The sequence below is a fragment of the Hyperolius riggenbachi genome, chromosome 8 (genome assembly GCF_040937935.1).
Source record: "Hyperolius riggenbachi isolate aHypRig1 chromosome 8, aHypRig1.pri, whole genome shotgun sequence".
NCBI classification, from domain to species: domain Eukaryota; kingdom Metazoa; phylum Chordata; class Amphibia; order Anura; family Hyperoliidae; genus Hyperolius; species Hyperolius riggenbachi.
The window spans coordinates 279,379,540-279,445,286 of record NC_090653.1 but is presented as its reverse complement, the minus strand read 5'-3'; the positions used below and the strand labels follow the sequence as shown (position 1 = coordinate 279,445,286).

Genomic DNA, 65,747 nt, shown 5'->3' with positions numbered 1-65,747 from the left:
CTGTGCCGCCAGTTAAAGTCGCCCCAGTATAGATATCCAGATGTGTCCCCAGTATCACCGCCTCCCCCAGTATAGTCAGATGTGTCCCCAATATCAGCCCCCCTAGCATAGCCACATGTGTCCCCTGCGTTTGACAGCCCCAGAATAGATTGACAGACGCACCCCCAGGAATAGTGCCCCTCTTTATAGCCATATGTGTCCCCGGATCATGATTAACCCCATTATGGCCAGATGTACCCCCAGGATTAGTGCTGCCCCCCCATTATAGCCAAATGTGCCCCCAGTATATGATAACTGCCCCCCCAGTTGCCCAGATGCACCAAATTAGTAACCCCCCCTCCCCTTAGTCAATTAGATGCCCCCAACAAATATCTAAACCCCCCCTTTTATTTATGCTACCCCCCACCCCCCAGGATCGATAGCCAGATGCCCCCCCCCCATAAGGCCGCCCCCTCCGTGCAGAAATCCTAAAAAAAATCATCCAGAAAGCAGCCTCACTCACCTACCTCGTTCCTGCGACGATCCTGAAGCCTGATCCTCTGTTCTCCGCTCTGCAGTCAGCCGCATATTGCCGGTAACCCGGGTCCCGGCTTGATGACGTCATCAAGCCGGGACCCGGGTCACCGGCAATACGCGGCTGAATGCAGAGCGGTGATTGGAGGATCAGACTTCAGGAGCGTCGCAGGAACGAGGTAGGCGAGTGTGGCTGCTTGCTGAATGATTTTTTTTAACTCTTTGTGCGCCGAGGGGGACAGATGAAGGATCGCTGCAGTTCACTACTGCAGCGATCGTTCATGGAAGGGGGTTGGACTAATTGGCTACAAGGGAACATGTTCCCTTCCACCAATTAGTATTGCAGCTGACAGTGCCGGAGCAGCAGGGCTGCAGCCAGGTCAGTATATCTACGTCGCTGTGGCTTGGAGGATGCCACAGCTGACGTAGATATACTGTAGCGGTGGGGAAAGTGGTTAAGAAAGAGGCTATTTGCCTCGAAACGTCGCATATTGGCTGTTAGCATGCTGCTATTTATTAAGAGCATAAATACATTCATGGTGCCGGCTTCCTTCCTGCTTTGCTATAAAGATTCTGGAGTGTTGCCAGAAAGGCCATGGCACATCACCGCTTTGAATTCAAGGGGAGTGCTCCACCACCTACAACTGTACAAATGCATATGAAATAAAATAATTGTTAGCCAAATATACCACGCATTGAAAGATAATGTGGTGGCAAAAAAAAAAAAACAATATATAGATCATTTAGGTGCGATAAGTAGTGATAAAGTTATTGGTGAATGAATGGGAGAAATGCTATAAGGTGAAAATTGTTGTGGTCCATAAGGGGAAAAATCCCTCAATGGGAAGAGGTTAAACAATGTACGTTGTCTGACGTTCGTGTTGATCTTTCTGGATTCAATAGTGTCTTAATCACACACCTGAAACCATCATCCAGTCAGAGTTCAGACAGAAACACCAGATCTCCATGCTTGTTCAGGGTCTATGGCTAAAAGTATTAGAGGCCGAGGATCAGCAGGACAGCCAGGCATTGAGCATTGTTTAATAGGAAATATAAAATAGCAGTCTTCATACCCCTCTCACTTCAGATGTCCAGAGAAAGAATCACCATGCTTCCCTCCCTCTCCCCTGCCCACCTTCCCTGCACCCTCCTCCCACACATCCCTCCCACACACACCCTTTTCCATCTTCTCTGCACTCCCCTCCCCCACCTTCCACACTTTCCACACACTCTCTTCCCCCACCTGCCCACGCTCTTTCTTGTGGTGGATACAATGAAGAGAAGACTTTTCCAATTAATGCTCAGTTAGGAAAAGGGCTCTAAATTGATTCACAAATCATTGTTTGTAATATACTTTTACCATATTAACCTCCCTGGCGGTAATTCCGAGCTGAGCTTGGGCTAGCCGCGGGAGGCTCAATGGAAGTGAATGGAGGCAGCGGGGAGATTTTACTCACCTCCCAGCAATCCAGACGTCGGTAACCATTCTTCTTCCTGTCCTCGGAGGCTCTGAGTCACTCTGGTGCGATCGCCGTCATTGATCTCACCAAAGCGTTACAGCGCCACCCAGTGGATGGAGGTGAAATTGCAGCGCTGGAGCTAAGGGAGGTGAGTGAGAGCTGGGGCTGCTGCTGGCTTCCTGGCAACATGATTGTTTCCTGATTCTAGGGTCTGAAATGTTCAGAAAAGACACGAAAATCTGGAAATAATCATACCGCCAGGGAGGTTACATAATGCAGATTATATACCAAGCTATCTTGGAAGGTTTGTCTAATTGAGGTCATAAGTGATTCAGCAAACCTAAATTATTTTGAAAAAAAAGGGGGTGTTAGCTGAAAATAGTTTGCAACACTTGCTTGGAACATATCAGGATGTAGTGGGGCTGGTCTCGATCTTTTGAGGGTATGTTTTTGCTGTGGATATTTGAAGGTAACCTCAATGGTACAAATTCTGAATTTACTATCTTAACATCAGTCCTTGCTATATTATGATGTGACCCAGAGGAGAGTGTACATTTTTGCCCCTTATTTGTTTGTTTAGATTTTTGTTTTACCTTTACAAATCCAGGTCAGGTGTAAGCAGGGGAGGGGACAGCTGCAGTGGCAGAGAGGTGTAAGGAGGGGAGGGGACAGCTGCAGTGGCAGAGAGGTGTAAGCAGGGGAGGGGACAGCTGCATTGTGAGAGAGGTGTAAGCAGGGTAGGGGACAGCTGCAGTGGCAGAGAGGTGTAAGCAGGGGAGGGGACAGCTGCATTGTGAGAGAGGTGTAAGCAGGGTAGGGGACAGCTGCAGTGGCAGAGAGGTGTAAGCAGGGGAGGGGACAGATGCAGTGACAGAGAGGTGTAAGCAGGGGAGGGGACAGCTGCAGTGTCAGAGAGGTGTAAGCACGGGAGGGGATAGCTGCAGCATCAGAGAGGTGTAAGCAGGGGAGGGGAAAGCTGCAGCATCAGAGAGGTGTAAGCAGGGGAGGGGAAAGCTGCAGCATCAGAGAGGTGTAAGCAGGGGAGGGGAAAGCTACAGCATCAGAGAGGTGTAAGCAGGGGAGGGGAAAGCTACAGCATCAGAGAGGTGTAAGCAGGGGAGGGGACAGATGCAGTGACAGAGAGGTGTAAGCAGGGGAGGTGACAGCTGCAGTGTCAGAGAGGTGTAAGCAGTGGTGGACACAGCTGTAGTGTCCGAGAGGTGTAAGCAGGGGAGAACAGCAATCAGAAGGAGCAATGGTATGATCCACATCTTCATCACAGGTCACAACAATTATTCCCAAGCAAGCTCAATTTTAATGGGTTTGATGGAAATTGCATGAAAAGTTTCCAACATGTCCCAACATGCTTTTAAATTATACATTGCATAAAACTGATCAAAAGCCAATTGATCAGATTTGGATATGTTGGAGAAAAAGATTACTGGCAGATCAAATCTCTAAGAAATAGTTCAGAAAAATTGATGTGTTTATTATCAGCTTAATACCAGTAAGGGATTTTCACCCTTGTGGACCAGAGCAATTTCCACCTGACAGCGCTCCTCCCTTTCATTCCCCAATAACAAATTAGGCTTTCTTTGCGTGGTATGTTTTGCTAAGAATTATTTTATGCTAAATGCATTTTAACAGGAGTAATAAGAAAAAAATGGAAAACAAAAAATAATTGTTTCTGTTTTTGCCCATTATAGTTTTAAAATAAAACATGCTACTGTAATTAAAACTCACCTATTTTATTTGCCCATTTGTCCCAGTTATTACAATTTTTAAAATTGAGTTAAGGTGTATTTTTTCCGTTTAGTGTCCGTCACTAATTATAATCCCCTATTTGCAATACTGGCAGTGATACAGTATACCCTCCCTCATGACATACATATATATATAAAAAAAAAAAGTTTAGCTCCTAAGTTAACTATTTATGATATTTTTTAAATGTATTTTTTGTTTTGATAAATGCAAATGTTTTATTTTGGTAACTATGGGAGAGTGGGGGAGGTAAGGGGTTAATGTTATGTATGTATTTTTATTCAAAAAGTGTATGTAGGTGTCATTGTATTATTTGGCCGCAAGATGTCCCCCCATGTTATCTTCCTGTGTGTACTGTTAGTAAGCTAACAGTAAGTAACATGTGTAAGTGTTCAGGCTCGGACTGGGACACTTATGGCCCACCAGAGGATTTTCAGCCTGGGGCTTACTCGCCCCATAATTTGGAGCTCACATATGATACCTATGTACTCTGCAAAGTACTGCTGTAGATGTAATTGGTACATAATAATAACATGGTAGACATTAGATTATCGTAGGGATTAGTTTGTGAAATATATATAGTCAGTGACATGACTATGCAGGGGCAGTTCCAGGATTTTTTTTTTTAGTGAGGGTAGTTTGCAGGTGCTGGATCCACTAGTTGGGGTAGCTGGTTAGAAAAAAAAAAAAAAAGGAGTGTGGTCATGCACTAGAAAATGGACGTGGTTATGATGGGTCATGGAAATGGCTAAATGTACATAAAATAAATTGTGGTGTTATTTAAAGAGACAGTTCGCCTTCCCAGAAATCTTTGGATTAAGCCCCCTCTCTCCTTTAATAAGAAGTAATGCCTTGGTAAGCATACATATGGCAAGGATTAGATTAGTGCTGCAGAAGAGGTCAGTGCTATATTAATGCATAATAAATGCATACTAAGAATAGAATAGAATAGAATAGAATATAGTAGAACATGAGACTATGACTTTGGTAGGGATTAGAGTGTGAGCTCCTCTGAGAACAGTCAGTGACATGACTATGTATTCTTTAAAGTGCTGCTTATGATATTAGTGCTATATAAATACTAGGGATGGGACGACGAATCCGGCGAATCCACGAATCCCTCGAATATTAGGAAATATTCGAGATTCGTGGAATCGAATCCCGACGCCATTTTCTGATCGCCGAATCCGCCGAATCCCGACGCTGCATCGCCGCGCATCCGCCGCTTTACCCTCCTCCTTCCCCCCGCAGCCTCCTCCGCTCGCCCGCCGCATAAATAAGAGGAAGCAGCCTCTCACCTCCAGCGTGGAGCCCGGAGCGGCAGACCTCCTGCTGACTTCCTTATTCCCCCTAGTGACTGGCTCTTACTACGTCATCAGTAAGAGCCGATCCGGTGGCCACTAGGGGGAACCAGGAAGTGAAGGGAGAAGTCTGCCGCTCTGGGCTCCACGCTGATGCTGGAGGTGAGAGGCTGCTTCTCCTTATTTATGCAGGGGGACGAGCGGAGGAAGCTGCGGTGGGAGGGAGTAGGATATGTGCCACTGCTACCCAGCTATATTATACTGCAGCCCCTCATAGCCTGCTACCTATACTAAAGCACCCCTATAGCCTGCTACCTATACTGAAGGCCCCCATACTGAAGCCCCCCATAGCCTGCTAACTATACTGAAGCCCCCTATACCCTGCTACCTATACTGAAGGCCCCTATACCCTGCTGCCTATACTGAAGCCCCCCATAGCCTGCTACCTATACTGAAGCCTCCTATACCCTGCTACCTATACTGAAGGCCCTTATACCCTGCTACCTATACTGAAGCCCCCTATACTCTGCTACCTATACTGAAGGCCCCTATACTCTGCTACCTCTACTGAAGGCCCCTATACACTGCTGCCTATACTGAAGGCCCTTATACCCTGCTGCCTATACTGAAGGCCTCTATACCCTGCTGCCTATACTGAAGGCCCCTATACCCTGCTGCCTATACTGAAGGCCCCTATACCCTGCTACCTATACTGAAGCCCCTATACCCTGCTGCCTATACTGAAGGTCACTATACCCTGCTGCCTATACTGAAGGCCCCTATACCCTGCTGCCTATACTGAAGGCCCCTATACCCTGCTGCCTATAATGAAGGTCACTATACCCTGCTGCCTATACTGAAGGCCACTATACCCTGCTGCCTATACTGAAGGCCACTGTACCCTGCTGCCTATACTGAAGGCCCCTATACCCTGTTGCCTATACTGAAGGCCCCTATACCCTGCTGCCTATACTGAAGGCCCCTATACCCTGCTGCCTATAATGAAGGCCACTATACCCTGCTGCCTATACTGAAGGCCACTATACCCTGCTACCTATACTGAAGGCCATTGTACCCTGCTGCCTATACTGAAGGCCCCTATACCCTGCTGCCTATACTGAAGGCCCCTATACCCTGCTGCCTATACTGAAGGCCCCTATACCCTGCTGCCTATAATGAAGGCCACTATACCCTGCTGCCTATACTGAAGGCCACTATACCCTGCTACCTATACTGAAGGCCATTGTACCCTGCTGCCTATACTGAAGGCCCCTATACCCTGCTGCCTATACTGAAGGCCCCTATACCCTGCTGCCTATACTGAAGGCCCCTATACCCTGCTGCCTATAATGAAGGCCCCTATACCCTGCTGCCTATACTGAAGGCCACTATACCCTGCAACCTATAGTGAAGGCCCCTATACCTTGTAACCTATAGTGAAGGCCCCTATACCTTGTAACCTATAGTGAAGGCCCCTATACCTTGGTAGCTATACTGAAGACACCTTTACCTAGCTACCTATACTGCGGGCACCTATGCCTGGGTACCTATACTGCGGGCAACTATACCACGGATCGCGCAATTCTTATGTGCAGGATTCGTTAGATTCGGGATTTGAAAGGTTCGAGATATTCGAGAACCTTTTTAGATTCGGATCCGGATTCAGATTCGAAGAAATTGTGGATTCGTACCATCCCTAATAAGTACACAATAATAATATGGTAGGACAATAGACTGACTATGGTAGGATTAGATTATGAGCTCCTCTGAGGACCGTAAGTGACATGACTATGTGATCTGTAAAGTGCTGCAGAAGATTTTAGGACTATATAAATACATAAAAATAATTTGGTAGGACATTAGACTATGACTATGGTAGGATTAGATTGTGAGCTCCTCTGAGGACAGTCAGTGACATGACTATGTACTCTCTAATGTGCTGCAGAAGATGTCAGTGCTATATAAATACATAATAATAATATGGTAGGACATTAGACTATGACTATGGTAGGATTAGATTGTGAGCTCCTCTGAGGACAGTCAGTGACATGACTATGTACTCTGTAATGTGCTGCAGAAGATGTCAGTGCTATATAAATACATAATAATAATAATATGGTAGGACATTAGACTATGATTATGGTAGGATTGGATTGTGAGCTCCTCTGAGGACAGTCAGTGACATGACTATGTACTCTGTAATGTGCTGCAGAAGGTGTCAGTGCATAAATGCATAATACTAATATGATAGGACATTAGACTATGACTATGGTAGGATTAGATTGTGAGCTCCTCTGAGGACATGATTATGTACTCTATACAGTGCTGCAAAAGATGTCAGTGCTATATAAATACATAATAATAATATGGTAGGACATTACACTATGACTATGGTAGGATTAGAGTGTGAGCTCCTCTGAGGACAGTCAGTGACATGACTATGTACTCTGTAATGTGCTGCAGAAGATATCAGTACTATATAAATGCATAATAATAATATGATAGGACATTAGACTATGACTATGGTAGGATTAGATTGTGAGCTCCTCTGAGGACATGACTATATACTCTGTAAAGTGCTACAGATGTGAGTGCTATATAAATACATAATAATAATAATAATAATAATAATAATAATAATAATAATATGGTAGGACATTAGACTATGACTATGGTAGGATTAGAGTGTGAGCTTCTCTGAGGACAGGCAGTGACATGACTATGTACTACTCTGTAATGTGCTGCAGAAGATGTCAGAGCTATATAAATACATAATAATAATATGGTAGCACATTACGCTATTACTATGGTAGGGATTTGATTGTGAGCTCCTCAGTGACATGACTATGTACTCTGTAAAGTGCTGCAGAAGATGTCAGTGCTAAATAAATACATAATAATAATAATAATAATAATAAAAAAATAATAATAATAATAATAATAATAATGTAGGATATTAGACTATGACCATGGTAGGATTAGATTGTGAGCTTCTCTGAGGACAGTCAGTGACATGACTCTGTAAAGTGCTGCAGAAGATGTCAGTGCTATATAAATACATAATAATAATATGGTAGGACATTAGACTATGATTATGGTAGGATTGGATTGTGAGCTCCTCTGAGGACAGTCAGTGACATGACTATGTACTCTGTAATGTGCTGCAGAAGGTGTCAGTGCATAAATGCATAATACTAATATGATAGGACATTAGACTATGACTATGGTAGGATTAGATTGTGAGCTCCTCTGAGGACATGATTATGTACTCTATACAGTGCTGCAAAAGATGTCAGTGCTATATAAATACATAATAATAATATGGTAGGACATTACACTATGACTATGGTAGGATTAGAGTGTGAGCTCCTCTGAGGACAGTCAGTGACATGACTATGTACTCTGTAATGTGCTGCAGAAGATATCAGTACTATATAAATGCATAATAATAATATGATAGGACATTAGACTATGACTATGGTAGGATTAGATTGTGAGCTCCTCTGAGGACATGACTATATACTCTGTAAAGTGCTACAGATGTGAGTGCTATATAAATACATAATAATAATAATAATAATAATAATAATAATAATAATAATAATAATAATAATAATAATAATAATAATATGGTAGGACATTAGACTATGACTATGGTAGGATTAGAGTGTGAGCTTCTCTGAGGACAGGCAGTGACATGACTATGTACTACTCTGTAATGTGCTGCAGAAGATGTCAGAGCTATATAAATACATAATAATAATATGGTAGCACATTACGCTATTACTATGGTAGGGATTTGATTGTGAGCTCCTCAGTGACATGACTATGTACTCTGTAAAGTGCTGCAGAAGATGTCAGTGCTAAATAAATACATAATAATAATAATAATAATAATAATAAAAAAATAATAATAATAATAATAATAATAATGTAGGATATTAGACTATGACCATGGTAGGATTAGATTGTGAGCTTCTCTGAGGACAGTCAGTGACATGACTCTGTAAAGTGCTGCAGAAGATGTCAGTGCTATATAAATACATAATAATAATATGGTAGGACATTAGACTATGACTATGGTAGGATTAGAGTGTGAGCTCCTCTGGGGGCAGTCAGTGACATGACTATGTACTCTGTAAAGTGCTGCAGGAAATGTCACTGCTATATAAATACATAATAATATTATGGTAGGACATTAGACAATGACTATGGTAGGATTAGATTGTGACCTCCTCTGAGGACAGTCAGTGACATGACTATATACTCTGTAAAGTGCTGCAGGAGATGTCAGAACTATATAAATACATAATAATAATATGGTAGGACATTAGACTATGACTATGGTAGGATTAGATTGTGAGCTCCTCTGAGGACAGTCAGTGACATGACTATGTACTCTGTAAAGTGCTGCAGGAGATGTCACTGCTATATAAATACATAATAATATTATGGTAGGACATTAGACAATGACTATGGTAGGTATGATTGTGACCTCCTCTGAGGACAATCAGTGACATGACTATGTACTCTGTAATGTGCTGCAGAAGATGTCAGTGCTATATAAATACATAATAATAATATGGTAGGATATTAGACTATGACTGTGGTAGGATTCGATTGTGAGATCCTCTGAGGACAGTCAGTGACATGACATGACTCTGTAAAGTGCTGCAGAAGATGTCAGTGCTATATAAATACATAATAATAATATTATGGTAGGACATTAAACTATGACTATGGTAGGATTAGATTGTGAGCTCCTCTGAGGACAGTCAGTGACATGACTATGTACTCTGTAAAGTGCTGCAGGAGATGTCACTGCTATAAAAATACATAATAATATTATGGTAGGACATTAGACAATGACTATGGTAGGATTAGATTGTGACCTCCTCTGAGGACAGTCAGTGACATGACTATGTACTCTGTAATGTGCTGCAGAAGAGGTCATTGCTATATAAATACATAATAATAATATGGTAGGATATTAGACTATGACTGTGGTAGGATTAGATTGTGAGCTCCTCTGAGGACAATCAGTGACATGACTATGTACTCCTATAGTGCTGCAGGAGATGTCAGTGCTATATAAATTCATAATAATAATATGGTAGGACATTAGACTATGACTATGGTAGGATTAGATTGTGAACTTCTCTGAGGACAGTCAGTGACATGACCATGTACTCTGTAATGTACTGCAGAAGATGTCAGTGCTATATAAATACATTATAATTATATGTTAGGACATTAGACTGGCTAGTGGGGTGCAGGCAAAATGTCACTGGTGCAAGTGGGGGAAGGAGAAGGTCACTGGTGAAAGTGGGGGGGAAGGAGAAGGTCACTGGGGCTAATGGAAGGAGGAAGAAGGTCACTGGGGATAGTGGGGTGGGGTGAGTGAGGAGGTCACTGGGGCTAGTGGGAGGAGGTCACTGGTGCCAGTGGGGGGGGGGGGGGTCACTGGGGCTAATGGGAGGAGGGAAAAAGCCACTGGGACTAGTAGGAGGAGATCACTGGAGCTAGTGGAGGGAGGCAGAAGGTCACTGGAGCTAGTGAGAGGAGGGAGAAGGTTGATTGGGCTAGTGGGGGAGGAGGTCACTGAGGCTAATGGGGGGAGGTAGGAGGTCACTGGAGCTAGTGGAGTGAAACAGAAGGTCACTGGAGCTAGTGGAGGGAGGCAAAAGGTTGCTGGAGCTAGTGGGAGAAGGAGGTCACTGGGGCTAGTGGGGGAGGGAGAAGGTCGCTGGAGCTAGTGGGAGGAGGAGGTCACTAGGGCTAATGAGGGGAGGCAGAAGGTCACTGGAGCTAGTGGGGGAGGCAGAGGGTCGCTGGAGCTAGTGGGAGGAGGAGGTCACTGGGGCTAGTGGGGGAGGGAGAAGGTCGCTGGAGCTAGTGGGAGGAGGAGGTCACTGGGGCTAGTGGGGGAGGGAGAAGGTCGCTGGAGCTAGTGGGAGGAGGAGGTCACTGGGGCTAGTGGAGGGAAAATGTCACTGGGGCTAGTAGAGGAAGGTAGAAGGTCACTGGGGCTAGTGAGGGGAGGGAAAAGGTCACTGGGACTAGTGGGGGGAGGGAGAAGGTCACTGGAGCTAACGGGGGGCAGGCAGAAGGTCAGTGGGGTTATTGGAGGGAGGAGGTCACTGGAGCTAGTGGGGGAGGAGGTCACCGGAGCTAGTAGGGGGATGGAAAAGGTCACTGGGGCAAGTGGGGGAAGGCAGAAGGTCTCAGGGGATAGTGGGGGGAGGGAGAAGGTCACTGGGGTTAGTGGGGGTTAGGTGGAAGGTCACTGGGGCCAGTGGGGTTAGGTGGAAGGTCACTGGGGCTAGTAGGGGGAGGAAGGAAGTCACTGGAACTAGTTGGAGACAGGCAGATGCATACTTACTGCATTTGGCTGCAGCTGCCTATTCTTCTATTCCACTGGGGTGGGGCTTCCTCTGGACAGGAGACAGACTTCCTCCAAGCAGGGCTTTAACTACTTGCTGCATGCCGTGCAGTATATTCACGGCCCTGGAAAAAAGACAGGACGCACCAGGGCCGTGAAAACAAGTCTGTAGCGGCATGCAGCCGCCGCTCGCTCCCGTTCGCGCGTGCACGCGCACCGCCGTTACCGCCGCATAGAGGGGAAGTTAATGAATGGGACCGCAGGTCCCATTCATAAATCGAAGTCCCCGATTCAATGAATACCAGCGTCTACGAGACGCCGGCATTCATTGTATCTTCCTGTGTTACACAGCCACGGATTACTTCCGATTCACGTGCTTACGTACGTGAATCGGAAATGACGACTGAGGACATCTTGTGGCCAAAAAGTATATTGCACCAAAATTGCTTTTTATTTAATAAAAATCCCCACACTGACTGATATAATTAACTATTTCCCTCCACACCCTCCCATAATACCCAAACTTTTTATTTATTTATATAAGGGGGGGGGGGGAATTACATTAAAAAAATATATATAAGTAGTTACCTTAGGGACTGAACTTTTTAAAAATTTATGTCAAGGCAGTATATTACTATTAATTTTTAATTTATGGGCTTGTAATTAGTGATGGACGCAAAACTGAAAAAATGCACCTTTATTTCCAAAGGAAATATTGGCGCCATACATTGTACTAGGGAAATTTTTTGAACGTTGCAATAACCGGGACAAAAGGGCACATAAAATGTGTGGCTTTTATCCACAGTAGAATGTTTTATTTTAACACTATAATGGTCAAAAACTGAAAAATAATGCATTTTATAATTTTTTTTTATTATTATTCATGTTAAAATGCATTTAGGATAAAATTATTCTTGGCATACTGTAACTCCCAAAGAAAGCCTAATTGGTGGCAAGAAAAACAAGATATAGATCATTACGCTGTTATTAGTAGTGATTAAGTTATTGGAAAAAGAAAGGGAGGAGCGCTGACAGGTGAAAATTGCTCTGGTCCACAAGAGGAAAAATGCCTCAGGTGTCAAGTGGTTAACCTGCTACACACATGCTCCTTGATGAGCTTCCCCAGGGCTGAAGAAACCCTTCCTATGTGTGGGAGGCTGGTGGCTTAAAGTGGTCTGAAAGTCAGCATTTCTACTTTGCTCTAAAAGATTCATCTCAGCCTTAAAGCTACTATCCCAGACATTTTTTTTTTAGCAGAACATCACTGAAATAGTTAAAAAAAAGCACCTTGTTCTGCTATTCAGCTTCAAATCTGCATCCAAACTGGAGATAACAGTATCTTTGTTTACATTTCAATGTTGATACATTTGTCTGTAACAAGTAAAAAACACTTTCTGAGAAGCTGTCTCTGCTTCAGGCGCACACAGATCTCAGAACAACTCATTAGAAGATTTTAATATATAATAAAAAGCAGTTGGAATAAAATGCAATGACAGTTTTCAGGGCAAAAAAGACTACACTTTGGTAACTTGTAATTTGTAGACAGACACTATTACATGTGCACAAAAGCAAATATGATAACTGTATGAATAATACAAAGTAGAAAAACACATAGTCAAACAGGTCCTGTTTGGCTAACATGCTTAGCTTTTATGAGGTAGTGAACGCTAATGTGGATATTGGGAATGCTGTAGATGTGATATACTTGGACTTTGCAAAGGCCTTCGACACTGTTCCCCACAAAAGTCTGGTGCAAAAGTTGAGGATGCAAGGACTGGGGAAGAGTCTGTGTTCATGGATAAGGAACTGGCTAATGGACAGAAAACAAAGAGTTGTGGTCAATGGATCGTACTCAAAATGGGAGACTGTTAGCAGTGGGGTCCCCCAGGGGTCTGTACTGGGTCCAGTGCTCTTCAATCTATTTATTAATGACCTAGTAGATGCAGTAGTAAGCAATGTTGCTATTTTTGCAGATGATACAAAGTTGTGCAGAATCATCAACTCTCAGGAAGATAGGCACATATTGCAACATGATCTGGATAGGATGGCTATATGGGCACATAAATGGCAGATGAAATTCAATGTTGAAAAATGTAAAGTCATGCATTTTGGTCGTACCAATGTTCTAGCACCATACAAAATAAATGGGATACAGTTGGGGACATCAAACTTGGAGAGGGACTTAGGAGTACTCATCGACAACAAGTTAAACAATCGTACTCAATGCCAAGCCGCTGCAGCTAAAGCTAACAAAATTTTGAAATGCATTAAAAGGGAAATAAAAACTCGAGATGCTGGCGTAATATTGCCCCTGTTTAACTCTCTAGTAAGGCCACATCTGGAATATGGAATTCAGTTCTGGGCACCACATTACAGGAAAGATATTGCAGTTTTAGAGCAGGTGCAGAGACGAGCAACAAAATTGATACGTGGGATGGAAGGTCTCGCTTACCAAGAAAGGTTAGATAAACTGGGTTTATTTAGTCTAGAGAAAAGATGCCTCAGAGGGGATCTAATTAACATGTCTAAATACATCAGAGGGCAATATAAAAGCTTGGCGGATGAGCTTTTTGTCCCTAGGCCTTCTCAAAGGACTAGAGGACATGATCTGCGCATGGAGAAAAAACGTTTTAGACATTTATTTAGGAAAGGGTTCCTTACAGTAAGAGTGATTAAGATGTGTAATGCATTGCCACATGAAGTAGTTATGGCAAATTCTATACCTGCATTTAAAGGGGGCTTAGATGCTTTCCTTGCATTGAAAGACATCCATGGCTACAATTACTAGGTAATGCCTAATGATGTTGATCCAGGGATTTTATCTGATTGCCATCTGGAGTCGGGAAGGAATTTTTCCCTTTAGGGGCTAATTGGACCATGCCTTGTAAGGGTTTTTTCGCCTTCCTCTGGATCAACAGGGATATGTGAGGGAGCAGGCTGGAGTTGTACTTTGTACTGGTTGAACTCGATGGACGTATGTCTTTTTTCAACCCGAATAACTACATAACTAGGTAACTATGTTATGTCAGAGTTTCAGACCACTTTCATCTAGAGTCCTATGCGGGGAGGGGGAGTTTCGGCCACCAGGGGCGGAGCTTATGGAGTGAACCCCGCTCTTCTCAGCTGCAGGAAGACACGATGGACTGGCTCTGTCTCCCGCCTGCCCTAGCCCCTGTGTTCATAGAAAAGAGCCTGGCTTCAAAGAGGCCCCCTGGGAAATCCCCCAGTCTCCCGGTAGCCCTGTACGACCCTGTACGTTTTACTTCATTTTATCAATGGCCACTTAGATTAATGAATGGGAACTGTGTGTGCAGCCTCTCCAGATCCCCTGCAATCTCCGCCCCCAGGACTTCACACCAATTGGTGTTGAGCGGTCCTGGGGCTGCCGCCGTGTTCACACCAATTGGCATGGAGTGGTCGGTAAGTGGTTAAATGGTAGTGTTTTTCTTTTAAACATTTTCAAAATTGTAGTTTTTCTCTTGGGTGGGAGGTGAAGGAGGTGACAGTGGTTGATCCTGCCTAGGGGCACATAAATGGCCAGAAATGGTGTACATAGATGTTCGCTGCCGGTGACTGAGCTGAATGACGGCTCACCATGCTGCTGCTTAGATCCCTGGTGGCGTAAAATACTATTCCCCCTCCTAGTTATCGCAACTGTGGGGGAATGACCCTTACGCGCCCCATGCAGGATAAGATTACTGCTATGGGGCGCCAAGTTTCGGCGCTCGGCAGAAATAACCCTTAACCACTTCAGGGCCATAGTCTTACACAAGTGACCAGGCCATTTTTCACAAATCATTGCTGTGCCGCTTTGACAGTGTGCTGCACAGCCATACAACTTAGCACATGTAATAGATAGCGGAGATACCGCCGCAGCGGTAAGTGGCAAGGTGGCTATCCCTGCGTCTCAGCCGGCGGCCTTCGCCGCGCAGTTACATGTTGGAGTTTTGAATGGTCCTTCAGTTGCACATAGACTGAGGGCTACGCACGCGCGAGCCAGGCAACAGGACCTTTATGCGAGTAGAAGGGGAGTCAGCTGATCGGCCGGTCAGCTGACTCCAGCAGTGCTCCGGATTGGCTGAGTGACTGGGGCGGCGCTGTGGAGCACTTTCAGTATATATAGGACCGGCCTGTCAGTTGCTCCGCATCTGCTGTTGTGAATGCTACGTGTTAGCACTCAGACCTTAGTCAGATCCCAAAGTGTGCTAGAACCAGCAGGAGCTGGGGAACCACACTTAGTCAGATTCTGTTGATAGTTTAAAGTACTAATTAAATTGTATTATTTGTTATGACCTTCTGCTAGCTCTGACTACTCTTCTGCTTACTGATTCTGTGCTTCTGCCTATCTGATCCTGTTGCCGACTCTGCCTGAACACTACTCTGATTAGCCTTCTGTCTCCGTACCATATCTGTCCGTTCGTTGCCGAATCTGCTTGTCTGACTCTCCTGTCCTCACCAGTGAGCCGAGTCACTGGTGAGGGATTCTCAGTATAGTAATCACCTGCTCCTCAGGTGATTAGTAGCTGCAGTACAGTCTGAATCACCTGCTCCTCAGGTAATCAGTAGCTGCAGTACATCCTTAATCACCTGCTCCTCAGGTGATCTCCTGCTGCAGTGCAGTCTGAATCACCCACTCCTCGGGTGATCAGTACCATTGCCTTACTGTATACCACCCGCTCCTCGGGTGAACTGATCACTACCTTGTCTGCATCTCCAGCTTGCTGGAGTTTGTATTCCTGTGTTCAATAGAGATATCTCCTTCTACCAGCTCATCTGGGGTAGTGAGTATCTCTCTATATATACTGTTGCACCAAACACCTATCTTTACATCTGGTTGTCCTGTGTCTCGCTATACTCACATTATTGGTGATTCTGCAGATCACCAATAATTAGAAAATCTGTTCTTGCTGACACCAATCGTTACCGCACACAAATGAGTCTTATCTCCTTTTCTTATCCTTAACAGGACATTCTTTTGGAGGTCTCTGATCACTGCTGCAATGTTTTTTTTTTTTATTATTAAGAAAAAACAAAACATTTTTTCTCCCTCCCCGTCCCTCCCCCTTCCCCGTCCTGAATTGACTAAGACAGCGATCCGCGAAAGTTTTTTTTTTCTCCCCTTTCTTTTACTAACAGCCTGCTAGCCACGACCTTAGCTAGCAGGCTCCACTCTGTGACTAGGCAGGGAGCGATTGCGCATGTGCGCGATCCCTGCTAATCTCCGCCCCCAGAACTTGACGCCGATCGGTGTTAGGCAGTCCTGGGGATGCCATCCTCCCTCTGCCGATCGGCGTTAGGCAGTCAGGAGAGGGTTAACATGGAAGAACAGATACAAACAGACTGCAGTAAAAATAAACACAATTATCATCGATAAGGACTGCTTTATTGTTGTTACAGGACACACACACAGAGATCATCAGAGAGGATACAATACAGGTTTAGAGTGTTACTCCACAAGATGATTATATAAACAAATATATGAAAATTGGCATCACAGTTTTCTACCCTCATGTGAGCGGGGTTTTCCTGGTCCGAGAAGCAGCTCTAATTACTAAAATGAATCATCTTTAGGCACAGCCTAGAGACAAAGGCGGAGTCAGATCTAGCAAGCAGATGTACGAGGAGACAGATCTCTGCTAACAGCTAGGGTTTATCATCATGTCACTGTTAGGTATTGTTACTGGCAAAAGTAAAAACAGAAACCAAAATGGCCTCCTCACCCCTCACTGTTACAAAATGCAGCACAAAGCATAACCTCACAGTGAGATTCTGCTACATAAAGTCTAAGGAAAAGCCACATACAAGTCTAACCTGATGTACTGGCTCAAATGTGCATCATGAGGAAACGTTTTAACTGTGTATGTGATGTCACAGGGAACTGAGATCCCGCCCCCAGAGGGAGTAACATGTTAGCTGATTAACAGGGAGGATAGATCATGTGACCACATATTTCAATTCAATATTCAGACAACTAAAAACCGTTCTTTAAATGCATATGAGGATATGGCCAATCTGCTATCAGTGAGTTGTGCAGTGGTGCCTATAGATTGATAGTAATAATCTAGTGCAGTGTCCACTAAGTACTTGCTACACATAATACGGGTCTAATCTTCATCTCAGACTGTTTGTAGGCATAGTGGCTGTTCCTGGAATTGTACCAACTCATGCCTTTGGCATCCACTTTGCCAGGCATGTATAAACCATTCAGGTTTGAATAGTGGCAGTCTTTGTACCACCAGGCTCCTTTGCAAGCCGTGGCACAATTAGTAGAGTATTGGTCATTGTCCTGGTCCAGAGTGGTGAACATCGTCTCATTGTGGTAGGACAGAGAATCGGCTGGAACAGAAGAAAACGTAATTAATTTACATGGTCTGATCCTGATGACCCAGGACAGATGGACAGAAGAAACCAGACCCTCCACCACCATTAAAAAAACAAAAAAATGATTCAACACTTATTACAGAAAGTTGAATTGCCGGATTTTTCCTAGTAATGTGACACCCAGTGATCGGTGGAATGGAGCATCCTATCATACATGTTACCTGTAGTCATGGCATGAATAAACTTTTAATTAACCACTTAACGACCGCCTAACTCCAATAGGCGTCGGCGGGTCGTTAGTGGTTTTGCATGCTAGTTCACGGAGGGTGTCTCCGTGAACAGTGTGCGAGCTGCCAATCGCGGCTCGCACACGTAATGTAAACACGCGGGGAAGAAATCCCCACTGTTTACATCATACGATCTGACTTACGGCGCTGCTGCGTCAGCAGCGCCGTAAGTCAGATCGGCGATCCCGGCCTCTGATTGGCCGGGGATCGCCGCATTCTGATTCACCGGCATCTATCCTAGGCAGCGCAGGACGGATCACCGTCCTGCGCTGCCCATAGGAGGAAGGGGAGGGAGGGAAGGGGACGGAGGAGGAAAATTGCTTTGAGGAACCCCCCCCCCCCGCCGAACGAACAGAGCCGGCGGCAATCAGACCCCCCCAGCAGGACATCTTCCTAGTGGGGAAAAAAGGGGGGAAGTCTGATCGCCCTGCCTCATTGCTGATCTGTGCTGTGGGCTGTAGAGCCCACGCTGCACAGATCAGCCAAATCACCCCTGGTCCTTAATGGCCGACCCACAGCTCGTTATGTATGAAAATGTATGTATGAACTGCTCAAGGGCCTAAGAGTTGCCTACTCTCTGCCAGAGATGGATTAAGATGTAACAGGGGTCCTAGGCAAGGCAGTATATTTGGGGCCCCCGTGTGGTCCTTTTGGTAAGCTGAAGTACTGTAGAGAGGTCAGAGAAGGTGGCCGGCGGGGCTCTTGACACCCATTACGCCCCAAGCATCTGCCTAGGTTGCCTGGTGGATGATTCTGCTCTGCTCCCTGCCGGTTCCTATGGACCAACATATCATAGGCTCCTCCACGTGCTCACTGAGGCCTCCCTTAACAAAAGCTGGCACTGGAACGGACACCTATTGTTGTCTGTTGCTGTGGAGACCAGCTCTCTGCTTATGCACAGGATTCCGGCGGCTAGTTTTAGGCCCCGTTCAATTTTGCGGTTCGAGTCCGCAAGTGTCCGGGGGTCCGGGGGCCGCAAAGAGACCGCACGTGTCTCTGCGGTGGCCACAAGTTGCCACCAGTTGCGGATCCGGAATGTATCAGTTCCGGCTACAATAAAGTAGCCGGAACTAGATACATTGCAGTGCCAGAAAGGCACCGCAAGCATGGGGGATACCGGCGTGTAGTCCGGGCCCCCCAAGTGGCATAGGACCGGTGCTGGAAGCATCCGGTCCTATTGCCAGTGTGATGAGAAACATCCGTTTCTCATTGCACAGCATGGCCGTATGTTCGGGTCAGGATCCCGCCCGGGTCCGCAGCCGCACGGGGACGGCCGGCAAAAATAGAGCATGTTGGAAAAAAGCCGGATCATCCCGGAGCTGCGTTCCCGGATCGGATCCGGATCCGGACGGTCGCACGAGTGTGAATGGATACATTGATTAACAATGTATCCATTCACCATCCGCTGTGTATGGAGCATTCCGGGTCCGGGGAAGCCGGACCTGGAACGCTAATGTGAACCGGGCCTTAGCAGGCACAAGCGATGTAGCCGTGTCCTGCATTCTTTACATTCTTTTCAAACGGAGACGCACAGTTTTTTTTGTGCCAGCTTTTGTGAAGGGGGGCCTCAGCGGGCAGCATTTTTTTATCAGAGCCATACGTCAATGTCCTGAGATGTACTGAGGCATAGATGAGTAGTGAAACTGCTCGAGTGAGCCGTTAGGAGTTGGAGGAATCCTCTCTAAAAACAGCAAAGGGGGGACTGCAACAGCAGCTCAAACAGCTGATATACTGCCTCCTACTGCACAATGGAATGTTCTGATCTGGCATCTAGTTTCCTCTACCGACGCAACTCCATCACTGATTAAGGGTAATATTGAAATAGACTTTTATTCGGCCACAATATATGTCTTAAACATTGCTTATAATATCATTTAATATAAAATATGTGCAATTGTAGCAATTATTTAACAATAGTGCCCCTTTAAAGAGGAACTGTAACAAAAGATTGAACTTCATCCCAATCAGTAACTGATACCTCCTTTCCCATGAGATATCTTCACCTTTTCTCAAATAGATCATCAGGGGTCATGATCTGCGCATGGAGGAAAAACGTTTTAGCCATTTATTTAGGAAAGGGTTCTTTACAGTAAGAGTGATTAAGATGTGGAATGCATTGCCACAGGAAGTCGTTATGGCCAACTCTATACCTGCATTTAAAGGGGGCTTAGATGCTTTCCTTGCGTTGAAAGACATCCATGGCTACAATTACTAAGTTTTGCCTAATGATGTTGATCCAGGGATTTTATCTGATTGCCATCTGGAGTCAGGAAGGAATTTTTCCCTTTTGGGGCTAAGTGGACCATGCCTTGTGGGGTTTTTTTTCGCCTTCCTCTGGATCAACAGGGATATGTGAGGGAGCAGGCTGGTGTTGTACTTTATACTGGTTGAACTCGATGGACGTATGTCTTTTTTCAACCAAAATAACTATGTAACTATGTAAGGGGTGTCTTCATGGCTGATATTGTGGTGAAACCCCTCCCACAGTGTGATGCCAGGGCCAGGGTACTGACATCACACTGTAGGAGCCTTGTTGCATTGTGGGAAATAACAGCTGTTTCCAACTGCCAAAAATTCATCATCTCTTCCCACTGACATCACCCGCCAGCAGTAAAGATGTCTCCATGTGATGAATGTCAGAATGTAAATCAGGGAGAGGAAAGATTTTACAGTGGGCAAACACTGACTAAATCATTTATAATTAATTATTGTAAAAATAAAGCACTTTTTTCATTACAATATTTTCAAGGAAGAACAGCTCTCAATACTGTAAAGAATAATAGAGACCTAGTAATAAAACAAGCATATAAAGGGGGAGGCATTGTAATTCTAAACAAAACAGACTACCTAGAAGAATCAGTCCGTCTTTTGGATGAGCCCAACTACTACACTATGATTCCATCAGATCCCACCACCGAACATAATACACGACTTAAAAATCTTATTAATGATGCCTTCCACAATAACATAATTACCAAAAAAGAATGAAACTTCCTTATTAACCATCACCCAAAAATCCCCTTCTTCTACTATCTACAAAAAATCCATAAGAACCTCCAAAAGCCTCCAGTGAGACCAATTATATCTGGTATAGAATCTATCACCAGCAACCTCTCTCGGTTTGTTAACCAACACCGTCAAAACATGTCCAATCTCTCATCCTATCTCAAAGACTCACAACATCTCATACAACTCCTAGCCCCCTTGACTGGCACACAGACTTTCTGTGGCTCCCCTGCAATGTAACATCCATATATACCAATATTCCACATGCCTTCGGACTTTAAGCCATTCAACATTTTCTCTCCACTGACCATCTCATGCGCTCTACCCAACAAGAATTTCTCACAAAATGCACCGAATTTATCCTACACTATAACCTTTGTAGACAGCACATACCAGCAAACTAATGGGACCGCAGTGGGCAGCTCTTTTGCGCCCTCTTATGCAAATTTAGCCATGGGCCTCAAAATACAGAATAATTATCCATTTGTCCCACACAGCAGGTTCTATAAACAATATATTGACGATCTAATAATCATCTGGAAAGATGATCCAAGTGGCATTCCTCTATTCATCGATTACCTTAATTGCAATCCAGTCAACCTGAAGTTTACCTATCAATCTGACCCTGCTCACATATTGTTTCTTGACTTGAACCTATACATTGAGAATATACTTATAAAAACAAAAACACATTTCAAACCTGTAGATGCTAGTGATGCTTGGATACCCACAATCACAAATTCGAGTAAATCCGGCCATAGTAGAATTGAAATCCGGATATGCTGCGATCATGGTCCAGATTTGAATCATAGCTCTGGATTAGACTCGGATTTTAGCTTTGATTAAATGTAGAATCCGTGATCATGGATTTGACTTTAACCACTTAAGCCTAACTGGACGAAAATTCTCGTCCAGTTAGGCTACGCGCACTCTCGCGGGTTGCGCGCGCTCCCGCAGGCCCCACCGTGCAGGCTCCCGCTGCCGGGCCCTATCCCAGAGATCAATATAAGGGATTATAGATCCCTTTCATTGATTGTACCCCCCCCCGGAGAAAAGCCGACAGCGTCTCTTCAGACGCTGGGGCTTTTCTGAGTTAAGAAAGTTCCTGGTCTTCTTTCTTCTTCCTGGGAGCGAGATCGATCGCTCCCAGGACTTTTTGACTGTGGCCATCTTGTGGCCAAATAGCAGACTACACCAAAAACCACTTTGTATTTAATAAATACATGTTTAAACATTTAAAATCCCGTTTACACCATTACACAACACCCAGATCGGGACCAATACTTATCAATATCTATCAATATTATTTATCCAAGGCAACACTACAGCCTCAATATAATAGGTGCTAACAGACGAGGTCTCAACCCATGTTATCATTTCTCTTCTTATGCTATAGTGAGCAAGTTAATTGTTATGTTAAACTAGTAGCCCTGGTATTCCACCCCTATCCTCCCCACTAACCCGTTACTTAATTGAATAAGCGTCATATGATTTCAGGAAGATACAAGTGGGTAAATGACAAAATGTGAATGTCTCCATATATCATGACGGCTACGCAGCTATGCTTACATGTGTCACAATATCTAGACACCACATATCAGATGTTGTAGTTATTAGAGTTTATAGTGCTAAATTAAGCTTCATAGCAAAAAGTATATCTATAAGCTGTATCAATATGGAATTATTTGTATTGCAATCATCTCAATGTCAACATTCTTTTCATTTTTATGTCAAACAGTTGTCTTTTCATCAAAATGTTTTCTTATTCTGTGATATGCTATGAAACTGAATAAAAAAAATATATATATATATATAAAAAAATCCCCTGTTTACATCCGACATAAAAAAATACCCACATAAAAGTTTTAATAAAAAATAAAATAAAGAATTACAATAATAAAAAAAAGACATAAATTGTTACCTAAGGGTCTGAACTTTTTAAATATTCATGCCAAAGGAGTATATCAATATGATTTAATAAATTATGGGCTTTTAAATAGTGATGGACGCAAATTGAAAAAATGCACCTTTATTTCCAAATTAAATATCGACGCCATACATTGTGATAGGGACATAATTTAAATGGTGTAATACGCAGGAGAAATGGGTAAATAAAGTACATGGGTTTTAATTATGGTAGCATGTATTAATTTCAAACTAGAATGGCCAAAAGCTGAGAAATAATGATTTTTTCCATTTCTTTCTTAATATTCCTGTTAAAATGGATTTAGAATAAATTAATTCTCAGCAAAATGTATCACCCACAGAAAGCCTAATTGGTGGCTGAAAAAACAAGATGTAGACCAATTCATTGTGATGAGTATTGATAAAGTTATTGGCAAATGAATGGGAGGTGAAAGTTACTCAGATGCAAAAAAATCTCAACCCTGTGGACTTAAGTGGTTACAGTTAATAGCAAAGCGCCCATACGTGCTACAATCACCAAAATTGCACGGATAAAGGTGATCAGTGGCTACAACATTTTTTTTTTTCAAAAAGACCTAATAGTTTTTGAAAAAATACATTTTAAAGTTTCAAATGAAAAAAATATTTGTGATTAAAAACTGCCAAAACCTTTAGCGGTTAATAGCAAAGCTCCCTTACTTGCTAGAAACACCAAATTTGCCAGATATGTTAAGAAGAATAGTGGGAACAAGAGGAAAACATTTTTTCAAAAATACTTTTTAGTTTTTGAGAAAATCAATTCTAAAGTTTCAAAGGAAGTTACAAAGGAAAAAAAAATATACATGTAATTGCAGTAAATAAATTAACTGTCATTCACAGCTATTACCGCATTTAAATATGTACTATTTTCCTTTGAAACTTTAAAATTGATTTTCTCTGGTTTTCAGGTGATAATCATGGATATTTATCCCATGATCACGGGCCGAATACATGGAATAACAGCTGAATTCAGTGATTGACTGCCGTGATCGATTCCCAATTACAGATTCGGATCACAATGTTGTATAGGGAAAAAAATGCTTGTGAATCATGGCTGTGAAGTGATCACGGATTGTATCCGAGCAACACTTGTAGATGCTAATAATGATATCCACTTTCACAGTTTCCATCACCGCCCCTGAACAAATAATATTCCTTACAATCAATACCGCAGGATTTTTAGAATTTGCAAAGACACCAAAGAATAGTACTCACAAGCCGCCAAACACTTACCCAGAAATTTGAAGCAAGGAAATACCCTATTAAACTACTTGCAGACACCAAAACTAAGGCAAAATGAGCCAACCCCGCCATCACCAATCCATCTAACCCTTCTGATCCTGCCCTGGACAATGTGATCCCCCCCCCCCCCCCCACTTCCCAATTAATTCGGATTCAGATACCGGATTTATGTGGAAATCCGGATAGCTATCTGCGGATAGTTGGCTGGCAATGCAGATATCCGCAGATATCCGCGGACATCCACAGAAATCCGACTATTGAGATAGGAGATGACGTCCCTGACATCATTGCGCCAAGCAGAGGGCTCCCAGGGGCTCAGTAACGATTGCGGAACTTTCTCCGTGATCAGCGCACAACGCGTGCGCTGACACGGTGGAAATCCTCCACAAGCGTATATTTGCAGGCACCCAGCAAAAGGTGCTACGCACCCGTAGAGGGAAAATTCCTGTCGGCAGATGGCGCTGGGGAGTGCAGAGGAACCAATCCTCTGTACCTCCACAAATGCCAGACAGGAATTGTACGAAGTGCAGAACGCAATCGCAAGAGAGGGGATTGGGAATGAGAACGAGCAAAGGGACAGGTTGTATGTGTGTGCGCCAACCTAGTTGCCACCCCGCGACAGTGCACACACAACAGCAGATACGAAACAGAAACGCGATCGCGAGAGGTGCGATCGCCAGACGTGACACAAGGCAGATCAGGACAGAATACGAGGTTAGCAAAGGCACAGCAAATAATACAATGAGGAGATACGGAAAATAACAAACGCTAGCTAACTGCGAACACCGCACTCATTCGCAACAGTGCACGCAGTTATGCGCGGTCTCCACGTGATAAGCACAATAGAGACAAGCACGCCTAACTAACCATTAACAGACAAACATGAAACAGAGGACGCGAGCGCTTGCTTAACGGTTACCTCACCGAGCCTCCAGCAAGCGTAGCAGACAAGACAGACACGCGAAAACAGGGACAAGCGAGAGATAGGATCCACAGCACTAGCGAAAGTGGCTAGCGCGATCCAGGTACAGAGTAGCAGAACAGAAGGATCCACAGCACTAGCGGAAAGTGGCTAGCGCGATCCCAGAAGACAGAACAGAAGGATCCACAGCGCTAGCGAAAAGTGGCTAGTGCGATCCAAGGAGACAGAACAGAAGGATCCACAGCGCTAGCGAAAAGTGGCTAGCGCGATCCCAGGAGACAGAACAGAAGGATCCACAGCGCTAGCTAAAAGTGGCTAGCGTGATCCAAAGAGACAGATCAGAAGAGATAGCTGGTAGCAACCGCTGCACCAGCTATACTCCAAGAACAGAGATCAGAACCATTTCCTGTCGACTACCGTTGGGACAGGACAATAGCAACAGAACAAACAAACAGATAAACAATCCTAACTGCACTAGGGAAAATCTGCCTAGCGCAGATTCAGGAATTACTCTAAGCTGATCTTCAAACAGAGAGTAAGGCTGACACCCCACCAGGAGTGTTACATAGGACGAAAGACCAGCGAAGCATTGTGGGAAAGACATAGTACTTATAGTACACGCCTCCAATGAATGAGGCCAGGCAATTTGCATCACAACGTATGCAAATTCCTCTGCAAGCACAAGCTGCAAAACTGACAGAAGCTCTTCTTTCCAGAGTCCTGCAGCATGCAACCCTAAACAATGGTCAAAAAGCTGCCAGCCTGCACAGGCAGCTGAGCAGATCATCACAGGCTCCCAGCAGAAGCCCTAGCAACCACTCACAGGAGGGAACCCTGGCTAGCCCCACCTGACCTCACTGAGCTGATCAGAGGGCTCCCAGCCTTAGCCCTGGCACCCAATCACAGAAAGGAACCCTGGCCAGGCCCCCCTGTATAACAAGGAGGGCTGCCATGATGAGAAATATCATCCTTGCTTGTGAATGATCACTTAGAGACATGCTCCAGTGCTGCTGGCCTAGCAAGTGCTGTATACAGTGATAAACCTAAAGCTGTTCAGTGATTAACCCCTTCACTATCACTACACTATTGTTATAATGTTAATTAGCTTAATTTCATTGTGTGACTGTCAGAGTGTGTGCTGCATGGCTGCTGCAGCTGCTATGTGTCTGTCTGTGTGTGTGCTGTGCACAGACCAGGCCAGCTGCTGCCTGCTGGCCAATATTAGCCTTAGCTAGCTACAGTATAGGTTAGGTTAGGGATTAATGAATATGATTACTGTGTTATTGTGTGTTTAGTACTGTAGTACTGCAGTCAGTGCTAGTAGTTGTTAGAGTAGTAGTACTACTGTGTTAGCTTACTACAGGACTGCTGTGCTGCTGAGCAGTGCCAGTGTGACAGTTAGTGTCCTCTCCTCTGCTGTCTGACTGTCACTTGGCACGTGACCCTTGGCTTTTGGCACTTGTACCGTGTAGCGTGGCACTTGGCACTTTGCACTTGGCATGTGGCACGTGGCACTTGGAACGTGGCACTTTGCACTTGGCACGTGGCACTTTGCACTTGGCATGTGGCACTTTGTACTTTGCACTTGACATGTGGCACTTTGCACATGGCATTTTGCAAAGTGCCACGTGCCAAGTGCAAAGTGCCACATGCCAAGTGCCACAAGCCACTGCCAAGTGCTACGTCCGGCATGCTCCTGGCAGTCATTACACCTGCTGCTGCTGCATTGCCCTGCTCTTGCTGCCTTTGCTGCTCCCACCGCCAGGGTGCCACAGGCCACTGCTGCTGTGCTGATACCACCTATATTTAACCCAAAACACAATTGCTGCATAATTTTTTTGAGGTGTCTGGGCTGAAAACTGCCATGTCCCAGTTGTGCGATTGGACTTTGGACACAATGTGGGCTGCACGACCACTGTCTGGAACCTAGTCCTGATGTTAATTGACAGCCATTTTTTTTGGGGGGGAGGGATTTTAAGTCCCCACATCATCAATTAGCATTCCCCTTTAAAAAATAATGATGCTGCATGCCTCATTTACCCTAATAAAAAGTTTTTAAAGCAATTTAAAGGCCACTTCCGGCTTTTCTATCCAGACATCCGAATTTGCCCCGATACCCCGGATACTGAGGTCAGATATCCAATTCGCATTCGGATTAGAAAATTTTGAACTCAGATATCCGACTCGAATCAGATATCTGGGTATCTGGATCCGGATCCAATCCGGATTTTGAAAAGGGGTATCCGAGCAGCACTGGATACAGGTTCTGAAAACCCTTACGTGTGTTTTAAACAAACAGCTGGAAAAAACCTACTAATCACCAACAACAATATACTTTTTTACCCAGCCCTCTCTCTTTAAACCTTTTATGCATTTTTCTCTCTTGATCTTATTAGAACACAAATGCTGGGGCTCCATATATTTCATTATTCACCTTATTTATAGTACTGTAACGATTGCGGAATAGTTTCCGTGGTCAGCGCACAAGATGCGCGCTGACACAGCGGAAAACCTCCACAAGCGTATAATTTAGGTAGAACCCAGGTTAGGTGCAATGCACCGGTAGAGGGCAATTCCCACCGGCAGATGGAGCTGTGGAGTGCAGACGAGCACCACCTCTGCACAGCCACAGATGCCAGTTGGGAATTGTATGAGCAGGAGCAAGCAGGGCAGAATAGCCCTCAAAGAGAGAGAGTACAGAGACAGGATTAATGTGTGTCCCCCAATCTAGTCGCCACCCAGCGACGGTGAACAAAAGTGGGAACGCAATCGCAAGAGATGCGATTGCCAGAAGTGACACAAGGCTGAACAGAACAGAGCACGAGAGTAGCAAAGGCACAGCAAACAACAATGAGAAGATAAAGAAAATAACAAACGCTAGCTAAACGTGAACACCGCACTCATTCGCAACAGCGAACGCGTTTCTTCATGATCACTGCGCGTTAGGCGCCCAGTGATAAGCGTGCCACCCTAACTGACCAATGACACACAAACACAAAATAGAGAACGCGAACGCTTGCTAAACGATTACCTCACCGAGCCTACAGCAAGCGTACGTATCAGACAAGAAAGACAGACAGACAGGTGGGGCTGCCAGTAGCAACCGCTGCTCTGGCTAACACCCTTAAGGCAGATATACAGAAGGAGGCACTGCCATTACCACTAGGGCAAGTGCAATCCAGACAGATAAACAGAAGGGGTCACCAGTAGCAACCGCTGCTCTGGTTAACACCCCAAAGGCTGAGATACAGAAGGAGGCACTGCCACTACCACTAGGGCAAGTGCAATCCATACAGATGGAGCAGCCAGCAGCAACCACAGCTCTGGCCTACACTCCCAGACAGACAGAATGATTCCCTGTTGACCGCCGCTGGCGACAAGGCAATCAAGGCACAGAAGGAAGCACTGCCACTACCATTAGGGCTAATGCAATACAGACAGATGAACAGAAGGGGCTACCAGTAGCAACCGCTGCTCTGGTTAGCACCCCCAGACAGACAGAACGATTTCCTGTCGACCGCCGCTGGCGACAGGACAATTGCAGCAGATAGACAACACAGGCAAAACAGATAATGCAACCTAACTGCACTAGAGGAGCTGCCTAGTGCAGTCCCCCAGAATTACTCTAAGGTAAATAGAGATGTTGCAAACTGTTCGCTCGGCGAACATCTCTGGGGCTTTTACTACTTCCGGGTCGCTCTGACCCGGAGTAGTACGCCTGCACTGCCCGGCGAGGCGCTTCCTAGATCGCGCTCCTGTTGCCGGGCACTCTCTGCGCATGTGCGTGACGTCGTTCATGACGTCACGCACATGCGCAGAGAGTGCCCGGCAACAGGAGCGCGATCTAGGACGCGCTTCACCGGGTAGCACAGGCGTACTACTCCGGGTCAGAGCGATCCGGAAGTAGTAAAAGCCCCATGCATTCAGAGATGTTCGCCGGCGAACGGTTTGGGAACCGTTCGCTACATCTCTAAAGGTAAACTTTAACAAACAAACAGGGCTGATACTCTAGGAGAGTTCATCAGTAACAAACCATGAAGGTGACCAGCAAAGGATTCTGGGAAAACATGGTATTTATACTGCCAGCCTTCAAAGGAGGCAGGTAGGCAATTTGCATAACGAATGTATGGAAATTCCTCAGCAGCAGAGCAGGTCTGAAACTTGCAAAGCAAAGACAGGTCTCTTTTCCAGAGACCTGCAGCCCTCAGACTTAAGGAATAGTCAAACAGCTGTCTGTCTGTGCAGACAGCTGAGCGGATCATTACAAGTACCTACGGTTTGTGTTTTATTCTTTTTTTACTCCATTTTATCTTTATGATTGTCTTAGATGTTATTATTTGTATGGTCTCATTGTTATTAATTGTACCCTCTTTACACATTTTTTATATAATGCATAGTATCCCCTATTGCCAAAATAATTTTTGTATCACCCTTATTAGATGTATTAATTTCTTTCACTAATCTTTATAATAAATGTAGATCTTCACCATTCTAATACAGGACAGGACCACAAAAATGGCCTTTGAAATGGCCATTAGTTCATACACAAACTAAAAGATGATCTAACAATTGTCTTAAAGTGAATCCGAGATGAAAAACTAACTTTTACAAGTGACTTGTCTATATATCTTATCTAAAGTTTAGAGAGTTTACACAGCAAATCTGTCTGCATACAGCTTCAACAGTATATGATGATTTATTCCTGTGATACAATGGGGGCAGCCATGTTCTGTTTGTCATTATTACACAGGTAATCTGCAACTGCATCTCCACCCCTAAGCCTGTGAAAATTCACTCCCCCTCCCCTCTGCCTGTGAAATCTCTGGCTAGTAACCTCCTCCTCCTGCCCAGACTGAGCTCCCATAAGCCCTTGCTACATAGGTCTGAGTGCCTTGGCATTTTGGAGAAGCTGTGGGCGAGGCTTGTTTAGTTTATAGGGAATTAGAGTATTAAAAAAAAAAAAAAAAGTATTTGGCTTGAGGAATGCCCTATAAACTATACGTAAGGAACACGATTATGCAATGAGGAAAAGTTCATCTCGGAACCACTTTAAGGTTTACCTAGAGCTGCACTGATATATTGATTCATACACCTTGCCCACAAGAGGGCCCCCTCACACTAGTATTTTTACACCAGCAAGTTTATACAGATTTACCATTACTAATCTGTTTTTTTTTCTTTTCCCACTATTTGCCTGTTCTTTTTTCCTCCCTCCCCCTGTAATTTACCACCTTTATTACCTAGACAAAGTAGAGGTGAGCATACTTGAACGAAAAAACACAGGAACACTGGGAGCCCAAATGGTGCAGTACGTCACAAATGATAAAAGAAACAAAAAAATATGAGGGTACTAACAAAGGGAGGTTGCAAAGGGGCAACCAACCACTGCAGGGAGGTGAAGATCAATAAACCCGACTCCACTCGGGGTCCAGGCTAGCCAGAGATGGTCTTTTTTTTTTTTTAAAGGCCCCAGGAGCCCGTAAAGGCGGGGTATACAATGCACAACAGGATAAAATGAAATTGCCTCACTGTGTAAAGAGCCAAAGATTTGAGCGTCCAAAAAGGTGCTCAAGACTTTGGCTCTTTACACAGTGAGGCACTTTATTTGGCCTGAGGAAGTGGGCAGGGACCCACGAAACCCGTTGCCAGTGCAATTAAAGTTCATTTTATATGAATTTGTCCCCATTGAGGTAAACAATCCTCAAACTTTATTTATTTTATTGTTTTTAATTCATTTTATCATTCTCTGGGCACCTTTTTATCCTGTTGTACCTTTATTACCGGTCTTTCTCTTCTCCCTCCTTCTGTCCCCCACGTCTTTTCCCTCATGGTATCGATGCCCACAACACACCTTTTCTTATTAATTCCTTTTTTTTTTTAAATAAATTTTACTTTTTCTATTCCCCCTAGGTAAATACCACTTCAGATACAAAATAGCCATATTGCTGGCAATAGTATTATATTTTAATCAAATTACATGCGCCTTCTCAGCAGCCCTTAACCTCCCTAGCATTCTGATAATGCGCAGCCGCACGGCAGTGCATGGTTTTTTACACTTAACTTTTTTTTAATCATGTAGCTAGCCTAGCGCTAGCTACATGATACCCCCCTCCCAGCGGAATCCCACCCACCCCTCCGATCGCCGCCGGCAATTATGGCCTTCAGGAGATTCCGTTCTGAACGGGATCTCCATCAGGGCTTCCCCCGTCGCCATAGCGATGGCCGGAATGACGTCATCGACGTCAACGATCCACCCATCAGCGCTGCCTGGCACTGATTGGCCAGGCAGCGCACGGGGTCTGGGGGGGGGGGCGCTTGTTATGCGCCGGATAGCGGCGCATCGGCGGCGAGCGGCGGCGATCGTCTACAACACGCAGCAAGCAAAGTGCTTGCTGCGTGTTTTAAAAAAAATTATTAAAATCCGCCCACCAGGGCCTGAGCGGCACCCTCCGGCGTCTCTGGACGAGCCCAGCTCGTCCAGAACGCTCAGGAGGTTAACAAAAATGGCCACTGGAACTTTATCTATGCCACCGCACATGCGTGTGATGTCATACGGCCCGCGATCTCATCACTATCCACCCAATAGCATGGCCACAATCTTTAGCACCCTCCCCATTGTTTAATTAGCCACCAGGTATGTATAATAAGGGCACATCCATGCTGTTACCATCACAGAGGCTCTTGGCACAGACCTGGATGGCATTTAGGTAAGTTGTTCATAATAAACCCCTCTCTCTCCCTTTTCATTACAGACTATACCTCCTACCATCAGCCAGCAATATTCTCACACTTGCCTCCTGATCACTATTCCCCCTTACAAGATTTTTCTATCTTTACCCCTGCAGCCACCACACTTTCTCTCATTTTCCCTATTATGTTTAAATTTTCTCAGTAGAAAACTTTTATCCTGCCCACCTCGATCACTGTTACATAATTTTCTAAAATAAAATATACAAAGAATGCACTAACAACAAAGGTATAACAATCGGTGGTGCGCTAATCAGATCAACAAACTGCAATTATATATATTATGAAACAGCGCACATATGGAGTCCAGCATGAATTTCAGACCCTAAGTCCACAAGTCCACTATGATGCTTGACTCGCAGCTGTAACTCATGCATTAGATTGCCTTTACAGTGTGTACCACCACACCCTTAAGATGGGACACTCACTGCTAAAAAATGACCCACTATCAGATTGGGTCCACAGCACCTGCAGGGATATCAAGGCCTCCCTCTGCCTGTCATCATGATCACCACCGGTCCACTTCACAAATCCAACTGCAGCTCCATATCAATATGCACCTCAAAACAAACCAATAGGCTCCATAGTGTAAAACCAAAGTGGCAGCTGCAGGACCAGCGACGCAGTATTGCGTCGCCAGCTGCAGGCTGATTAATCAGGAAGCAGCCGCTCGTGCGAGCGGCTGCTTCCTGTCAATTCACGGCGGGGGGCTCCGTGAATAGCCTGCGGGCCGCCGATGGCGGCTCGCAGGCTAAATGTAAACACAAGCGGAAATAATCCGCTTTGTTTACATTTGTACGGCGCTGCTGCGCAGCAGCGCCGTAAGGCAGATCGGCGATCCCTGGCCAATCAGCGGCCGGGGATCGCCGCCATGTGACAGGAGACAGCCTGTCACTGGCTGCACAGGACGGATAGCGTCCTGTGCAGCCAGGCTTACCAGGGGGGGCCAGGTAGGAGAGGGAGGGGGAGGATTTCGCCGCGGAGGGGGGCTTTGAGGTGCCCCCCCCCCCGCAACACCTGGCAGGCAGGAGCGATCAGACCCCCCCAGCACATCATCCCCCTAGTGGGGAAAAAAGGGGGGCGATCTGGTCGCTCTGCCTGCACGCTGATCTGTGCTGGGGGCTGCAGAGCCCACCCAGCACAGATCAGCTACAACAGCGCTGGTCCTTAAGGGGGGGTAAAGGGTGGGTCCTCAAGTGGTTAAAGTTTATTAAAAAGTTATACATACATTTTTGCAGGCTCTACCCCGATCGTAGGTCGTCCGGCAGGCTCTCAGCGGCGCTGTCTTGCCGGACTCCGGATCTAGCGTATCACGCCGACCTCACTTTCGCCTTCCGCGTTCCACCTACACGTGTCTCAGGCACGAACGGTTTCGTCACTTCTGGTGACTCATCAGGGGCATGATGGGTCACCAGAAGCTAGCTACCTATACTGGAGCAACTGCTACTTAAGATCCGCACCATCAAAAAAGTCCATCTTTGTTAAAGTATCAAAATCATAAAAACATAGTAAAACAGCGTGGGAAAATGGCATATCTGCCATTTTCCCACGCTGTTTTACTATGTTTTTATGATTTTGATACTTTAATAAAGATGGACTTTTTTGATGGTGCGGATCTTAAGTAGCTGCTGTTAACACTCGGTGCTCCAGAGTGGATCCTTGCACATCATATTGTGACCATTGGTGCTATAACAATCTTGATCTAACCATACTGGAGCAACTGTATTATCTATTCTGGGGCCACCTATACTTGGCTACCTACCTATACAGATGGTGAAAAATTTCTGGTGCTTCGCTTCTCACAAGTTTGCCTCAGGCAGCAAAAAGTCTAGAACTGGCCGATTGGGTATAGCTATAATAAGTAATACTGTATATATTGTCTGGCTCGTTCACCTGCATTGCCACCTGCAAAGCTTCCCAGCACCAACTTGTACTTCTCAGATTCTCCTAGAATTTTGAAGGAACTGTATTTAGCAGAATATCTCACAAAGTCCGAGTCTTGGAGATCCACCCTCAGCTCCCAGGTTCCTGAAATGACATCACATGGTTAATGATACACTAGTAACAAACAATGATAAAATGTAGCTCTAACAAGCACTAGATTGTAAGCTTACGAAAGCAAGGGACTCTCACCCTTTTGTGTTTTGGAATTTGTTATTCATTGTATTCATCATGTTACATTTGTCACTGTAATTTATATGTCTACCAATTCTATATTTTGTACTAGTGTCTATATTTGGTGTATACCATTGTCTGTACTATTATGTATCCCTTTTTTTGTTTTTACTTTGTAAAGCACTATGGTATGTTGGCACATTACAATGAGTGGTCAAAAAATTAGAGACAGCCTCTAATAACAAGTTGGTCCACCTTTAGCTCTGAGCACAGCCAATATTTTTATTGGAATAGACTCGACAAGATGCTGATACCGTTGCTGAGGAATGTTGGCCCATGCTGACATAATGGCAGCTCTAAGTTGGGTTATATTGGACGGTGGCGTTTCCAAGCTTTGAAGTGATCTTTCGACTTAGTCCCACAAATGCTTGATAGGATTGGGGTCAGGGGATTGAGCTGGCTATAGTAGCAGGTTGAAATCTGATTGATGTTGCTAAAACATATTTGAGACTGATTGAGCAAGGTGGCAAGGGCCCACAACAGGAGTCTTTTTCTATATTTCTGTGATACCAAAGGCACTCTTTATGGTCTCCTGCTGCTGGGGCCCATCCTTTGCAAAGTCTGTCTTGTTGTGCGTTGGGATGTGCTTTGTGATGCACCTGCATTGAATTCAGCTGTACTTTGTTGTGTTGTCGCCCTTCTGTTGCTGCGGACTATGCGTGCTACTCGTCTTTCACCTCTCTTGTTCACCAGCCATTTTCGACCAGAACAGTCCTTATCGCTTGAAGATTTCTTTTTGGAGAAAAACTGGTGAACTGGTGTCTATATCTTCTGGAGAAGTGAGCAATTACCTCTCTTTTTTATTATATATTTTTTTTATTTGCATTTAAAAATACCAAAATAGAACATACATTTGGCGCCTCTAACCTACCCACTACCAGTCGGACATCCTTTGGAGGTAATAGCTTTGCAGTTTTTATGGAAAGTATATCGTACTACAGGAGAGCGACCATCCAGTAACCAGCAGCACCTGGAGTACCGAGCAGGGATGGTTAGTTTCCTGCAGGCCTATACGGTGGTTGCAGGAACTGCAACCCACCTTTGTGAGTATATATTTATATGATTTTATCCTCCCTATACCTAACGATACTCCACCATTGGGCTCCCAGTCTCTCCCTACTTCTCACCTAGGTATTCTTGGCCCTTACAAGAATCACCAAAAGGAAAAAAAAAAACCTATGGCACAATAACGGTATCGTACCATCGTGCAAGAGCTCTCTGCACGGACCCGGGCGACTTGGACTAGGCTGCAGCAGCAATTTATGGTAAAACGGAAGAGGATGGAGGAGAATGAGCATGATGACTGCATCTAATACATGCCTGCTCCTCCCGTTTTTTAACACGTTTTTCAGCACTGGTATCCTTTAAAGTTCAGGCAGAGATCAACATTTGCTGGAAGTGGAGATGACATTTATTAACAAAATATTATCTGATCTAACAATGAAATTCCCCTCTTCTTACAGCTGCGTTTAGTCATAATTAATTTTTTTGTCATAAGTTCTCCAGTAAATTCTGATCCATGCTGCTCCAAATTCTGCTCATAACCCCCCTCCCCCCAACACAACCACTTCTTCCTGCCCCATGTGTAGTAGATTTATTTCTATAAGATCAGAACCTAGACTGTAGTGTAAGTGGCCATTACCTGAAGATGTTAGCTGATGAATATTGTCGTTCCCCAACCAGAACTCTGTCAGATGACTGCCAAACCCCGTCTTGTAAGCCTCCCAATCTCGATAGAAATCAACAGAACCATCCACACGTCTCTGGAAAACCTAGAATCAGTGTAATTGATTAAACTGCGCACAAAATGCTTTAAAAACTAAACATGGTAAGCAATTTCTCCCAGAAAGAGTCTATTGTTCCTATAGGTGGCACTATTCATTTTCGACAAGTCAGTCAAGCTAAGACACGGGGCCATATGTAATACAGGGTGATACGAGGGTTGCAGTGTGCAAGCTTCTTATCAGTGGTGCTCATCCAATATTCGGGTATCCGAACTACCCAGATAATCCGAACTTTTTCCACTATCCGAACTTTGAATAGGAATTCAGATATCTTTGTAAATCCGGATAGCACTATCCGAGCAAACTCGGATTTCTATGTGAAAATCCGAAACGAAATCCAGGCGGATAGTTAATTAGGATATCCGAGCAGAATCAAAAATCCCTTCAATGGTAAAAATCCCTGAGAGAGAGAGAGAGAGAGAGAGAGAGAGAGAGAGAGAGAGAGAGAGAGAGAGAGAGGTGGGTTGCATCAAGGGGCAACCAACCACATGAGGAAGGTGCAGAAAACTAGCCCATCTCCACTCCGGTATTTCCAGATATGGCTGGATGCAAGGTGGTTGCACTCTTCAAAAAGAAAGCTGGTACTGCAGATGGCCAAGGTACTGTAGTCCATAGGCGCCCCCCTCCCCCCACCCCTCCTGGCCATGTAGGGGCAGGTGGATATGGCACAAAAAGGGTCAAGAGGCGCCCAGGATAGACAAAACTTTGTTAAAAGCAAATTCAAATGGAAAAAGGTTGGAGGTGGTCTCCGAATGACGCAACCATTTGTACACAGAGGTGGATTTCATTTGCACAGGCTGACAACACTGGTCAGGATTTACCAGGAAATTCATTTGCTGGCTTCACAGTAATGTGAAAAGAGCCTTGCTCAGGTGAATTACAGCTATTTACCTGGGTGTTACTCTTAGCTGTCAAACAATGGTCAATGAGGTTATTTGCTGTGGAGATGTCTTTCAGCACCACAACACTGCTGCCTTGATCCTCCGGGAGACCCACCCTTCTGTTTCTGTCATTCACTGTTCGCTGCTTGCTACTACTACCGTCACAATGCTGGCTAGCACTCACTTGACATCTGTCGCTACATTTCAGGCTCCCCTGACACCATGAACCCCCCCCCTTCCCCCGGCGCTCTGTGCCAACCTGCCAGGACTGCTGCCACCGTTCTCCCCCTGCTTCTTAAAATACTAAAGCCTGGAGCCTTGACAAAAGCATCTTTAAGCCTTCGGTTGAAGCTCCACATTGGTCCACCTGGTGGATCAAATAGAATGCTCCTGCTTCTCTCTGAGGAGGATTCACACTGGTCCACTTAGTGGACCAACAGGGCTTCCAGATACCAAAAAAAGAAAGGCACTGTTGGATGATATGGACTTTTCACCTGCCCTGAGCAAGTTCTCCTAAGCATTGTCTTTACCATTCAATAATAATTAGAATTTCTTTGTGGATGGAAAAAAAGATTGAGACCTGGATTTATACTTCTACACCCTATAATTCTATTTATTTTTTTCCAAGGATGGCTGTCCCTGCTGCTTTAATAATGGGGTGAGTGTGGTTATATTATGTACTAGCTGATTGCCCGGCGTTGCACGGGTATTTATTTGGCTGGCGTTGGCTCTGCCCACTTTTTCTAACCCTAACACACAATTACTCAATGATTGAGTTTGTGAGCTTTGCAGTCTTTGGTATCAATAATTTGCATTGAAATGAAAAAAATGTTTGTGGCTCCACACCCTTTTCTGAATTTGAACCCCAGTCACCCAATAACCAACTGTACCAGGTTTGAGACCTGTGCCATTAACAGTGCATGAATGGTAGCAATTAAATATCCCCCTTGAAAAGCAATAGGTGAAGTTTGATTCACTTTTGTAGGCTCCACCCACTGTTCTGAATATTAATCCCAGTCACCCAGTGACCAGCTGTGCAAAGTTTAAGAACCCTGCCATTAACAGTGTAAGAATGGCTGCAGTTTCATTTTCACAGTAAAATTTGTACAGGCGTTGCCTGTGTATGTATTTGACTGGTGTTGCCTCCGCCCACTTTCTAACCCTAACGCACAAACACTCAATGACCATGTTTGTGAGCTTTGGGGTCCTTGGCATCAATAATTTGTTTATTCCCATAGAAATTAAACAAATCAGATTGGCTGTTTGTGGCTTCACCCCCTCTCCAGCATTTGAACCCCAGTCACCCAATGACCAACTGTAGCAGGTTTGAGGCATCTGCTATTAACAGTGTAAAAATGGCAGCAATTTAAATATTCCACTTAAATATCAACAGGTGAATTTTGATTGGCTATTATAGGCTCCACCCACTTCCCTGAATATGAATCTCAGTCACTCAGTGACCATCTGGGCAAAGTTTGGGAACCCTGCCATAAACAGTGTAAGAAGGGCTGCAGTTTACACTTTCCCAGTGCAATTTGTTTTTGGCTCCGCCCACTTTTTGTCACCTGGACACAAAGTCACTACTCAATGACCAAGTTTGTGAGCTTTGGGGTCCTTGGCATCAATAATTTGTATTTTCCCATGAAATGAAACAAATCTGATTCACTGTTTGTGGCTCTGTCCCCTTTTCTGAATTTGAACCCCAATGACCAACTGTACCATGTTTGAGGCTCGTGCCATCAACAGTGCAAGAATGGCAGCAATTTTAATATTCTCCTTGAAAATCAAAAGGTGAATTTTGATTGGCTGCTGTAGGCTCTACCCACTTTCCTGAATATTAGTCCCAGTCACCCAATGGCCAACTGTGTCACGTTTAAAAAACCTGCCAATGACAGAATGGCTGAAATCAATGTAACAAATCTGATTGGCTGTTTGTGGCTCCACCCCTTTAGTGAATTTGGACCCCAGTCACCCAATGACTGACTGTATCAAGTTTGAAGCCTCTGGCATTAACAGTGTAAGAATGGTAGCAATGTGAATATTCCCCTTAAAAATCAATAGGTACATTTTAATTGGCTGTTGTAGGCTCCACCTATATTTCTGAATATTCATCCCAGTCAACCAGTGGCCACTGGCCAATTGTGTAAAGTTTGGGAACCCTGCCATGTTAAAAATGTAGTTGTTGGCACCGCCCACTTTTTCTAACCTTGACATACAGTCACTCAATTATCAAGTTTATCAGCTTTGGGGTCCTTGGTATCTATACTTTGTATATTCCCATTGAAAAATAAACAAATCTGGCTGTTTGTGGTTCCGCCCCCTTTCTGAATTTGGACCCCAGTCACCCAGTGACCAACTGTACCAGGTTTGAGGCATCTGCTTTTAACAGTATAAGAGAATGGTAGCAGCTTAAATTTTCTCTTTGAAAATCAAAAGGTGAATTTTTATTGGCTGTTGTAGGCTCCACCCACCTTCCAAAATCTTAATCTCAGTCACCCAATGACCAACTGTGCAAAGTTTGAGAACCCTGCCATTAACGGTGTAAGAATGGCTGCAGTTTATATTTTCCCAGTAAAAGTTGTTTTTGGCTCCGCCCACTTTTTGTAACCTTGGCACACAGTCACTCAATGACCAATTTTGTGAGCTGTCAGGCTCCTGGCATCAAAAATGTGTGAATGGAAGCAGTTTATCCACCAAGGAAATCTGATTTGCTGTATGTGGCCCTGCCCCTTTAGTGAATTTGGACCCCAGTCACCCAATGACCGACTGTAGCAAGTTTGAAGCCTCTGCCATTAAAAGTGTAAGAATAGCAGCAGTTTCAATATTCCCTTTGAAAATCAATAGGTGAATTTTCATTGGATGTTGTAGGCTCCACCCATTTTCTTGAATCGTAATTGCATTCACCCAGTGACCAACTGTGCCAAGTTTGAGAACCCTGCGATTAACAGTCTAAGAATGGCTGCAGTTTACATTTTCCCATTTAAAATGAACGGCTGAAATTTGATTGGCTGTTTTATGCTCCGCCCACTTTTCCTAGATTTGTAACCTTGGTCACCAAGTGACCAACTGTGCCAAGTGTGGGGACTGTGGCTTGATTACTGTGAGAATGACAGCCTTTTACATTTTTTCCATTGACTTGAATGGGTGAAATCTGATTTGCTGTTTGTAGCTCCGCCCAGGTGTGCAGGGGGGCCGCGAGACCCCCAGAACATATCATCCCAGGTAGTAAGGGATCTGTGTACCAAGTTTCGTTCAAATCGGTCAAGCCGTTTTCGCGTGATCGCGGCACATACACACATACATACATACATCCGATTTTATATATATAGATTCTGAAACCGAACTTGTAAATTATTGGAAGAGTAAAGAGGTACATACAATCCAGCCTCCTCCATCAGTGTCCATGTCACACAGGACCTCCAATGGTTGCTCTCCATCCGGGTATATGGTGTACCAGTCACTCATGGTGAAGCCTTTATCCAGTAACTCCTTACAGTTTCTCACAACTAAAGAATGTGAAAAGTAAATCACACTGGAATAAGTAATACAAATAAATATAACATGTACTGTTTAAAGGATACCCGAAGTGACATGTGACATGATGAGATATACATGGGTATGTACAGTGCCTAGCACACAAATAACTAGGCTGTGTTCCTTTTTTTATTTCTCTGTCTGAAAGAGTTAAATATCAGGTATGTAAATGGCTGACTCAGTCCTCACTCAGACAGGAAATGACTACAGTGTGACCCTCACTGATAAGAAATTCCCCTTTTTATCTCTTTCTTGCTCTCAGAAGCCATTTTCTGCTAGGAAAGTGTTTAATAGTTGGAATTTCTTATCAGTGAGGGTCACACTGTAGTCACTTCCTTTCTGAGTCAGGACTGAGTCAGCCATTTACATACCTGTAATAACTCTTTCAGACAGAAAAAGAAAAAAAAGGAACACAGCATAGTTATTTGTGTGCTATGCACTGTACATACATATGTCTATCTCATCATGTCACATGTCACTCCGGGTATCCTTTAAAGAGAACCCGAGGTGGGATAATATTATGCTAGTGGGGCACAGAGGCTGGTTGTGCACACTAACACCAGCCTCGGTTGCCCTATGGTGTGCCTCAAAGACCCCCCTGTGCGCCGCTATACCCCCGCAGTGCTGGCGACACGCAGCGTGTCGCCAGCACAATGTTTATCTAATCGCTGTCTGTCAGCGCCGCTCCCCCGCCTCCTCCGTATCGGCGCTACCCGCCGCGTCACTCACTTCCCTCCAATCAGCGGGAGGGAAGGGACACAGGCGGGTAGAGCCAATAAGGAGGAGGCGGGGGAGCGGCGCTGACAGACAGCGCTTAGGTAAACATTGTCGCCAGCACTGCGGGGGTATAGCGGCGCGCAGGGGGGGTCTTTGAGGCACACCATGGGGCAACAGAGGCTGGTGATAGTGTGTACAACCAGCCTCGGTGCCCCACTAGCATAATATAATCCCACCTCGGGTTCTCTTTAAAGATGTAGAGAAGATTTTATATACACATTACTATATATGCAAAAATAGGTCTCAATAATTTTTTTGCAAAAACTATTAAAACTTTTAATTTGGGTATAGAAATGACCCTGTATGGAACTAGAGATGGCTTGAACCTCCGATTTTCGGTTCACGAACCTCGAACGCGAACTTCCGCAAAAGTTTGTTTCGCACGAACTTTCGCGAACTGCAATAGACTTCAATGGGGATGCGAACTTTGAAAACTAGAAACATTTATGCTGGCCAGAAAAGTGATGGAAAAGATGTTTCAAGAGGTCCAACACCTGGAGGGGGGCATGGCGGAGTTGGATAGACGCCAAAAATCCCGGGGAAAAATCTGGATTTGAAGCAAAGCAGCGTTTTAAGGGCAGAAATCACATTGCATGCTAAATTGGAGGCCTAGAGTGCTTTAAAACATCTTGCATGTGTATACATCAATCCCCCCCCCCCCCCCCCCCCCCCCCGAGACACTCATATAGCCGGCGGAGAGAGGCAGAGAGAACAGATGGCATTGCTCTGAACTAAGGCAGTCACACTAAAAAATTTCCAAACCGCTGAGCCCCCCTGGGGTGACGGCACTATGGTGGCATCAGCAGCTGACCTTGAAGGGCATGTTAGCTGGCTGTCCATAGGTGGCGATACATGGCGCCGGACACTGCCACCAGCTGTTTCTGACGACGAGCTCCCCCTGCTTCTTTCAGCAACTCGTCTCCTCCTACCCCTCTCTGGCTCCCCCTCTGAACTGTCCCCTTGGTCATCTTGTCTCTTAGGATTCCAGTCCCACGTGGCATCTGTATCATCATAATCTTTCTCCCCAGCTTTGCTTGCCTCAGGCACCTCACAAACTGCACCAACAGCAGGTACTTCATCCTCCTCCTCCTCACACGTTACGTCCATAGTGTCGCCTAACTCACACATAGGAGGTGGTGTAACTTGCTTAGCGCCTTCATCTTGTTGTAACAATAATGCCTGTGAATCAGTTAATTCCCCACCAAATAACTCCTGTGAAGTGTCAAATACAGCGGATGTGGTGCTTGTAGTAGCGCTGGTGGCTGCGGAAGAAGAGGTGTTCTGTGTTAAATAGTTAACCACGTCCTGACAATCTTGGGAGTTGATGGGATGTGCCTTCTTCTGAGCACTGTACTTTGGTCCAGGGTCGCACGAAATCACGTCAGCACGACCTCAAACAGACCTGCTGGGTAGCCTACCTCTGGGTCTGCCCCTGCCTCTGCCTCTACCTGTTTTGTACATATCAGGGGGGATGAAGTGTAAGGTATGCACTGACTTGACTAATACAATGTGCAGTCACACAGGTGCAGTGAAAGGTATGCAGAGACTGGTATTACAATACAATGTGCAGCTGTCACACAGGTGCAGTTAACAGGTATGCACGGACTGGTATATTACACAGCGTGCGGTAACACAGGTACTGTGAACAATTATGCAATGACTGGTATTACAAATTTGCATCTGTTACACACACAGGTACTGTGAACAGGTGCAGTTACTGGTGGTAGATAACACTGCGTGTGCTCACGTAGGTAGGTAATTAGGTAGGTAGGTGCACTGAACAACAACAGGTGGGTATGCAGTGATTGTTATTACAAATTTGCAGCTGCCTGTCACATACACAGGTAGTCACTGAATGTGCTGGGCCTGGCAGTGGCACAGTAGGAATTACCAAGGCTGTATATGGAAGACAAGTATCTGTGGGACACACACACACACACACACACAAAAAAATAGATCACAAAAACATTAGCTCTCAAAAGAGCTGTTGAGGGATGATGAGGAGTGCTTTAGCAATAAGATCAGCAAGAAGGAGCAAGCTAACAAGCCTAACACAAGAGCCTAACTAAGCTTTCCCTATGTCAGCAGCAAGGTTCTCTCCCTTCTCTAATTACTGCAGCCACACGAGTGAGTGAAATGGCTGACGCTGCATGCGTTTTATAAGTGTTTTATAAGTGTGTGTGTGGGGTGGGGGGGGCTCCAGGAGGGAGTGTAGCCTGATTGGCTACCCTGTGCCTGCTAACTGTGATGTAGAGGGTCAAAGTTGACCCTAATGATGTAATATAGAGGGCGGGTCAAACCGCAATAAAGTTTGCATTTAATCGCGAGCCACCGAAGTTTGCACGAATAAGTTCACATGCAAACCAATCGGGCCATCTCTATATAGAACCCAACAGCAGCCTTTGTCAGTTTATGATGTCCTTATGGGTAGACATAATAGCCAACCTGAGAGTGCTGGAATACATGCAGAATTCTGACAGATAACACTGTGCTAATTCTGCTAAAACTGCTCTGCACAGGTGGCAAAAGTATAGGATTGATTTTAAATCTAAGCCCCATATAAGGCAGATACTATACTGGCTTCCAGGTTATAGAGAGGGTGTACAGACGTATAAGATGGCCAACATACTGATATCCCAACTAGTGTTGGGCGAACAGTTTTCGCCACTGTTCGGGTTCGCCCGGATTTTGGGCTGTTCGAGTTCAGTTCGGGCTCCGCCGGACACCTCGTGTGTTCGACCATGCGTTCGGCCATGCGGTTGAACGTATGTTCGGCCTGACAGCGCATGGCCGAACGTTCCCCGAACGTTCGGCTCGCGCTGTGATTGGCCGAGCGGGTCACGTGGTTCGGGCTCCAACACGCGGCTCGCACTGCGATTGGCCGAGCGGGTCACGTGGTTCGGGTAAATAAATACCCGAACCGCGTCATTTCTCCGCCACTTGAAGTTGGGTTTAGCTTTGGGTAGGCAGGCAGGTTAGACTCTCTCACCAGCTAGGCTAGCCAGGGCCCCCCCAGCCTCCTAGTCATACTACTGTAGTGCCAGTCAGCGTGCTTGTACTGCTGGGATCAGTAGTACTTCCGCCACCAGTATATAGCATTGTCTATTTGCCACTGTACTGCCAGTCAGCGTGTACTTCTGGGATCAGTAGTACTTCCGCCACCAGTATATAGCATTGTCTATTGCCACTGTACTGCCAGTCAGCGTGTACTGCTGGGATCAGTAGTACTTCCGTACGTCACCAGTGTATAGCATGCTATATAGCATTGTCTTATTGCCACTGTACTGCCACAGTCAGCGTGTACTGCTGGGATCAGTAGTACTTCCGTCCATCACCAGTATATAGCATAGTCTTATTGCCACTGTACTGCCACAGTCAGCGTGTACTGCTGGAATCAGTAGTACTTCCGTCCTTCACCAGTGTATAGCATACTATATTTTTCGCATTTAAAAGACAATTTCCCTTTGAAACTTAAAAATCGTTTTTCTCAAAAACTATAAGGTCCTTTCGGAAAAAAATAGTTTCCTCTTATACCCACCCCCCCCCCCCTGTCCACATACCCTGAAAATTTGGTCTATGTTACATGTAAGGAGGCTTTGCAAAGCAGGAAAGTTCGGGTCCCCATTGACTTCTATTATGTTCGGTGTTCGGCACGAACGTACCGAACATCGGGACACCGTTCGGCCGAACGTTCTTGAACCCGAACATCTGGATGTTCGCCCAACACTAATCCCAACTAGTGATGATCATAAACTGCTAATTACGATTACAGCCATGCGTAATTACGATTTGGACATTCAATCTATTTTATGTAATTCATTCGTAATTTCACATAATTTCCGTGCAGTTTTTGTGTCATTTCGTGCCGACTTTAGTGTTTAATAGCAAAGTTCCCCCATACGTGCTTTTATCACCTAAATAGCTAAGCATGTTAAGAAAAAAGATTGGCACAAGGCATAGTAATACTTTTTCTAAAAGACCTTGTAGTTTTAGAGAAAATCAATTTCAAAAATGCAAAGGAAAAATGTTTTTTAACTCAGAAAAATGACAGTATGAAAAACCATTTTTTCTTTGCATTCTTAACCACTTTGTCCTCCTTGACGTATAAAAACGTCAAGGAGGAAAGGCGCGCTCCCGCGCGCTCCCGCGGACTCCCGGCTGCAGATTCGGTAGCCACGGAATCAATGTATCGGGCTATGGAGCCCGATCACTGATTCCTCTCCCCCGCTGAAAAAGCGACAGCTTCTCTCGGAAGCTTCGCTCTTTCTGAAGCTGTGTCCCTCTAAGCGTACATTGTACGCTTAGAGTGACGTCATGTAAACAAACTCGAGATTGCCATCTTGTGGCCAAAAAGTAAAACTACAAGTAAATGCAAAAAAAAACATTACAATACACCAATATTTCCCCAAATAAAACACTTTTATATCCCACCCTCCCAAAAATGCCCACATAAAATGTTTAATAAAAAAAAAAAACATTACTATAAAAAAAAAAACACATAAATATTTACCTAAGGGTCTAAACTTTTTAAATATCTATGTAAAGATGAAATATTTCTCTCTATTTTTTTTATAAGCTTGTAAATAGTGATGTATGCAAAACGGAAAAAATGCTCTTTTATTTCCAAATAAAATATTGTCGCGATACATTGTGATAGGGACATAATTTAAATGGTGAAATAACCGTGACAAATGGGCAATAACAATACGTGGGTTTTAATTATGGAGGCATGTATTATTTTAAAAGTATAATGGCCGAAAACTGACAAATAATGAATTTTTTCATTTTTTATCTTATTCTTCCTGTTAAAATGCATTTACAGTAAAGTGTCTCTTAGCAAAATGTACCCCCCAAAGAAAGCCTAATTGGTGGCGGAAAAAACAAGATATAGATCAGTTCATTGTGATAAGTAGTGATAAAGTTATAGGCTAATGAATGGGAGGTGAACATTGCTCGGATGCATAAGCTGAAAACGACTGAGATGTTAAGTGGTTAAAATCGATTTTCATAAAAACTGCAAGGTGTTTTTGAGAATTTTGTTTTGTCTTATTCCCACAATTCCCCTTAACATACACTGCAATTTTGGAGATGATAGCATGTATGGAGGCTTTGCTATTAAACGGTAAATTTACACCAAAATTATGTGACATGATTACGTTTACAAATTAAACTAATTTCGATTTTACCCCAAATTTTGCATTACAATTTTGCATTGTAATTGCGAATTACAAAGCAAAATTATTATTATGTGAAATCTGTGCTCATCACTAAAACCAGCTCACATTGTTGGTTGTTGTCAGTGTGAATTGTGTAGTTAACCAATACAGGTTTCATTTCCACAGCTTCTGCTGCTGAGTTTCTTTGACCTGCTTATTTATCTTTAAAGAGAACCCGAGGTGGGATTGAAGAATATTATCTGCATACAGAGGCTGGATCTGCCTATACAGCCCAGCCTCTGTTGCTATCCCAAACCCCCCTAAGGTCCCCCTGCACTCTGCAATCCCTCATAAATCACAGCCATGCTGCTGACAAACAGCTTGTCAGAGCTGGCTGTGTTTATCTCTATAGTGTCAGTCTGCTGCTCTCCCCGCCTCCTGCAGAACTCCAGTCCCTGCCTGCATCCCTTCCCTCCCTGCTGATTGGAGGGAAGGGACGGGGGCAGGGACCGGAGCTATGCAGGAGGCGGGGGAGCAGCTGAGACTGACACTACAGATGTAAACACAGCCTCACAGCATGGCTGTGATTTATGAGGGATTGCAGAGTGCAGGGGGACCTTAGTGGGGTTTGGGATAGCAACAGAGGCTGGGCTGTATAGGCAGATCCAGCCTCTGTATGCAGATAACATTCTTTAAACACACCTCGGGTTCTCTTTAAGATCTGGAGTTTCCCTCTGCTGATAAAACCCAACTCAGCCAGCCATTAATGACCTCCTCTGCCAAGAATGTAACGTGTGTACAAAGGCCCTCAATGCTCCTCGACACCTTGGGCATTGATCGATATAATGGAACTACTCGACTGGGGATTGGTCAAGAACATCGTTCTCCCTACTCAATCCACTCACTGCATGACATCACTTGCATACCACTCCATCGACCCTCCTCCCCACTGATTAGCAACAGAGCATGTTGCTAGCCTGCAGGATAGCGGCACATCTGTACAGCCTCGGCCCTTCAGGGATTGAGTTCTGCTTCCTGCCGGAGGACATGCTTTATATAAGTGGAAAAGGCTTGTGAGCATGGTTTAAGCTGACTACCTTCATCATACATTCCTGTGCACTAGTGATGCCCCTCTCTGCCAGTTAGATCCTTTTGGCGAGTTTTCAGTATTTTCTCAGACTGCTTGTCATTTGGAAAAACTGTAAAGCAAGTTCTTCTTGATTCCAGTGTTCCCTCTTCCCCACCTCTTTACCTCCCCTGTACCAGGTTACAAGATTAGCAGCATCTTACCTCCATATCGATTGGCTGGGTCTCCTTTTTGTCCTTTCTCACCTGCAGAATAAAGGCCAACAGTCAATACAATTTAATTGACATCCGGTCTTCACCAGAGTGTCCTCATAGGATAATAGATCATTCCCTGTAGTGGGTGTTGGACTCTGGCGCAAAGTCATAAACTCAAAGTTAACCCACTTAGCCACCAATGGTAGAGGCTCAACAGTGATGTGGAGTCTAGCAGGATCGAGGCAGACAGTATCAGTAACATCTAGGCAGATTTAAATCATAATACTAATCACTGGTGTAGCTAGAGATTGTGGGACCCTCATATCTAGGCAATCTTAAGCAATACCACTTGCCCAAACCCTATGTATTTGAGTTAATTGGGCAATTTACATTCTCATGCAATCAACACTGCAGAAAGTTCATGGGCACTGAGACAAAGTCAGAGGATAAGAAACATAAGCAAGTTAATAGTGGATACATTATATGGATACGGGCGTGGCTTAAACGGACAGGAAGCGGCAGTGCAAAAGGAGACGTCCTGAACTTTTAATATTGATATGCTGATTTTTATCTACGTTTGTGTGTAGCGCTACTTATTTTTTACACCTGAATAAAAGGGTTTTATGCTATATCAAGCTTTTAGTCGCAGTGGGCTGTATCTTTTGGCTGGAAGCTGGGAAGGTTGAATCCACGAGTGGGCTGAAGTTGCTGGGTAGCACGAGATCGTGCACACACGCTGTGGAGCTGTCTGTGATCTGGGCAGCCTAGTTTTCAGGTGACTTGGGCTATTGCTGGGAGAAACTTTGACACTTGGTGTGGGGATATCTTTGTACTGTGTTTTTTATGTTATGCACTATTTTCTCCTGACGACGCCCTGTATTAGGGTGAAACAATTGTTGAGAGCACTGTAAATATTGACACTCATGCACCCACTTATATGTGTTACCCCAGTTACCTTCTGTGAAGGAGGATTACCTATATCCTTGACCCCTATGGGGTCCTTTGCAACTAGTGTGGCTGATCTACATTGACCTGTGTGCGAGCAAACCACACCCCAGTACTAGGGGAACTTGCACCCAGTGTTTTTCTGCCACAATTGTGCTCATTATATAGGTATTAATTTTTAGAGGAAATTGTACTGTGATGTAGGTCTCAATTGGTGACACTGGGGCAGAGATAGCTAAATCCCACGGGGAATACAAGTTGACCAGTGGGGGGATCAGCAAAGACCCTCACCCTTTAGTGTTCATACCAATACTGACCATATACAGTCTTTTATCTCTCATTACCTGAGACAGGAAACCTCCCATGTATTACTTCAGCGATCATATTGTTGTGTACATGGGATAGGTCTACTATTGACCAAGTTTCTGGTACTTATGGTCTAGCCCTGTTTGGGCATTGTGCAATTGTTAATTATTACCAGTACCTCCCATTCGGTAGTGTGATAGTTAGTTTTCAGGTGAGCACGATCCCGGAAGGTGGGGGTGGCACGGTGTGTTATTGGTGGCCCCCATAATTACAACATGGTGATACATCCCGGCAAGGGGTCACTTCCCATTACCAGTCATACAGCCTGCGCAATGATTTTTTAACTGTGTTTTTTTGGGAGATCTACCTATGAACCGCATTTTTAAGTAAGGAGATAAGTGATTGATCATGTGGAACCACATGCTGTGTTAGCTGTCTGTGGGTCAGGGCAGCCATAGCGTAAGCTTAGAGCAATCACCACGGGTGGTGGTGTGCACAACGAGTGGTGATATCCTGTAAATACTGTGCACGGCCCATAGTTGGTGGAAGATTGCTCGACTTTTTTCTTTTTGTTTCCTTTTCTGCATGAGATGTATTGGGTTGAAGACTGAAGAGAATTTTATTTCATCTTATTTGAGAACTGTGGGATTCGGGATTTTCCACACCTTTAGTGGACTGCGAGGCAGTGCATAGTGTGTTATAGAAGTTATAATCTGCAATCCTAAGTAGTCTGAGCTTAAACTACCTGATATATATTACTGATCTCAGAGGGGCCAAATGTGATGTGCCAGTTATTTGTTATTGACCGTAGCTAGAGGTGTAGCACCACGGGTGGTGGTGTGCACAACGAGTGGTGATATCGTGTAAAACTGTGCACGGGCCATAGTTGGTGGAAGATTCCTCGACTGTTTTGGCAGCCTATGCGATGAAGATTTTTTTTGTCTTTTTGTTTCCTTTTCTGCTGAAGACTGAAGAGGATTTTATTTCATCTTATTTGAGAACTGTGGGATTCGGGATTTTCCACACCTTTAGTGGACTGTGAGGCAGCGCATAGTGTGTTATAGAACTTATGATATGATACATGTTGGTACAACATTGGTGACTATTGCGGAAAACCCACAGTATATTGTAGGTTTAGTTTAGTAGGTGGAGCTCGCCAGGTCATTTTGGTTTAGGATTGCAGATTGCCCAAAAAGCTCATGGTGTTCCAGAACTCCTATGATTGTGTAAGAGGCCGGAAGAGAACAACAAGCCTCCTTACTATAATGCTGTGTAAAACAGAAGTTTTCCTTCTAAAACAGAAGGTATTATTCAGGTTGAGGTGAACATATGATGTCTCCCACAGTGCGTCACTGCTGAATGCAAATATATGCAAATCATCCCTTTGTTGTCCCTGATAGCTAAACACACTGCTTTTATCCAGGGGCACAGAACAGGTCGGTATATATACTGACAAAGACATCATTGCTTGCTGCACCTCTGATCCCATCCAGGAACCAACATGCAGGGAAGCACGCACAGTGTGCGCAGGCTAAAGGGCTCCCTCACACTGCACACAATGCTGCTGCTCTTTCTGCTCTTCTCCACTATAATCACTGTAGCCAGGTAACCATAACCATTGCACAAGCAGTGCAGAGAACAGTGACTTGCCTCTAAGATATCACTGTAAATGTTGTTCTACTGTACTGATCGTAAACTAAATAATTGACAAATATGGATTCATTATTTTCTTTAGGGGTACCTGAAGTGAAATGTGATATGAGATAAACATGTAAGTACAGTTCCCGACTACACAGAACTAGACATGGCTTTTTTTTTCTCGCTAAAATGGTTAAGAATTCAGGTACATGAATGACATGTTTTTTTTCTCAGTCGGACTGTATTTATACAGTGGAAGGGGCTATACTAGGAAGGGGGCTTATATGCAAGTCAATCACTTTTTCCAAGTTTTTAAGGGAGGAGTGGGTACCTCGGCTCATATGCAGGTCGACTTATACAAGAGTATATATGGTATGTATTTCAAAATACTGCTGGTTTAAGCAAGTTTGTCCTGGAGAGCGGATCATCAGACAACAAGTTTTAACTTGTTAATGTAAATTATTAAGTCATTATTTTTTACAAGAAACATAAAGCATTTGAAGGTGAAGGAACATTGTAGAAAGATAAACAACTAACTAGACAAACAGGATGAGGTTGTGACCAAAAGAATATGGGCTTGATTCACAAAGCTGTGATAACTCATATCACGGTCACGCTAGCGTTTCGCGTGCGCTATAACGCGCGTAATGGTTTTAACTCGCAATCGCAAATTTGTGCATTTTCACATTGAAATTTGCGCTAGCGTGCGTAATCTTTTAATTATGTGCAAAATACATTACGCGCATTGTAGCGCGCATAAAACACTAGCTCGATCGATATATAAGTTATCACCGCTTTGTGAATCCAGCCCTATCAGTGTGCCTGGCGGGGCAGTAATTTATGTTGTACAAGGCCAGATAATACGACCACTTAGACTTACCTTTCTCACCAGGAGCCCCAACATCTCCTTTCTGGCCAGGAGGTCCACCACTGCCGGGACATCCTCTGAGGATGGTGAGTTTGTCTGAACCTCCCACTCCAACGATCTTCACCTCTGAAGAAAGAGGAAATTAGTGAATGCAAAATATATTAAGACATCATAAATTACATGACGATTCAAGAAATTGCATGAGGTTTCAAGAAATAGAAGTATGACTAAGAATCAGTTCACACTAGATTTGCTGCTGGACCTTTTCTGGGAGCGGATGGCAGCAGACAAATAGACATGCTGATAGGGCTCAGGCGTGGGCCTGTGCATAAATGTCCATTAGTACTGTTTCCATTTTTGTACATTGCATTGTTACAATAGAAATACAAACCCAACCAGCTCTATTTTCTTGAATGTGGATTCATTGCCATTCATCTGATGGAATCGTGCACATCCATTCCAAACTGTAACAGACCCCGGAGCAGTGCAGCATATCCGTACTATATGCTCCATCTCCGAGCCAGCCAGTGTGACCTGAGAATAACACTTGTGCACTTCAGTGAGATTTAAAGTGAACCTGAGGCAGCATGTGACATGATGAGATAAACGTGTACATACAGGCCAAAATATTAATAACCAGGCTGTTACTTGCTTTATTTTGCTGCCTGAAATAGTTCCTTTTTAGGCTTGGAAGTGACAGCTTCTGTCTTGTCAATACCTTGTCAGGAATATAGTAAACATCACTGATATGAAAATTGCAGTCAAAAAAGTTTTCCTGGCAGATAAAACTACTGAGAGCAGAGGGGGAAAAAGGTCAATGCATTTTCATTTAGAGACATTTAATAGGCTGCCACCGAGCAGAGAAAATAAAACGTTAAGGCTAGGTTCACATTGGAGCTAAAATAGCTTACGTTCAGCACCGATGAGCGGAACGCAGCAGCGAAAGCAATACTTTCCCAATGGGAACGTTCACATTGCTGCGTTGCGCTCCCTACCACTCCCTGTGTTCCGCTCACTAGAGCGGACATTCCCGACATGCGCGATCCTTCCGCTTGCTCCGCTTTCACGGAGCGGAACGCAGCGCTGGAGCGGATGCGCTCCAATGCGAACCCGGCCTACTTTTTAAATGTTTAGATCATCTCACTAATATTATAAATGCAAAAGTTTGAATGTTTGGACGTTTGTTACTCAATCACGCAACAATGGCTGAACAGATTTTAATGACATTTGTCACACACACAGTACATTACCTGGAATAACATATAGGATACTTTGTATCCCCATAACCAAAAAGTAGGCAGAGACAAATACAAATTTCACAAGGAAAATACAAACAGCAGCCATTCTTATACTGTTAATGGCAGAGTTCTCAAACTTTGCACAGTTGGTCACTGGTTGACTGAGATTAATATTCCAAAAGGGGGTGGAGCCTACAAAAGCCAATCAAAATTCACCTAATGATTTTCAAGGGGAATATTTAATTGCAGCCATTCTTGCACTGCTAATGGCACAAGCCTCAAACCTGGTACAGTCAGTCATTGGGTGACTGGGGTTCAAATTCAGAAAAGGGGGATGGAGCCACAGCCAATCAGATTTGTTTCAATTCAATGCAAATTATTGATGCCAAAGACCACAAAGCTCACAAACTTGGTCTTTGAGTAATTGAGTAATTGTGTGTTAGAGTTACAAAAAGTGGGCAGAGCCAACACCAGCCAAATACATACCCAGGTAACGCCGGGCCATCAGCTAGTATGAAAGTTCAAATTATTTGCTGTTTTTCAAAAAATCTGCTTATTGGGAATGATAATCAGCTACTCCCTGTGCTGTATCCTACCTAATAATAGGCAAGTGTCCCTGCATCTGTCCGTGTGTCAGTGCTTTTTAGCACTGCACATGTGCAGGGACAAGACGCAGAGACACTGCCGAGAGCCCGAGGAGGACGGGGCCAGAAGGGGCGGTCATGTGTGCGCGGGCACGCGCGCGTGGCGTACGCGCGCACAGCGGATTACTGACAGACCTAGCCCGTTTTTAAACAGGCTAAAGTCACTAGTTATACAATAAGTTGCCTCTGTCTGGTCTCATGAATACCTCTTTGTGTTAAGTGTGTTCATTTAAATCTTGAAAACACTCTGAAATATGTACAAGGGAAATGGATATGCAAAACTGAGTCTGATTGGACATGCCCTATGTGTTAAAAGAAATAACTTTATTCATTTTTTTTTACGTGTTCCCACTCTTCAACCTAACATATCTAGCAAATTATGGTTATAACCATTTTTGGTGGATATAACAATTTTGCAGACTTGGACCATAACAAAAAAAAAAAAGAGAAGAGGCGACGGTTATTAGTTGTCTGGCTAGACTCTTTTCCTCAGAATTGTGAAGGACCCTTTCACACATAACGGAATTTTGCACATGATTTGTTTTTTTGCGAATTCAACTTTTCCACACATCTAGAAGAGAGGAGGGGGGGGGGGGGCATAGGAGGAGACTTGAAGAAAATGGAGAGAAGGGTTGGGAAAGAGTAGAAGAGAAGTGAAGGGAAAAAGAGGGGAGATGAAAGGAGGGGAGAGGATAGGAGAGCAGAAGAAAATATGGACATGGAATGGATAGTATGGGAGAGGAGGGAGATAGGAGGAGAGGTAGAAGGGGAGAGGAGGTGTAAAGGAGGGGAGAGGAGGGAGATAGGAGGAGAGGGAGAAGGGGAGAGGAGGTGTGAAGGAGGGGAGAGGAGGGAGATAGGAGGAGAGGGAGACGAGGAGAGGAGGAGTGAAGGAGGGAGATAGGAGGAGAGGGAGAAGGGGAGAGGAGGAGTGAAGGAGTGGAGAGGAGGGGGATAGGAGGAGAAGGAGAATGGGAGGATGAGTTGTGAAGGAGGGGAGAGGAGGGAGATAGGAGGAGAGGGAGAATGGGAGGATGAGGTGTGAAGGAGGGGAGAGGAGGGAGATAGGAGGAGAGGGAGAATGGGAGGATGAGGTGTGAAGGAGGGGAGAGGAGGGAGATAGGAGGAGAGGGAGAAGGGGAGAGGAGGTGTGAAGGAGGGGAGAGGAGGGAGATAGGAGGAGAGGGAGAAGGGGAGAGGAGGTGTGAAGGAGGGGAGAGGAGGGAGATAGGAGGAGAGGGAGAAGGGGAGAGGAGGTGTGAAGGAGGGGAGAGGAGGGAGATAGGAGGAGAGGGAGAATGGGAGAGGAGGTGTGAAGGAGGGGAGAGGAGGGAGATAGGAGGAGAGGGAGAATGGGAGAGGAGGTGTGAAGGAGGGGAGAGGGGGGGATAGGAAGAGAGGGAGAAGGGGAGAGGAGGTGTGAAGGAGGGGAGAGGAGGGAGATAGGAGGAGAGGGAGAAGAGGAGAGGAGGAGTGAAGGAGGGGAGAGGAGGGAGATAGGAGGAGAGGTAGAAGGGGAGAGGAGGTGTGAAGGAGGGGAGAGGAGGGAGATAGGAGGAGAGGGAGAATGGGAGGATGAGGTGTGAAGGAGGGTAGAGGAGGGAGATAGGAGGAGAGGGAGAAGGGGAGATGAGGTGTGAAGGAGGGGAGAGGAGGGAGATAGGAGGAGAGGGAGAAGAGGAGAGGAGGTGTGAAGGAGGGGAGAGGGGGGAGATAGGAAGAGAGGGAGAAGGGGAGAGGAGGTGTGAAGGAGGGGAGAGGAGGGAGATAGGAGGAGAGGGAGAATGGGAGAGGAGGTGTGAAGGAGGGGAGAGGAGGGAGATAGGAGGAGAGGGAGAATGGGAGAGGAGGTGTGAAGGAGGGGAGAGGGGGGGATAGGAAGAGAGGGAGAAGGGGAGAGGAGGTGTGAAGGAGGGGAGAGGAGGGAGATAGGAGGAGAGGGAGAAGAGGAGAGGAGGAGTGAAGGAGGGGAGAGGAGGGAGATAGGAGGAGAGGTAGAAGGGGAGAGGAGGTGTGAAGGAGGGGAGAGGAGGGAGATAGGAGGAGAGGGAGAATGGGAGGATGAGGTGTGAAGGAGGGTAGAGGAGGGAGATAGGAGGAGAGGGAGAAGGGGAGAGGAGGTGTGAAGGAGGGGAGAGGAGGGAGATAGGAGGAGAGGGAGAAGAGGAGAGGAGGTGTGAAGGAGGGGAGAGGGGGGAGATAGGAAGAGAGGGAGAAGGGGAGAGGAGGTGTGAAGGAGGGGAGAGGAGGGAGATAGGATGAGAGGGAGAAGGGGGGAGGAGGTGTGAAGGAGGAGAGAGGAGGGAGATAGGAGGAGAGGGAGAATGGGAGAGGAGGTGTGAAGGAGGGGAGAGGGGGAAGATAGGAAGAGAGGGAGAAGGGGAGAGGAGGTGTGAAGGAGGGGAGAGGAGGGAGATAGGAGTAGAGGGAGAAGGGGAGAGGAGGAGTGAAGGAGAGGAGGGAGATAGGAGGAGAAGGAGAATGGGAGGATGAGGTGTGAAGGAGGGGAGAGGAGGGACATAGGAGGAGAGTGAGGAGGGGAGAAGAGAGGAGGTGTGAAGGAACGGAAAGGAGGGAGATAGGAGGAGAAAGAGGAGGTGAGAGGAGAGAAGGTGTGAAGGAGGGTAGAGGAGGGGTAATGAGAGGTGAAAGGAGAGAGAGAGAGAGAGAGAGAGAGAGAGAGAGAGAGAGAGAGAGAGAGAGAGAGAGAGAGAGAGAGAGAGAGAGAGAGAGAGAGAGAGAGAGAGAGATTTTACTATATTAAATAATGCATATATACCGGGCTGTATCAAGTGATACAGATACTTTGGAAGGTTTGTCTAATTGAGGTCATAACATAAGTGATTTGGTAAACCTGAATTCAATAAAAAAAAAGTGTGGCTGACAAAATTTGGCAGCACTTACCTGCATTATATCAGAATGTAGTAGGGCTGGTCTAGATATTTTAAAGGTACGTTTTTGCTGTGGATATTTAAAAATGACCTCAACAGTACAAATTTTAATTCACTATCATTTCATCTGCCCTTGCTATCTTCTGATGTGACCTAGAGGAAGGTGTAGATTTTTGCCTCTTGTTTTTATTTATTTTATTATTATCATCCAAGCCAGTGGATTGTTTCTGTTCTCTATTATCCTCTATTGTTCCATAATAAATTACCTCCACAATAATGACTAAGAATGCATATTCTAAAGCATGCACTTAACCATTTCCCCCTTACTTATAGAATAACTTCTCAGTACATATCTCCCAGAGACCCAGGCCCATATGCAATTACATTTATCTCCTGAGTTATCTGAGATAATTTTCATATTCTCTTTAAAATAACTTACACGCATTTAACAATTGAAAAAAAAAGTACTATCAAAATTATTTTGAGTATTTTCTTGCGTGCTGGTGCTTTAAAAGGCATGTTATGACAATGGTTATCATTCATAAAGCATTTCCGCATGCGGAAATGCATAAAACAGCTGACTTTACCGACCACTTAGCAAAGTCAGCATTCATAAAGGCTCTTTCCGCATGAAAAGCTGACACTACCGAGCAGAGTGATAAATCACCGCCTTGTGCGGTGATTATCCGAACAAATGTAGTAAAATGTTAATTCATAAAGAACACCGCAAGCGGTGTGAGGTCGGGAAGTACCGCTCCCTGTGATGTGGCGATACCAATGTAAGTGAATGGAGACACACAGTCCTCCCAGGCAGCTGCAGCAGAGCGGAACACGGAGAAATGTATCAACTCTGCAGCTTCCGTGTCTCTGCAAGCCTACCGCCAGCCTAGTTCGGGGATCTCCGCACTGCTTCCGCACATGGATACATTTCTATGAATGCCCACCCAGAAGTCTAAAATACTGGCAGCGGTGTTTTCCCGCATTGATTCCCCTTACCGACAGCTCCTTTATGAATGATAGCCATTGCGGGAAAATATCACCTAGTAGGAGAACACTCAGGAGAAAAAGTGAATTTCATATGGGCCCCAATGTTGTAATATTACTACATCACATTTAATGCTTCAAAAATAAACCCTCCCACATTTCCTTCTTTTTAAAACCTCATGTTCATTACTAATACACAATAGAACCTATTAGTAATGTATTTGAAGTTTTAAAAAGAAGAAAATGGGGGAGGGTTTATTTTTGTAGCCTTGAATGTGATGTTGTAATATTACAACACTGGGGCCCATATGCAATTCAGTTTTTCACCTCAGTTTTCTCCTAGGAGATAATTTTTCATCTTCTATTTAAAATAACTTTCCAGTACTTTTCAACTAAGAAAGTACCAAAAAGTAAATGACATTACTATCAAAATTATTTTGAGTATTCTCTTGATTTCTAGTGGCTTAAAGGGCATTTTATTGACAAGTTTAAAAATACCACCCAGGAGAAAACCCAGGAGAATACATTTAATTGCATATGGGCCTGGGCCTCTGGGGGATATCAAGCAAAGCACCCACCAAAAACAATGTATTCCAGATCAGCTAAGGTTTAACATGACTTTGTTTACCTTCGTTGTAGTATTATTCTACTTGGTAGGTATTGAAAGAATGTTACTCATATAAGGTAAGGCAAGGATAAGGGGAGAAAAGCCTAATGGTGGCCACACATGTTACAATTTTTTACTTCTTTTTCAATTTAACAATTTCATTTTTTTTCTCCCCCAAATGAAAAATTAGACTTCTGTAACCAATGTACCACACACGTATGTTCGACTTTAACTTAATTTACAACAAAAATGATCAAATAAAAATATAAATGAGATGGAATACAGGTAGTTCCCGGTTAACGAACGAGATAGGTACTGTAGGTTCATTCTTAGCATGACTCTGTTCATCTCTGTCCCCTGTACCTCCTCTGTGCTCCAGTGCCCCCCTCTGTGTTGCCTCTGCCCCTGTACCTTCTCTGTGCCCCCCTGTGCCTCCAGTGCCCCCCTCTGTGCCATCTCTGTGCCATCTCTGTCCCCTGTACCTCCTCTGTGCTCCCCTGTTCCTCCAGTGTCCCTCTCTGTGCCATCTCTGTCCCATGTACCTCCTCTGTGCCCCTGTGTCTCCAGAGCCCCCCTCTGCCCCGTGTACCTCCTCTGCACCCCTCTGTGCCTCCAGTGTCCCCCTCTGTGCCATCTCTGTCCCCTGTACCTCCCCTGTGCCCCCCTGTTCCTCCAGTGTCTCTCTCTGTGCCACCTCTGTCCCCTGTACCTCCTCTGTGCCCCCTGTGTCTCCAGTGCCCCCCTCTGCCCCGTGTACCTCCTCTTCACCCCCCTGTGCCTCACGTGTCCCCCTATGTGGCATCTCTGTCCCCTGTACATTCTCTGTGCCCCCCTGTTCCTCCAGTGTCCCTCTCTGTGCCATCTCTGTCCCTTGTATCTCCTCTGTGCCCCCTGTGTCTCCAGTGCCCCCTCTCTGTGTCACCTCTGCCCCATGTACCTGCTCTGCACCCCCCTGTGCCTCCAGTGTCCCCCTCTGTACCATCTCTGTCCCCTGTACCTCCTCTGTGCCCCCCTGTTGCTCCAGTGCCCCTCTCTGTGCCATCTCGGTCCCCTGTACCTCCTCTGTGCTCCAGTGCCCCCCTCTGTGTTACCTCTGCCCCCTGTAGCTCCTCTGTGCCCCCCTGTGCCTCCAGTGTCCCCCTCTGTGTTACCTCTGCCCCCTGTACCTCCTCTGTGCCCCCTGTGTCTCCAGTGCCCCCTCTGTGTCACCTCTGCCCTGTGTACCTCCTCTGTGCCCCCTGTGCCTCCAGTTTCCTCCTCTGTGTTATCTCTGTCCCCTGTACCTCCTCTGTGCCCCCTGTGTCTCCAGTGCACCCTCTGTGCCATCTCTGTCCCCTGTATCGCCTCTGTGCCCCCCTGTTTCTCCAGTGTCCCCCCTCTGCGTCACCTCTGCCCCGTGCACCTGCTTATACAAGTTTAAAAGCCATTTTTTCTTTGATTCTTTTTTAATTCAATTTTCTCAAAAACTATAAGTCTAATTTGAATTTTTTTTTCACTTGTTCCCACAGAATCCATGCCATTCATATTGGTGGGTGATTCCTAAGTTGGGCGTTTGTAAGACAGGGAGAACTTGCCTATACATTTTTTTTATGAATGTGTGTAGGATATTCTGTCCATCACTAATGTGTAGGGTGTCTACATTTGTTTTACACAATCTACTGTTTTTTCTCAAATCAAACAGAAAAAATTGAACATGTGTAGCCACCATAGGCATCCTCAGCAAAAAGTAATAATCCAGAAGGGAGCATCCAATATATCCCTCAAAAAAGTAGGAATCTGTACAGAGTGGAGTCCTCGAGCCACATAGAGCATATGGAGAAGGCTTGGACAACACATGGGGCTCAATTCTGGTAGCGTTTAGTAAATAATTATCTCATGGAATTGGGTTTACCTCATGAGGGAAATCAACTTTTGGATTCTGGTAGTTTAAGTAAAGTTTTACCTCATATAATTTCATGAGGTAATTCATGTGGTAATTTTCTACTATAAATGTGTGGTATTTAGAAGTGAAATACCTCACACTTGAATTCTGAAGAGAAATAAGGGGCGTGTTTGCATGTCTTTTACCTCACATAATTAGACCTACCTCTACCACATGATAAATGCAGTGTTGTGATAGAATTGTGATATCGGTCACATAACATGGAGCCTTTTCAGCTTGTTCCTTGTTCCGACCTCCCCCTCCCGACCCCCAGCCTCTTAGGGCCCGTTCTCACCTGAGCGGGAATCGTGCGATTCCCGCTGACGGCAAACCGCTAGCAGTTTAGCAAAAACCGCTACACAATGTAGCGAGTGACAGCGGTTTGCCGGCGACGAGTGTTCCGCGATTAGCGACCGTGATTAGCGTGCAAAGCACGCTAATCGCGATCGCTCCAAAACCGCCGCAGTGTCCAGTGATTTTTCCACGCTAATTGCGGGAAAATCACTCCCACAAAACGCCGGCGGTAATCGCCAGCTTTCTGCGATTACAAGTGTCAACAGGCCCTAAAAGTGCTCCGAAAAAACCCAGTAAGTAGCGGTGTTATTCACAGAGATTAGGTCCAACCAGATACATTTTAGATAAAATAATCAAGTACTTACATGCCTCATGATAATTCATCAAGTAGTCAAATGGCAGCACATTTTCCGACAAAATGCAAATTGGCGGCAGATATCCCCACAAAATGCAGTCAGATTGGCGGCAGATATCCCCACAAAATGCAATTCGATTGGCGGCAGATATACCCACAAAGGCAATTAGATTGGCGGCAGATTTCCCCACAAATGCAACGAGATTGGCAGCAGATATCCCCACAAATGCGATGAGATTGGCAGCAGATTTCCCCACAAATGCGATAAGATTGGCAGCAGATTTCCCCACAAATGCGATAAGATTGGCAGCAGATTTCCCCACAAATGCAACGAGATTGGCAGCAAATTTCCCCACAAATGCAACGAGATTGGCAGCAGATTTCCCCACAAATGCAACGAGATTGGCAGCAGATTTCCCCACAAATGCGACAAGATTGGCAGCAGATTTTCCCACTAATGGGATGAGATTGGCAGCAGATTTTCCCACTAATGGGATGAGATTGGCAGCAGATTTCCCCACAAATGCGATGAGATTGGCGGCAGATCACTGCCGGGCTGCCGTTCACAATACCGGGGGAAGCGGCTTGATGACGTCATCAAGCCGCGTCCCCAGTACAGTAAACAGTAGCCCTGAGCTGAACAGTGGAGGGTGCGCGATCAACGCTGGAAAGCCATGACAGTGAGTAGTCTTGCGGATGCCCATCCCACAGCACATAAGGCAGGGGTCCCCAACCTTTTCCGCCCCGGGGACCACTTTCTGACCAAATTTTTCTCCGGGGACCTGGGGGGGAGCACCTGGGTGTTTTGCACGACCTAGTGCACAGCGGGTTATGGGGGAGAGGGGGGCTGGGGTGCGGCGGCTTAGCTAGCATAGTTGCCCCAGTATAGGGAGTTTAGTTGCCCCAGTATAGGGAGTTTAGTTGCCCCAGTATATCTAGTATAGTGCCTCAGTATAGCTAGTATAGTCCCCAGTATATAGCTAGTGTGGTGCCCAGTATATAGCTAGTATTAGTGCCCCAGTATATAGCTAGTATAGTGCCCCAGTATGTAGCTAGTATAGTGCCCCAGTATGTAGCTAGTATAGTGCCCCAGTATATAGCTAGTATAGTGCCCCAATATGTAGCTAGTATAGTGCCCCAATATGTAGCTAGTATAGTGCCCCAGTATATAGCTAGTATTAGTGACCCAGTATATAGCTAGTATTAGTGCCCCAGTATATAGCTAGTATTAGTGCCCCAGTATGTAGCTAGTATTAGTGCCCCAGTATGTAGCTAGTATAGTGCCCCAGTATGTAGCTAGTATAGTGCCCCAGTATGTAGCTAGTATAGTGCCCCAGTATGTAGCTAGTATAGTGCCCCAGTATGTAGCTAGTATTAGTGCCCCAGTATGTAGCTAGTATTAGTGCCCCAGTATGTAGCTAGTATAGTGCCCCAGTATGTAGCTAGTATAGTGCCCCAGTATGTAGCTAGTATAGTGCCCCAGTATGTAGCTAGTATAGTGCCCCAGTATATAGCTAGTATTAGTGACCCAGTATATAGCTAGTATTAGTGCCCCAGTATATAGCTAGTATTAGTGCCCCAGTATGTAGCTAGTATTAGTGCCCCAGTATGTAGCTAGTATAGTGCCCCAGTATGTAGCTAGTATAGTGCCCCAGTATGTAGCTAGTATAGTGCCCCAGTATGTAGCTAGTATAGTGCCCCAGTATGTAGCTAGTATAGTGCCCCAGTATGTAGCTAGTATAGTGCCCCAGTATGTAGCTAGTATAGTGCCCCAGTATGTAGCTAGTATAGTGCCCCAGTATGTAGCTAGTATAGTGCCTCCCCCCCCCCCCCCCGCGGCACCCGGAGGGACAATCCGTATGCATCCCCTTGCAGCGCTAAGAAGCATTGGTGCTACTACTCACCATTAAGGCACGCTCCTGCGTTCACGGGGCATCCTCCTTCTCCTCCTCCGTACTGCTCCGGCTGTTTACCGTACCCGGGACGCGGCTTGATGACGTCATTAAGCCGCGTCCCCGGTACGGTAAACAGCCGGAGATATACGGAGGAGGAGAAGGAGGATGCCCGGTCAACGCAGGAGCGTGCCTTAATGGTGAGTAGCACCTATACTTTATAGCGCTGCAAGGGATCCATACTGATTGTTCCTCCGGGAGTCCGGGTGCCGCGGGAGGGTGTCGGGAGGGGGGTCTGGAAGAGTATGACAGGCTGGGCTCGTGAGGGGGGTCGGGGTTGAGTATGACAGGCTGGGCTCGGGAGGGGGGTCTGGGAGCAGAGCAGCATGCGAGGCTGGGTTCGGGAGGGGGGTGGACGGAGCAAAATGACAGGCTGGGGTCTGGAGGGGGATCGGGGAGCAGTATAAGAGGCAACTGTCGGGAAAATACCTCATTGTTTACCGAGTGAAAAGCACTCGGTAAAGCATGTTTTCCCCCTGTGTCGCTAATTTACCGACTATAAGCAACAGGCGGGAAAATGTACAAGAATTAAAAAAAATAAATAAATAATAACGAATGAGGTATTTTCCCGACTGATGCTTTTATCACCTCCCACAGCTACCAGAATTGAGCCCATGGTAAGCCATGCCAGCTCCTTGTAGGCTTCCCGTTTGTCCATTCTGTTGGTCAAAACCTAATATGGACATTTCTGCTTCCAGTAAATTATACTATTGTGATAAAAATGTGTAGCCATGAGGAAACTAATATTTTTAAAGCTTGAACAAAAGTGTGAGACACTTACCAGGACACGAGTTCTCAGCATCACTGAGAGTGGCCATCAGGAGGAGCAATGGTATGATCCACATCTTCATCACTGGTCACAGCTGTTCCCTTTACACTGTGCCGTCCAACAGACTTTATTGTGCTGTGTGAGAGGGATATTTATAGTTCTGGTAGCCCAACACCGGAAATAGGATGGAAGTTTCTTCAGTTCACTCTGCTTGTTTGTGCTGTCTTCAACATTGCACATTATTAGGTGTGTTTGTTTCATTATTGCTTCTTTCTAATATTGTTGCACATTTTTCTCATTTTTTTAAATAAAATGTAACATTAGACATGTAACACAGTTCTTACATTGTAGTTTACAAAAAATACCTCTAAATAGTTAAGAGAAAATAAAGTTGGATAAAGTAAGAGAGAGTATCAAACAATGATGCAAACTTTATCCAATAAAGGAATGCTGCAATGAAGCCAGTCTGTATAAGTTGGGTCAAAGTACCGGGTGTACGCTGAGTTTGAAATAAAAAAAAAGAAAAAAGACCTTTAGCAGTCTTGTGATATACTTTTTATCTGGATCTGATCAAAAAGTCATTTTGTAAACAATTTCAGGGAGATTTCCCTTTCACAGACGATAAGATAGCTTTGAGGTGAATCTAATGCTAGCCATTCCTTGATCAATATTGGTCTGATAGGACTAGCTGATCAATCCCTATCCAATTGGAATTGGATCTGATAGCGATCTATTTTTATCATACATGGCAAGCTCAATTTTGATGGGTTTTGTAGAAATTGCATGGGAAGATTCCAACATGACCCAGCATACTTTTGCTTTATAAACTGCATAAAATTAAATCAAAAGCCAATTGATCTGATATGTTGAAGCCAGGGATGCTTGGATACCCCTGATCATGAATTCGAGTGATCAAGATAATGACTCCACCCACTTCCGAATTGACTCGTGATCACTAATAGAAACAGATATCCGATTTGAATGCGTTTTCGAGTAAGATTTCAGCATTGAACTTGTGATCACGAATTGTGGGCAAATAGTAAACAATACATCTACATACTTTCTTTTTTTTTTATAAATATACATACACTTACATTAAAATTAACAGTTTACCCCCCACACTGTCCCAAAAATACCCAAATAAGATTTAATTACATTAAAAAAACCAACATAAACAATTACCTAAGGCCGGGTCTGAACTTTTTTTTATTATGCATGGCAAGAGGGTGTATTGCTATTATTTTTTTAATTATAAGCTTGTAAATAGTGATGGACACAAAACTGAAAAAATGCACCATTAATTCCAAATAAAATATTGGTGCCATACATTGTGATAGGGACATACTGTAATTTAAATGGTGTAACAACCAGGACAAATGGGCAAGTAAATTACGTGGGTTCTAACTATGGTAGCATGTATTATTTTAAAGCTATAATGGCCAAAAACTGAGAAATAATGATTTTTTTTCCATTTGTTTTCTTAATATTCCCCTTAAAATGCATTTAGAAAAAAAATAAGTCTTAGCAAAATGTACCACCCAAAGAAAGCCTAATTGGTGGCAGAAAAAACAAGATATAGATCAATTAATTGTGAGAAGTAGTGATAAAGTTATTGGCGAATGAATGGGAGGTGAACATTGCTCGGATGCATCCTATACTATAATCTCCCCATGTTGCTGCGTCCAGCTGTCCCTGTTATTTGTCTACTGCGCACGGGCGCAGTACGGACAGCTGAACGGGACAAGGGAGCGAGGCGGGCGAGCGAGGTGGGCGAGGCAGGCGGGTGCGGGTGGGCGAGTGTGCACGCTTTGGGGGCGCATAAGCACTGGTGGCGGCAGCAGAAAAAAGACCTAGAGTCAGTTTTTAAACGGGCTTGGGTCTACTAGTAAGGTAATAAAACGACTGAAGGCTGAAGTGGTAAAGAGAGTCTGAAGCAGATTTCTTTACTTTTTTTATTGTGCATCCATCATCAGCATTAAAATCCAAGTTGTTTTGCCACCTCCCCATTGCAGAACAAGTGCCATATCCCCCAGAAATGCCCTAAATAGATTCTGCAATTGCAGAATATTTCTTCCTGGGAGAGGCAGAGCTGTGTGCAGGAGCTCTGCCTTTGCTCCAGTCAATCTCCGCCGATCTCCACCTCTCCCCTCTCAGTCTTCTTTCACTGAGAGGGGTGGGGAGAGGCAGAGATCGGCAGAGATTGACTGGATCGGAGGCAGAGCTACTTGGCACGGCTCTGCCTCTTCATGCCTCTTCATGGCAGCACAATCTACGATCTGCAAAGTCGTGGATTTAAGCAAGGGTATTTTGGGGGTAAAAATAACTTGTTCTGCCGTGGGAATTAGGCCAATCAGTGTGGAAATTAATTAAGAACATGCCAATATATGAAAATAAGGTAAAAAAAAACTTCATTGTCTCCTTAAAGCGGAATATAACCCTGCATTTCAACTTTGCTCTAAAACATTATTTACAGCATATTATATGCAACCAGCATTTTTTTTTTTACTAGACCAGCATTGGAAGGGTTAAACACAGAGGTTTAAAGTTCCGTGGAGAGATATGCAGAAGTTCAGATTGTTACATTCTATTTAGTTAAATGTATCCATTGAGAAATGTTACACACTCTTTGGCTGTCCTCCAGCTCCTTCTCAGTCAGAGAGATGAGTCACATGCCACACTTAGATACATTTATGTAAACAAAATGTATCTATGTCATCTTCGGATGCGTCTGCAGTTCTGTCCAGGAACTTTGAAGCCCAGTGTAAGCCTTCCAATGCTGGTCTAGTAAAAAAAAATGCTGGTTGCATATAACATGCTGTAAATAATGTTTTAGAGCAAAGTTGAAATGCAGGGTTATATTC

The 65,747-nt window shown here is 44.8% G+C and overlaps 1 protein-coding gene across 1 annotated transcript; it reads right to left on the bottom strand.

The window, feature by feature from the left end:
- Positions 1–16,778: 16,778 nt before the first annotated feature.
- Positions 16,779–62,982, bottom strand: LOC137527923 (ficolin-1-like). The gene is made up of 7 exons (XM_068248990.1): positions 62,899–62,982; positions 51,244–51,357; positions 47,484–47,525; positions 40,105–40,232; positions 35,704–35,833; positions 33,780–33,914; positions 16,779–17,753 (listed from the first exon to the last, which is right to left on the bottom strand). The coding sequence occupies exons 1-7, from the start codon at positions 62,966–62,968 to the stop codon at positions 17,494–17,496; spliced, it is 879 nt and encodes a 292-aa protein (XP_068105091.1). The 5' UTR covers positions 62,969–62,982; the 3' UTR covers positions 16,779–17,493.
- Positions 62,983–65,747: the final 2,765 nt, after the last annotated feature.

Excerpts from the sequence above, each read along its gene's own strand:
- LOC137527923 (XM_068248990.1), bottom strand. The coding sequence starts at position 62,968 with ATGAAGATGTGGATCATACCATTGCTCCTCCTGATGGCCACTCTCAGT. Across the intron at positions 35,834-40,104 it reads CTGATGGAGGAGGCTGGATT|GTTTTCCAGAGACGTGTGGA; the intron begins GTATGTACCTCT and ends CACTGATTCTAG. Across the intron at positions 17,754-33,779 it reads CTTTGCAGGTGGCAATGCAG|CCGATTCTCTGTCCTACCAC; the intron begins GTGAACGAGCCA and ends CTTCTGTTCCAG.